The sequence below is a fragment of the Babylonia areolata genome, chromosome 26 (genome assembly GCF_041734735.1).
Source record: "Babylonia areolata isolate BAREFJ2019XMU chromosome 26, ASM4173473v1, whole genome shotgun sequence".
In the NCBI taxonomy this organism is placed as follows: domain Eukaryota; kingdom Metazoa; phylum Mollusca; class Gastropoda; order Neogastropoda; family Buccinidae; genus Babylonia; species Babylonia areolata.
The window spans coordinates 32,786,712-32,856,880 of record NC_134901.1 but is presented as its reverse complement, the minus strand read 5'-3'; the positions used below and the strand labels follow the sequence as shown (position 1 = coordinate 32,856,880).

Genomic DNA, 70,169 nt, shown 5'->3' with positions numbered 1-70,169 from the left:
ACGGCGCCTGGTGGGTAAAGGGTGGAGATTTTTACGATCTCCCAGGTCAACATATGGTGCAGACCTGCTAGTGCCTGAACCCCCTTCGTGTGTATATGCAAGTAGAAGATCAAATACGCGTGTTAAAGATCCTGTAATCCATGTCAGCGTTCGGTGGGTTATGGAAACAAGAACATACCCAGCATGCACACCCCCGAAAATGGAGTATGGCTGCCTACATGGCGGGGTAAAAACGGTCATACACGTAAAAGCCCACTTGTGTACATACGAGTGAACGCAGAAGAAGAACATATATTTTGGAGATGCAAATATTCAAAACTCCTCTGGCAAAGGTTTGAAGAATGACTGAGGGTGAAATGTGAAACTGACCACTGCTGACCACTGACCGTTGACCATTGCTGACCACTGCTGATCACTGACAACCACTACCAAGTGACCACCACTTACCACTACTGACTACTAGAGTCCACTGACTACTACTGACCACTGTTGACTGCTACCCACTGTTGCCCACCACTGACCACTGACTACTGCTGATTACTGCTAACCACTGACCATAAATGACCACTGCTGGCCACCATATAGTTATACTGACCACTAACCATTATTGACCACTGATGACAACCATTGACCACTGATTAATGCTGACCACTGTTGAGCAACTGACCACTAGCATTACTGATCACTTACAATCGCTAACCACTGATCAACCAGAACTAACGACTGACCACTGCATTCTGACCACTAATGACTATTGCTCACTGACCACTTCTGACAACTGACCACCGCTGCCCAGCACTGACCATCATTGACCACTGACTTCTGCTAACCACTGACACCACTGTCCACTACTAACCACCGTTGCCCATCACTGACCACTGCTGACCGCTGACTTCTGCTGACCACAATCACAGAGCACCATTGTCCACCACTTAGTACAGCTGAGAACTACGGACCACTACTGACCACCATTGACCACCATTAATCACGGACAACTACTGACCACCACTGACCACTACAGATCACTGACTTCCACTGAGCATGACTGACCACTACTGACCGCCACAGACCACCACTGTCCACCACTGACTGGTGACCACTGCCGACCACTATGGCTGCTGACCATTGACTACTGCTGACCACTGCTGACAAGCACCCAAAAGTGTATCTGTATGTATGATTGAACAAACATATGTTTCGAACATAGACTTGGGGGGGATACAGACCTGGAATCTATAGACCTAGGGGAACATAGAACTGGACTGTTTTTTGGGGAACATAGACCTGGGGGAACAAAGACCCATAGAACGTAAATTTAGGGGAACATAGACCTGGGGGAATATAGTCCTGTAAGAACTTGTAGCTGGCTGAAGGAACATTTTGGGGAACAGAGACCTGGGGGAACATAGAGCTGACCCCCCAAATTACCTGCAAGATATACCGTTTAAACCATCATTTCATGGAGTGTGTGTGAATCCGAATCAGATTCATATTTATTTGTCATGAAAACCGTGAATGAAAGGTTTGACTATAGACACAACAATAAAGTGTGTGTGTGTGTGTGCTCTTTGATTTTTTAATGGAGATACCTTTCTTCAATACACTCTTTTTCTTTCGTGTTTCTCTTCTTTGTTTCTTCTTTCTTCCATTTTCATTATCTAAATTATAGATTAAAGTTTTATTTATCCTTTCACTCTAATTGCTTATGGAGGACTGCTATCAAATGAATCTTCTACGCCCAAAAGAAGACATTCAAACACTATAAATTAATAAGAAAACGCAATTATGTTTCAAACAATTAATAAGAAAACGCAAATATGTTTCAAACAACAATTAGCATTTGAACAAACCACTTGTGCAAATTTGATAAACGTACTTATAGCTAATAAATTTCATCTGCTTCCTATGAACAAAAAACAAAAATAAATTAAAAAAACAAAAATGAAAACCGACTTCAGAGACAAATATTTTTCATGCACACGCTTGTTTCGGAAGTCGTTGTACTTTGTGCATTCCATTATGAAGTTGAACTCATCCCCAATCACAGCCATATTACAAACCTTGCATAACTGCAGCTCTCATGGTGTGCCTCTATGTCTCCCTCTTTCTATTTCCAGCTCAAGATAACAAAGCATAATTCATTAAAAGCAATCACTGTACATCAGAGCGACTGAACGTCTCTAGGAACGAACTTCATGTTCAAACACAATATCAATTAAAACAGGTGTTCCATATCGAAAATTTTAATTGCAAATATGACAACAGTTGTATCCAAGCAACAAGTTCATTGATTACTTTCCAGTTTTGAATGAAAGCCCATTGGTAATGAACATTGTGTAAAATAAATATTTTCCTCGCAGTTCACATACTCTTCATTCTAAGGTTGTTAATATTGGCACTTTTAAATATCAATGTATTTCAGAGAAAAAGGGGGGTGGGGGCTAAAAAAATGGCCCAGAGGATATAAACTGGCCTAGGCCAAACTATACCCCAGGTATAATGTAGCCCAGACTAGTTTATACGGGGCACATTCTGGACTAGGCCAGTTCATAGAGGGGTATATTTTGGCCAAGGCCAGTTCCTACGGGGGTAAACTCTGGACGGGGTAAGATCTGGCCTGTTACACCGGTAAGACAGCTTGGCAGAGCGACTGAACAATATGAAGAAAAGCTTTAATCTTGCTTGGAAATACCATGATTGTAAACCCACACACACACATAACACACACAACACACATATTGAATGACTGAAAAAGAACCGGTTTACAAGTTTTGCGTGAATGGTCTACAATTCAAAAATGAAAAGTGTGTCAAGCTGATAAGGGCAGTTGTCACGGCATCATAAGAAACAAACAGAACCCCTGTTTCATCTCCTCCCTTTAACTGACACGCACCCGATCCTCGTACTGAATAAAACCATTATCCTTACAGCTAATACTAATAAATTATCTTCGTTCCCTGGCCTACCAAACAACTGTCAACGCGTTTGGTCTCAACACAGAAATTTGAATGGGTTGACGAGAAGTCTTCAAATAATGAAATACTGGTTGAACCGGTTGATCGTGGATCAACAGATAACTTATTTTACCGTACCACTCCCCGCCCCTCCTCTCCCCACGTAAGCCTATTCTTCCATTGCCCATTTATTATTCAACAGTATTGACAGTTGAAGCTAAGGGACGCACCACACTATATATAGTGTTTCTTCTTTTTCTGTTCACAGGGTTAGCCGCAGTATTATGGAGAAAGTGGACACAAACATTCAAGAAATTATAAAAGAAAATTTTAAAGTATTCGGCAAATCAAGTAAAATAGACCTATGTGCCTAGCTTAGACCGTTTTTTGATCAGTAAACCCACGACACTTTACATGCAGTACTGAAGTTTCATGTGGGAGTTGGCCCTAATGCTTTCAAGAAAAAGAAAGATATTTCTAAGTGGACAAAGTTTAATATCAGAATTCTTAAAAAAAAATTTTTTTTTTTAATCCATTCAAAGTTATCTGTTTCGCATTTTCTTTCTTTTCTTTTCTTTTTTCTCTTGCTCTGTTTATCACTTTACCCACAGCCGTCAGACGTTCCTCAATTCAGTTCAGTTCAAAATACTTTACTGTCTGCTTCAACCAAAACAGAAAATTCTCTTTAGGCTCACTTAAAATACCCGTCAGCAAAAATCAAAGAGAAAAAACAAACAACTGACACACCCTTCACTGATCACCATGCACACATCTATTATGTAAAAAGAAAAACATGTGGGTAAGATATTATTATATTATGATTTAGAGTGAAACAACCGTGTGTGTGTCCGTGCGTGTGCATGTATCGTTATGTGTGCGCGCGTGCGTGTGTGTGCCTGCGTGTGTGAGAGTATGTGTGCGCGCATGCGCTCGCGCGTATGTGTACGTTTCAATTATTATAAAAAGGAGAATATTCAGTAAGATAATTATAACATTTAAAAAGACAAATGCTCATCGACAACTAAAACCGAAAAACGAATGAGCAACTGGCGCACCCTTCCTTGATCACAACGTACAAATGAACTATCATGTAAAAAGAAAACATTGAGGTAAAAAAACAAAATTACATTTTAAGATAATGCGAAACATTTCAGTGATGTAAAAGGAAAATATTCAGTAAGATAATTATCACACACACACACACACACACACACACACACACACACACCCCAACAACAAAAAAACAACAACCAAAAAACAAAACAAAACAAAACAAAAAAACAAAAAACAAACAAACAAACAAAAAAACCAAAACCAACCGCACCCCCCCAAAAAAACCAACCAACCAAACAAAAAACAACAACAAACAAACCCCCAAACAAACCCCAAGACAAACAAACAAACACAGAATTAAATAGCATTTTTGAAAATTGGCTCAAGATAATGCTGTCCCCAAACTGAGCCATAGCTGTTCCTTTTTTGTCATACTATTTATGGTTAGTTTAAGCGCACGCCCAGCAGCTGTAATGGGGATCTACATTAATTCAAACTGAAACAAAAGATAAGATTAAAGTGTGACCAAACATTTATTGAGGTAAATGAACACACACACACACACGCACACGCACACAGTCACACACACACACACACCACATATGCCTGGTACAAGCTCTTTTTGCACACAGGAAATGTAAAAAGAGAAACAAATAATGAGCTAAAATCTTTATAAGATTCTGCTTATAAATGTGTGTTTAAGACATTTCAATTACCCCAAAGAAAATGTTATTTCAAACTTGTATTTTTCTTTGACCATGTCTGGAATGTCCACGAACTTATTGACACTTCCTTTGTTACAGCCGGCTGTCCTGGCACTCCTTGTAGTTCCAGGATTCCACACTCTGGTCAGGATGCCTGGCCAAAACGGCACTGAACCATTTTCTTCCCGCACGTTTCGTAACTTCGTTGAACTTGTGTGCAAGAGCAGTACTGTTTCTCACTTCTGCCCAACGCTTTTCGAAACCTCAAATAACATTTCCTCCAAACCAAGAATATGCTTCACCAAAGCTTTTTGTGACTTTGACATCACAGTTGGACTGTAGTGCGTTTTGCCATCAACTGCATATTTGTTTATATCATTTGAATGGAGTTACAGGCGACTCTTGCCACCGAAATTTACATAGCTTCGCTTCTTAAGAGCGACTTCTGTCCTCCATAGCATCCGGTAAAAACAATGATGTTATTAGATTTCAAATGTGGCCATCAGACAATCCATAGGCAATATTCACATATACACACAGACACAGAGACCCTCTTTACATACAACATACACAAGGTGATCTGGTGTTCCCCCAACGGAAGAGACAGGAATCAGATCGACCACCTGATGATAAATGGCACCTGGAGACAATGACTACTGGATGTCAGAGTGAAGAAGGAAGCCGATGTCGGCAGTGACCACTATCTGGTTACAACAGCATTGAAACTGTGAAAATCAGGGCACAGAAAAACACCTACTGTTTTACGTGGAGAAACTTCAAATCCCCAGAATAAAGGGCGCTTTTATTCTACAGCTGAAGAACAGGTTCCATGCTCCAGCAGACATTGAAAACCACACAAAACCACACCCATATGAAATCAACACTAAATGGGAACAAGTCATAACAGCATACTTAAAAAAGTGAAACCTGCATATGAATCAGACAAAAAAGAAAAAGGGGTGGATTACGACATGCAAGCCATTGACAATAGGAACCACAAAGAAGCTGACAGAGGCCAAGTCAGAGAGACTGCAAGAGAGGTACAAAGTGCAATGCAAGTCGGATGACCAGACAATGAAGAGGATAGAAAGAGCAGACAAAAGGGCGTACATGGGCAACTTTGCAAGCCAGACAGAAGACACAGCCAACAGAGGGTCGCGAGATCAGCAAGACAGTCTGCGGTAAGAATCGAGGAATCACTGACGCATCCATCATGCACGGACAAGCGACAACGGTTGCTGATGTCAGAAGCAGAACAGGAATCTCGATGAGCGGAGCACGTCGGTGAAATTTTAACAGACCACCACCACCAACTGAGGCTGATATACGAGAATCGGAGACTGACCTCGATGTTAATATTGAACCATCCGATACAGAAGAAATCCGATACAGAAACTATCAGATCTCTCAAGAACGGACAAGCCCTGGACAAACAACCTCAATGCAGAACTATTCAAAGCAGACTCAGAGCTTGCGGCCAAAATGCTTCAGCCACTCATAACAGCCATATGGGAAGAGAAGATACCAGATGACTGGACAAAGGGTGTCTTGTTAAGATTCAAAAGATATATGATAGGTTAGATGTTACTATAAGTTCCAATGATAGGTTAGATGTTACTATAACTCCCATACGGAGTTAACCATTGCACACCTGGCGATCATGTGCATGTTCTTTGCTTGGGTGGCAAATGAACCTGTGTGCACCATACTTGTGAGGGGTGGGCAGGGAAGGGGCAGAAGGGAAGGCGAACAGATTGGAGTGTGTACGGCATGCTGGCACCAAAGACTTTAGCCCTACGGAAAGACCCGCCACTTTGCGCGGTAAGTGAAGCCGACCTGACGCAATCGCGAAAACGGCCCATCCCACTTCTCCCGACTTGCTGATGCATACTGTCTGTAACATGGCGAGCAAGCCGAGAGGAAGTTGGTGTGCGGCACCTAATTGCCACAATTCTCGAAAAAAAGGATTCCGACTGTTTTCATTTCCAAAGGATAAAGATAGGTGAGTTTTGTTTTTGTCTTTTGTTTAGATCTAAATGTTGAAAATCTCTCGAAAAAATTCGCAGAGGCTTAGTTCAGTGTATAATTTGGTTTGGCTATCATGCTAGATTCTAGATCTATATCATTTGTATCAGATCTATACAGTTGTAAAATAAAGTGGGAATGATCCCGACGAAGATTCCGACGCACATTTTTGTCTTCTGTTTAAACGTTGATAATAAACTCATTTAAGAAAACAACAACTTATAACCATGTTCACGGCACTCGCTAAAACGTTTGTGAGGGCGAGAGAGGGAAAGGGGTGGGGAGGTGAGAAACGAGACAGGGAAAGGGGGGGGGATGAGGAGGGGGATATAAACTTTACTAATTAAAGCCGATTTGTGAGCAGATGGATTTGTAGTAAATCTCTTTTTGTTTTGTTTCAACACAGGTGTAAGAAATGGGTGCAAAACTGCAGGCGTGCAGACCTCGTGGGCCAGTCAGAAACTTATCTCCATGCCAATTGCTGTTTGTGTTCCGACCACTTTGAGGCCAGTCAGTTCATGAACCCCTCCAGCAAAACTTGTCGACTGAACTGGAATGCTGTCCCGACGCTGTTCAGTGTTCCGAACCCCCCTCCAACCATTTCTACAAAACGACCCCTCCCTCAGAGATGCGAACCACCTCCGAAAAAAGCACGCAAGCAAAAGAAGAAAACAACATTGGAAGGTGATGCAGGTAAGTACATCCATTTAATCTATGCCTAAACCATTAACAAAAACTGATCTAGTAGAAAGTAATAACTATGGATGAGAGATTTGCTTCTCTGGCAGACACATCCAAAGCACCATTGACAAAGTTTAAAAAATCAGCCAGGAGTGTTGTTAATTTGTTCATGTCCGGGAGGTGGGTGTGTGTAGGGAGGGGGGGGGGGGGGGTAGGTGGTGTGTGTGTGTGTGTGTGTGTTGTGATATGAAACAATATTGTAATTCAGTTTCTTTCTTTCTTTCTTTCTTTCATTCTTTTTCTTTCGCTCTGTCTTTTTTTCTGTCTTCATTTTTTTATTCACCTATTTATTTATGTGTTTGTTCGTTAATTATTTGTTTACTTGTTTAGTTATTTTCTTCTGACATGTAATTCTTTAATAATGCATTTAAAAATTGTAAGCACTAGTTAATTTTTTAGTTATTTTAGATTTCTTTAATATTTATCACAAATTTTCTTTCATTCACAACACCTGAATTTCATTTAAGTAAAAGAAGAGAGAGAGAGAGAGAGAGAGAGAAACACGCCTACACAGCCAGCTTTCCGCGAGTCGGTAAACCGATACTCGGGAAAAGGGGCGAAAACCCCGTCAGCGCGAGGCGGCTCTGGCTTCATTCGCGTTAGTAGAAACAAAGAAGGGAGCGTCTAGGAGTGGCCCGTCTTTCCGTAGGGCTAAAGTCTTTGCTGGCACACACACACACACACACACACACAGAGTACATGGTGTCTTTCAACACGTCAAGTACCTATGTAGTCATGGAGCTGCCGTTCATTGCGGGGGCGATTCTCCTTCCACTTTCCATTCTTTGCCACCGCCAAATGGGTCATGTGGGGACATGTCATCAGTTCAGTGTGTTGACTTGCATAGATCTCATTTGTTCCACGGGACCAGCCAAGCGAGAAGTGTGTGAAAATAGAGCAGACAATCATTCGCCCACTCTGTCGCCCTCTCTTTTATCATACATATCTCACAGTGCCAGTGCTGCATGCAAGACTTACACCCATCAAATTTACCCTGGGATATCCAGATATATTTCTTTTGAATTCGAACACCTTTCCTGGACTGACCTAGACAAACATGGCCCGAAAAGGATTAAACGGAAATAATTTCCTCGGTGTGATTTACTGAAGTAACACATTGTCTCACACACACACACCGCACACACACACACACACACACACACACACACACACACACACACACACACACACACACACACACACACACACACACAAGTGCACAAAGAAAGGGGGAAGAAGGAGGTTCTAGAGGAATGAAGAGGGCAAGCAAAGGTGATCTGGTATCCATATGTCATCATCAAAGGTGATCTGGTATCCATATGTCATCATCAAAGGTGATCTGGTATCCATATGTCATCATCAAAGGTGATCTGGTATCCACATGTCATCATCAAAGGTGATCTGGTATCCATATGACATGATCAAAGGTGATCTGGTATCCACATGTCATCATCAAAGGTGATCTGGTATCCATATGACATGATCAAAGGTGATCTGGTATCCACATGTCATCATCAAAGGTGATCTGGTATCCACATGTCATCATCAAAGGTGATCTGGTATCCACATGTCATCATCAAAGGTGATCTGGTATCCATATGTCATCATCAAAGGTGATCTGGTATCCACATGTCATCATCAAAGGTGATCTGGTATCCACATGTCATCATCAAAGGTGATCTGGTATCCATATGACATGATCAAAGGTGATCTGGTATCCACATGTTATCAAAAAGTGATGTGGTATCCACTTGTCATCAAAAAGTGATCTGGTATCAACATGTCGTCAGAAAGTGATCTGGTTTATATGTCATCATCGAAGGTGATCTGGTATCCACATGTCATCAAAAAGTGATATGGTGTACATGTCATGAAAGGTGACCTGGTATCCACATGTCATCAAAGGTGACCTGGTATCCACATGTCATCAAAAAGTGATGTGGTGTACATGTCATCAAAGGTGATCTGGTATCCACATGTAATCAGAACGTGATCTGATGTACATGTCATCATCAAAGATGATCTGGTATCCACATGTCATCAAAAAGTGATCTGGTATCCACAAGTCATCATCAAAGATGATCTGGTATTCACATGTCATCAGAATGAGACGAGGGGGATGGCTGGTTCGTAATGTTAAGCAGTCTTTACTGATTCTATCCTAAGCTTTAAGGGGATAAATGACTCATGCATTGGAGTTCCATGTGGGGTGAAAGAGCTAACGGAAAAAAACAGAGAAGTAAATGTGGATCAAAAAACAGCTGATCTCACATGCATATTACATGCTTCCATTTGGTGAAGTGTGAGTTTGTGCTTTGAGGAGGAGGAAGACACGAAGTAGAAGGGGTAGAAATATGAAAATTCACCAAGATCCCGGCCTCCTCACACCAGTCCCCCGGAGGGATTTTCTGATTTCACTCCAAAACTATCCATGTTGGAAACGAGAGGTAAGAACTCCAGTTCATCGTACAGGTAGAATACTCCACGTCGCCTCCTGTACATTTCAGTTAACCAAACTGAGTCAACAATATCCACAGCAAATGCAGTTTATCCATGCTAGTAATAAGTTGTAGATCTCATGAATATGAACAACGCTGAATATCATTAGTTAAATAACAGCAGAATCCCTGTGTTCCTTTCAGTATTATTTCATTTGTGCAAGACACGAAACATACAGAAAATAAAAGCAAAAACATTTGGTTGAAAACTGAAGTTAGAGTAATGATTCCTCGGTTAAGAGGTAGCAGAGTAATGCTTCCTCGGTTAAGAGGTATTCGCAGAGTAATGATCCCTTGGTTGATAGGTGTTAGCAATGTAATGATCCCTTGGTTGGTAGGTGTTCGCAATGAAATGATCTCTTGGTTGATAGGTATTATCAGAGTAATGATCCCTTGGTTGATAGATGTTAGCAATGTAATGATCCCTTATTTGATAGGTGTTAGCAGTGTAATGATCCCTTGGTTGATAGGTGTTAGCAGAATAATGATCCCTTATTTGATAGGTGTTAGTAGTGTAATGATCCCTTGGTTGATAGGTGTTAGCAGAGTAATGATCCCTTGGTTGATAGGTGTTAGCAGAGTAATGATCCCTTGGTTGATAGGTGTTAGCAGAGTAATGATCCCTTGGTTGATAGGTGTTCGCAATGAAATGATCTCTTGGTTGATAGGTGTTAGCAGTGTAATGATCCCTTGGTTGATAGGTGTTAGTAGTGTAATGATCCCTTGGTTGATAGGTGTTAGTGATGTGATAGTCTCTTGGTTGTAAGGTATCAGTAGTGTAATGATACCTTGGTTGTAAGGTGTTTATAGTGTAATAATTCCTGAGGGTAATCGTTGGAAGTCAGACAACTTGTAAATCGTGAGAGGTTAAAGAATTGATGTTTAACCGAATACTGAACTGTGATTAAACACCCAGAACTTTATACGAATGAATCGTTTCTTTTCTGGACACATTGTTGTTGAATAACTTTCTGCATATCACAGTATTTTCTGTCGCCCCGACTCCTTGCTTCTTGCTTATTTGTCTCCCTGTCACAATATTTTTCGTTCTGTTTTGTGGTCTTGAGTAGAGATTTCGGTTAAAAAAAAAAAAAGCAAAAAAGCAACAACAAAAAACACAAAAAACAACAACAAACAAACAAACAAAAAAGCTCTATATTCATGTTTGAAAGTAATCAGCGTTTGTGAGTGTGTGTGTGTGTGTGCGCGCGCACACACACACACACACACATGCACACATACATACATAAAAAAAAAATGTATATGCACGCATGAATCAATTTGTGTATGTGAATGTACGCAAGCAAGCATGCATACATACATACATTTTTTCACATAAATTTTCTTCCTTGCCCATCCTTCACACCTTTCCCGTTCCCTGCACCCATGCCTTCACCAATCCAGTTCACCACACACACGGGGCACCATTCTGTCGGCCATTCTCAGTGAGTGATTTAAATTTTCACTTTGCAGCAAAACCAGTCACACCACTGACACCTTTCATCCCCGCGTTCCACTCCCCCCCCCCCCTCCACACCACAGCCAATACCAGAACCTTGGCACTCCTCAGTTGTGTTGCTGCCATCAAAGAAGACTGTTGTTAGCAACCATTGTCAACCCATCAGCCATGCAACAGTACTGCGTCGTCGATACCGTATTTTTCGATCGGGAGAAGTCTGTTATGACGACGACGCTCAATGGTTGCGTATTACTGCACATGCCACTGTTTGGGGCTTCAGTCTGGCAGGCAGCGCTCATCGGTTGAACTGGCTGAGTTTCCACACAAGCTTGTGCATCTCCAGCCGCAGTGGCACTTTGGAAGTGACAGCACGCTGCTTTGTTTCTAAGGGTTGTTCACTGGTTAGTACCTTTCATCTCTCTCTCTCTCTCAGCGAATGTTTTATTCACATATTCACATATCGAGTAATAACATGTTATTTTCTTCAAAACTCAGTTTTAGCTAAGCATGCCAAAAGTTGCTGTCGGTATTTTCCATAAACTGTATGAATTAAACAATAACTCCTTATTTTGTCTTTGTTTTTCTAAATAATTTGATTGACAACTGCATCATCGCTTGTGTTCGCATGATGCTTCTTCAAGTGTTCAACTGCTTGCCAGTGCGTAAAAGAAAGACCCTGGATTAAGTATTGAAACATAAAAAATGCTTATAACTGGGTATGTTACGTCGTTTGATTTTAGCACTTCAATTCAGCATGTGTCGGTGTATAATGGTGAAATTAATGCAAGTGGACAGAACAAACAACTGCTCTAAGCGTATAAAAATGTTGCCAAATGTAGTCAACAAAAGAGAAAGCACTCTAACCGTCAAAAGTTCGTCATGTTTGAAGTATACATGGTTTTGAATAAATATGCAAAGATCAAGCCGTGGGATATAGATTAAGGAAACAGGTGTAAGAACTGATGACAACACGTGACATGTTAAAACAGGTGTAATAACTACTGCCTAAACATGACATGGTAACACAGGTATAACTAATGACTAAAGATGACATAAGATGAAAGAACTACTGACTAAATGTGGCACGGTTAAACAGGCGTAAGAAGTAAGGAGAGTAGTATCCAGGACAGAAAATATAGAAGAGTCCAGGAGAAAAACAACAACGTATGTTGAGTAAGTTTACTTCTTTTACGTCCGAATAAGCTGGACCAAGCCTAGCGACGAAAGACACACCGTGACGTGAATACACCAGAGGAAGGGGGAGAAGGGGGGTGTTGGGGAAGATGACGTTGAAAGGGGTGACAGAAACAGAAAGACTAAAATTTTAAATTCCGAGGATGATACATGGGCACAGGAACACTTTTTGTCATCCAGCCCCTCAGATAGCTTCAACACACGATACTGAATAATAATGGCATTTATAAACATGATGATTATAACATAGAAAGAGAAGTGAAATGCATTAATTTTCTTTTATGAGGGAAGTGCAGTATGCAAAGACATGCTTTTTTTCAGTTCATCCGGCCCTCAGAGAGAGAGAGAGGAGGGGTGGGGTGGGGGCATGGGGAGGGGAAGGAGAGTACGTGCATGCGTGCGAGCGTGTCTGTGCATGCTACGCTTCCGTTCCAAAATTAACTAATCAATGCTTTTCTACCAACTCGACAAGTGAGCCTCGCCTCCCCCTCCTCCCCTCCAATCTTACTTCCACGCCTTGCTTGAACGGACCAGAACAGTCCAAGGGCAGTGTCTCTTTTTTTGTTTTGTGCCCTCTCTGGTCGCACACTTGACTTGCCGTTTATATTTAGAAAGTTCAGAGGTGATTGAAGTCACTAAGGACAAGCGCATGACAGTCTGGGTTCTCATTTTCCACCACAGAGATCTGATCAGGAAATACACTGAAAGCAGTAGCACGATGAACCTGTGGTGCAGTGTACACGCCACCTAGTTGGGAGGTATATTCTCTTGAAAAATGAAAAGGTCTGCACGTAAATGCTCCCGTCGCACTGCTCTGTGTACACTATCACTGTAGCTTTGCTACTCATCTCGAAAATACTGTTCCACACCTATCAGAAAGACTCCTTTTCCTCTCTCTGTGTGTTTGTCATGCACTCTATAAGAGACAACACAACACACAGACTTCAGGAAAAAAAGAAGAAGAAGAAGAAAGATATATTATCATACAAGAAATATTAACTATTTTGTTAAGCAACTCAAAACACTTCAAATTCGACATAAGAACTAATAACAAAATAGATGATAATAAAACAGTCCGCTCGGAGATTTCTCAGATCTGAATCTTATTAATATTTGTCAATATGTCATACAAAATTTCACAAACAATAACAGAAGAACTGTCAGGTGCTTCAAGATGTCTTCTCAGTAACTTGTGACACTACCGACAACGTTTCAATGATCATACTTTAATTCGGCTAATGATCTGTTAGGTTTAGATCGTGTTCTGTTCAGAAGTAAACATGGCCACACAGCACATGTCAAGCAACAAAGTCGGGAGTCCGACACGAATATCATCAAAAGAAAAGAACCTTGAAGGTATACAATGTTAACCAATTCACTGCCAAATTCATGATTGTTAATTGTTGCTCTTCGTCCTACCAAAGCATGTAATGAAAACCCCTTCAAAGATTTAATCAATGGAGAATGACAGAAGAATGAGAATGTTATGAGTTGTGACAGTACCCCCAAACAAATTCGAAATTTTAATTTGAAACACACAAAACTGTCACAACGAATGACAAGACAGAAATATTCTTGTAAATTATACGGTATTTTGTTTGAGCTATATAAAGAAAGGATTTTTACATCGCCATGCTTAACTTGAAAAAGATATATTTTGACAGAAACTGGATTTGATCCGGTCTGGGATTCACGATTATTTAAAAAACAACAACAACAACAACAAATTATTAATTTATGTTTGGATGTCAAGCAGGAATTGCAAAATAATCATATTTGAATATGGCGGAATGCCTTGGAAAATACTAATGTTTTTATTTTATTTTATTTTATAGAAACTTTAAGGCTTATTTTGGAAGAGAAAAGTATATTTCCAATTGTTACAACTCATTGTTAATGCAGTTCTGGTGTAGTAGTCATAAATCAACTTTTGAGACTGGTAGATGTCACAATATTCCGCATGAATTGCGTACTTGTCTTGGGGGCGAATTTCATTATGTTACTAAATGCCGGAAATTTGCAGATTTTCGTAATAATAGGAAAGATTACAAGATATGATAGCTATTTATTTGTTTTTAGCACCAGTTTCATTGTTTCGCGTACTGTTTGCATTTCATTTTTTGGCGGATTTACCAGAGTTGTTACTTTAAGTCCTCTATACCCAAAACGGATAAAAGGATTGAATATTCTTGATTCTTGACTATCTGCATTTTGTAAATTTTGTTGTTGTTTTTAATGTTACAAGGACATACATATTACTCATTGAGTTTGGATAGCAGAGAACCTGTGCATTCATTATCGGTTCCAACCATATTAATTTTTTTGTATGATTATGTGGCAACTGTTCAAAAGAAAGAACTCCTGTTCGGTGATACCACAGACCAGTCTTCCATTTGTATGTTTAGAAATCTTCCTCTTTCTGTTTGGAGGTCGTGAGCACAGACACCCAGGACCCAGTGCAGTCTGCTATGTGCTTGTCTATGAATGGTCATTTTGGTAGTTAAAAAGCATCGCTTGTATTGATTTATATTCGGGATCAGTTTGTTGCAGAAAGTACGAGGGTCATTCAATAAATAAGGTGAATTTTTCGGTATAAGGACTTATAATACAGATAGAAGCTTACTTTTTTCTTTTTTTTTCAACGTAGTCTCCCAGTACTGTCACACACTTTTCCCATCTGTGCACAAGCTTCCGTATTCCCTCAGCGTAAAAATCTTTGGACTGATGTCTCAGCCAGTCGCTCACAACACTTTTGACTTCATCGTCACTTTCAAACTTCGTGCCTCTCGTGAACGCTTTCAAGGGACCAAACAGGTGAAAGTCTCAAGGGGCAAGGTCTGGGCTGTAAGGGGGATGAGGGAGCAGTTCCCAGCCCAGCTCGTTGATGGTCTGCATCGTTCGGGCTGCTGTGTGAGGCCTTGCGTTGTCATGATGCAAGATGACTCCGTCTGACTGATGACCCCTGCGTTTGTTCTTTATGTCTTTCTTGACCTGCCTCAGCAGTTCACAGTAGTTGGCACTGTTCACAGTGCTTCCTTTCTCAAGGAATGAAATGGTGATTGGGCCTTGCATATCCCAAAAAACGGTGAGCATCACCTTCCTCGTGGACCGCTGGGACTTGAACTTCTTCTTCACTGGAGAGCCTACGTGCTTCCACTCCATGGACTGCCGTTTGGACTCAGGCTCATAGTGCCAAACCCATGTCTCGTCACATGTGACCACCTTCTTCAGAAACTCATCACCATCCTTCTCATAGCGGCAGAGACACTGCTGGGACAACTCGACCCTCCTCTGTTTGTGCTCTGGAGTAAGCATCTTTGGCACCCACCGGCAGCTGACCTTCGAGTAGCCAAGGTCATCATGGACAATTTTGTGTGCTGTCCCAACAGATAAGCTCAAACTCCTTGCAATGTCATCCACTGTCACCCTTCTGTCAGACTGAATGAGGTCAATGACTGATTCGATCACCTCAGGAGACCTCACTTCTGTAGGCCTTCCAGGCCTGTCTTCATCCTCAACACTGCTCCGTCCTTCTTTAAACAATTTAGCCCACTTGTAGACATTTTTTCGGCTGAAACATGTGGCACCATACACAGTTGACATTCTCCTATGAATTTCAACTGGTTTGCACCCTTCAGCAACCAAAAACTTGATAACTGACCGCTGTTCAATCCTGGAGCATGCTTCTTGGTCGGCCATCTTTGTTAATCGCCAAAACTCTCAAAGTTTTTTTTTAATCTGCAAAACAAATTAAATCCATGTGAAAAAGAAGTTAAAAAAAAAGAAAAAAAAGTAAGCTTCTATCTGTATTAGAAGTCCTTATACCGAAACATTCACCTTATTTATTGAATGACCCTCGTATTTCGTGGCTGCATTTTCACCTGGTGTGTTGCGAAAGGTCCAAATATCACTTTTCCGGTGAATTCAAGCGGTATAGGTATATTATTGTAGGAGTGTATATTTTGGAGCATGCTCTCATAATTTGTTTAATAAAAGTAGGGTGAGCTGTTTGCCTCTGTCGAAGGTAGAGTGAGTTGTCTCCAGGCCATTCTCCAAAAGACTCAGTGTGATTTTAAGCAGCAGTCCATCGTGTCTCCAGGACACCAGAACCCACCATGGGCGTGAAGGACGGTTTCATGGGCGCCTCCATGTTCATGAAGGTGGCTTTCATCCTCCTTGTGGTAGCCAACCTCTTCAGCTGGATCGCCTTCACCACCACGTCCTGGGGCTACACAGACAACAGCTCAGTAAACAAACCAGGCTGGGGTCTGTGGAGATATTGTAGAGACGATGGAAGCGCTTGCAGTTTGCTGGACGGAACAAGAATGGGTAAGTGATCACCTTTGTTTAATTTTGCCAAAAGAAAAAGGGAGGGGCGGGGTGGGTGTAGCGGGTGCTTGTGAGAGGGGGATATTCTGATCGTTCCACACATTAGCTACCGACAGCTGATTCCTATTGATCTCATGGTTTAAAGGCATACCCCAAAGCTACTTGCTCCATATTTTTCATTCACCAACGTAAACAAAGTGACTATGTAACCACATTGTCTCGGTTGTGCATGTGTCCGCCTCGGTGTGTGTGTGTGTGTGTGTGTGCGTAGGGGTATCGGGTATTTGGATATCATACAACAGTCTCTCAACCTCATTGCAATTTACTCTTGTTTTTTTTTCTTTTGAAAGCCGGTGACACTTTATTTCTTCAAATTTGTGGTTGTTTTAGAACTTTTCAGATACAATTACGTAATCCAATACGTCATCAGTTTTTGTCAGAGAGTCAGTGACAATGACTAAAGAGCTATCTTGACAGAAAAGAATTGTGTGCCTTCTTAGAATTCAAGAAGTTCTGGAGACCATTCCAAAAACGTGTTCTTATGCCCATGAAAAGAGTAAATGGTCAATTGGTTCCCATTCCATTCTACAAAATGAACATTTATTATTATCAGTATTAGAATATTTCTTAATAATTTTATTTCTTTAACATTTTACAGTCCAATCTCTCAGAAGTCGGAGAGTTTGTCGTGTACTGTTTGTTGTCAGGACGCCATAAAGAACTGTTGATCCCTTTCGTAAGATATTTTCAACCAAGAGATATCTAGGAATACTGTCTCAGACCTTTCTTTCAAACGTTTATATGCCAGAGATGCCCCCCCCCCCCCCCCCCCCCCCCCGCCAAAGGACTTAGACATTGTCTTTTTAATAGCTAGGTATATCTTAACCGTACTTTCTAATTTTAATTTTTTTTTTTTTTTTGGTAACAAAAAAGGCACATTTGTACTCAGTATCATATTCCATTTGCGATGCGTTGAACGCCCTTTGTGTTGATAGGCCTAATATAGGTCTGTGTATATATGTATATATATATATATATATATGTATGTGTGTACGTACGTACGTGCGTGCATGCGCGCGCGCATGTGTGTTTGTGTGTGAATGTGTATGTATGTGTGTGTGTGTCCGGTGTGAGCGTGCGTGCCTGCACGGGCGTTTGTATGTGTGTGTATGTGTGTGTGTGTGTGTGTGTGTGTGTGTGTGTGATGTTTTCAGACTGGTTTGCTAGCTTCCAAGCGTTCGGCATCTTCGGCTTTGTGGGGCTGAGTGTGGCCCTTCTGCTGGTCATCCTCTTCATGTTTGTCGGCTCCTGCAGTGGCAACGGAGAGGTCAAGATGGCTTCCTTGATTCTCTGTTTCGTAGGAGGTAATGTTCATTTCTCATTATTTGTTGCTAGAATTCCCCCGCCCCCACATCTTTCTCTCCCTCAGAATGTGTCTCTGTCTTTGTCTGTATGTCTGTCTCTATCTCCATCTCTGTCTCGCCCCTTCCTGTCAGAAAATGCATTATTATCATTGGGAATGATGACACTTTATGAAGACAGAATGAACAAAGAAATAAAGTTCCTCGCTGATATTCGTTGTGGCATCGTCTGCAGCATCAGAGGGGCGTCAGTTTAATATAGTCTGGGTCACACCTCCCCACCGTCGCCTCAGTTGCGTGTTCGGTTTCGTTGTTGTTTCAGTTAAACTCAGCAGTAATCACGCTTGAGCCATAAAAATGCTCTCTCTCTCTCTCTCTCTCTCTCTCTCTCTCTTCAGGCCATCTATCTCAGTACAGTACAGATGCCAGGGAAGAAGAGACGCTTTCCTTATCGACCAGTCTTTTCATGTGGTTATCCTGAAGCAAGACTGGCGTTTTGCCGTTAAAATAAAAATTATGGCATGTAAGCTGAATGTTACGTCTTAAAAAGAAAAACAACAACAACATGCAATTATAAAAACTGTGAAATGCTCCTGCCAGGTTCTTCTAGTTTGTACCCACAGTATTAGTTTGAGTTGCTTCCATTTCTGATTGGGGCAAAAATCTACAGTAACTGTGAACATTATTCTCCCTACTCCGTCCCCACCCCTGTACACCCTGAGGGAAGATATGCTTCAGACTCTTGTTATTTGGTGTATCCTGTCCAGACCACATTACTGTAATTCTCTTATTACTGGTACCCAGTCTCTGAAACTTCACCGGGTGGTCCCCAATCTCATAGATGCTTGCATTTGTTGCCCCAGCCCATCTGTCTGATTTGACCTCTCATTCCGTTCTTTCTCGCTCTCTCCATTCTGCTACTGACACACGACTTCTCTGGCATGGTCGCTTCAAGCGATGGTGCCATGCCTGTCCATGTTTCTCCACCTGAGGCCGACATAAAATAAATTATTTCGGATTCTCTCCCTTTTCATGTCAGACATTCTTTTTTCACCTCTGATCATGAAGTCCGCTTCCTTTAGTGCTCTGAGCACGACTTGTATCCCCCCCTCCCCACCCCCCAGTAATATTGTTTTACATAATTACATTACTTGCATTTGTCCAGTACATGTATTTGTTTAAACTTGTGTATGTGTGTGTATGCTGACATTGTACAAAGGCTGATTGAATCGTACATTGGTTGATTGTGTATGTATACGCCTTATGTGCATGCCATGTAAAGGATGTGCACTCTAAAAATCACTGTCATTGTTAAAAGTGAGTGTGGGAAACAGTGAGGCAGACAGACATACCAAGTGACAGACATGCCAGAGAGAGAGAGAGAGAGAGAACCTGAGCCCTAATTCAATTTACTGATAGAATGATCCATCTCATCAGACACGGTGGCTAACACAGCCAACCTTGTTTATACTGTTGTTTACCCTTTCATTGGATTTCTCTTCCTTTTCAGGTGTCTGCTGGCTGATCGCTGTTATCATCTTCGGTGCTGAATTTGAAGACAAAGGTGATAACGAGTTCGGCTTCTCATTTGCACTGGCCATCATTGGTTTAATTTGTGCCATTGTTGCTGGTGTTCTCCTCATCGTTGACGGAAAGGGCGGTGGGGGTACCTCTCCTGCATAGATGGCATCTATCAGATAGGGCACGAGAGATCATCCCCAAACAACAAAACAAAATTACAGAAAGAAACTTGAGAAAATGACCAGCCATCTCTATTTTGTTTTAAAAATCTGAATCTCGCGAGAAAAAAGCAAATCTTCTCATCAGTTGACTCAAGACCATTTTAAATCAACACCCTTTTTTTTAAACCATGCAGCCTAACTTACACTTATTGGAAATGAGAGCAGCATATATATAATGTATGTTACCATCTGAGAAATTCACAATCTCGAAAATTTTAGATAATATTGCTGTGATATCAATCATCTATTGATGGATGGACTGACTGATTGGTTGGTTTATAATTGTAATCATTTGTCGATAATAACTGCATGCTTTGTGTTAAATTTGTTATTATGGTTTCCATTAGTATGAACTGTGAGAAAAATTGACATCATTATTTCCTTGTTACTGATCTAGTATAGACAGAACTTTGTAATTGCATTCTCTGTCTGTTTTTTCTTGATGTTTTCTTCATCGTAGCAATCGGCACAGATTTGTGTTGAGCGAGAAAACAAATTAATTCTGCCTCAAGTATGTGCAAATGATAGTCCTTCATAATTAAAATGTTTATAAAGTGATAACATGAACAGTAAGAAACTGCTGATTTCTACCAAGCAAACCTGACGTAGCATATACAAAATGAATTGAGCAACAATATCTTAGTTAGTATTTTCTTCACTTCACGCACTGGGTTACAAACTCAGCTTAACACGTACACCGTCTATATGCAAAGCATGATTGCCCTCAGTGAAATGACACCCTTCGATCGACTAAGCCGAAAGAAATATAATTCGATGTTTGGGTGTACAGTGCTGCATGTAAAACCACCAATTAATGCTAGATGTGTGCACTAGATTGTTCCCTGGAAATCATTTATAGCACATTCCTTTCATTAAACGACTGTTGCATGACCTCATAGGCAGCATACTGTATTTTACGGCTCTGTGATATAAAGTACTTGACTGATTTTGGCTCTCTTGTGTTGACAAAGTGAATCAATTTGATAACTCAGAATCATGTGTGTGTGTGTGTGTGTGTGTGTGTGTCCACATCAAATTTGGATTAAGGTGGGTTTTTTTGTTTTTTGTTTTAATCCACACATGCCAGTTATAAGGGTGTAAGTCGTCCAGATTAAAAAAGTGCATTTCCGGATGGGTAATGTCATCTATTTCGTTTAGCCACCGGATCCGCCAAATTTTTCTTGGTTCATTCCTGTTTCCTTGCCAGATTAATGTTCATGTTGCCAGGATTAGTCATCTGTTTAAGGTGTGGTTTTAAGACAGCGTGACATTTTATTTCTTAACCCCCGCACCCCCCACTTAAGAAAAAAAAAAGAAAAAGAAAAAATCTGACGTGTACAAGAACATGTTATGTGAAAGAGGGAATTGAATTGAGGAGAATGAACAAATTGAAAGTAGGTCACTTTGTTCAAAACCGAAGCTTCTTTTGTTATCATGTGTAGTTATGAGCGGCAAAGTCTTGAAAAAAACAAGTTAAAAGCTGGCATATAATATTACTGGAAATTATTTAGACAGCTTAAAGCAGTGTACATCATCTAATCTTCTAACTGCAGTAACTCAGTTTATTATACTAATGAAAATAACCCTGAAATAGTAAATTACCGAAAATCTTTGTGTGTGTGTACGTATGTGTGTGTGTGTGTGTGTGTGAGAGAGAGAGAGTCTGTGTGTGTGTGTGTGTGGAACACTTATAAGCATATGGGTTTTTTGTTTGTTTGTTACGGTTTCTTGAAGCCGGAAAGTCAAGTTGGGGACAGGGAAAGGTTGAAATTTTAACAGATCTATATCATAATCACAAAACAAAAAAGTGCCGATCAATGATCAATGTGGGCTGCTTTTGATGGAATTCCGTTTCCAACACACTATTTTGGGCTCCGCAAACACACTTGGCGAGTAAAAATATGATTTGTATTGAAAGATATTACATATATGTATCAAAGTACCCTCTCGTGTTTTCGGTTTTGTTTTTTTCTTCTTAAATCAGCAGGAATTACACGTAAGCGAAGCAGGATTTGCCTAGTTTCTTTTGGGATGTTGAAATATCAACCTTTTCTATTTCGAGGTCATGACAAGAGATCTATAGTTTGCACAATGCACAATTAATATGCTTCTAGTAAATTAAGTTCCCTTTTATCAGCAATTTCATTCCAAAATCATTATTTTGATTTGCTTTTAGAATTTTTTCTCCAAAATAAAACATGCATATTCTACTTTATTCATTATGATATAGTATGGTTCGATTGTGAATGTTGAATGTGGACCGATAATCCCAAAAGTGTCCTTAACCAAACTTTTGTAATATCATTCTAATAAAACCAATCCGTGTTGGCTGGTTTATCTCCTGTGTAAGCATGTTGTCATACAGTTTTCTCGTGACTGAATGATTTGAAACCAAAACATTATTAATTGGCTGATCACTTTTGAACTTAATTATATGCTTCTGTGGTAATTAAGTATTAAAAATCAGTTTCTCCAGATACAGGCCTACTCTGCCGACACAAAAATAAGTTTGGCTTAAACAGAAAAAATTTCTTTCCACTTAATCTAATGCACTAAAGGGGAAAAACAAACAAACAAAAGAAAACAAACAAACTAAAAAAACCAAGAAAGGCAAGGCCTTCAAGACTCACTTGTGATACACTTAAAAAAAAAACACCCCAAGCTTTTTATGTATTGAGTATAATGCATTTACTGTTATATTTATATTTTTTATATTCTCTAAACTTGGCACTTTGATCTGATATTCGATCTGTCATTATTATCATTTTTTGTTCAAACAGGAACTTCTTTTGCTAAGCATGGAAGTTTTGTTTATTGCAAACGTTTTGGTGCAGACAGTCAAACAAGGGAAATTACTCTGCTGGGGACTTAGTTTGCTTTAAACTGATCTTTGTCATCTTAAACATTACATTTTGAAATTATACTCGATACATAAAAAGCTTGGATTTTTTTTTTTTTAAAGTGCATCACAAGTGAGTCTTGAAGGCCTTGCCTCTCTTGTTTCAAAATGTAATGTTTAAGATGAGAAAGATCAGTTTAAAGCAAATTAAGTCCCCTAGCATTAATTAAAGTAATTTCCCTTTTTTACTATCTGCAGCAAAACGTTTGCAAAATAAATAAAACTTCCATGCTTAGCAAAAGAAGTTCCTGTTTGAACAAAAAATGATAATTATGACTGCTCTTGTTGTTGGGTCTAATATCAGATCTAAGTGCCAAGTTTAGAGAATACAAAAAATATAAATATGACAGTAAATGCTGTTTGCATATAGTTAGGCTTCATTTTTTATTTTTTTGTGCCCATCCCAGAGGTGACTAAAAAGAACTGAATTTTTCCTATTTTTATGCCTAATTTGGTGTCGACTGACAAAGTATTTGCAGAGAAAATGTCAATGTTAAAGTTTACCACGGACACACAGACACACACACACACACATACACACACACACACAGACAACCGAACACCGGGTTAAAACATAGACTCACTTTGTTTACACAAGTGAGTCAAAAAAACCAGTGAAGCAAAAATAAATAAACAAAAAAGTTTCCAGGTCATTTTACCGTTACATTTGCAAATGAATGAATGGATGAACTTGACTGATAAACTGGGCGCATAAAAATGTCCACTCAGGTTGTGTGCTCACGGCACCATACACACACAGATCTAAAAACAAGAACCAATCAACAACACACACACAATGCAACTGATTTAGAAAGTGGGGGTGAGCGGTGAGCGCTTGACTGTTATGGCATGACATATGCTCAGTGGGGCTTTTTTGTTGCAAAACTTAGCACGGTTATCTTTCAAATTGACACATTATATATATAATGGCAGTGCATTTTATCGTTTTAATTCAAATAATAACTTCTCCTCCTTAGTATGTAAGTACAAATGGAAGCTTACATCTGCAAATAGCAGCAGGTGATGGAGGTTGGATAGTTTATGAGAGAGAAAGAACTGACATTTTTTGAGTGCTTCTATAATGTCTCTTCGCACACTTTGAATGTGCTATACTTTTATAGTTTTATGTTGCAAAATCTACCATTGTCTGTCTCATGCTATCTTGTAGCCCACAAGCCAATTTTCCTGATATTCTATGAGGATTTCATTTGATTGATTAAGTGATTTGATTGATTGATAAATTGCCAAGTGTCCAAGGCTGGGCTGGACTACCTCTACTGACACATTGTTGTCCTCTCACCCTTAAAATACTGCATATTTTCCTTAGATTTGCATTCGTCTGAAAAAAAAACCCCACAATAAACATCGGTCTCTGTCGACAGATTTGAGTGATTGTGGTTGGCACTGCCAAAGGAGATGGAGAAGAAGGGGTGGGATGGAAGTGGGAGGACAGAGACACAAGTCCCGATATCTGTCATTTGCTAGTGATAGAACCAGACAAAGCCTGCGATGATACAGAAGACCGGTATTGCTTCGACCAGCAGTCTGAGTGTTGAGTCCAGGCAAAGAAAGAAGATCGAAAGAAATGGTGGGATTGAATGAAGTACTGCGTAAAAAAATTAGTCACAAAATACATAATAACAAAACGCCAAGCACACAAAGTGAGCAGAAAACGCTTGTGGCTAGACAGAACATAAACATGTAAATACCTCAAAATCATCTGTGCCTGGGATTTCACACAAAGATCATGTACATCAATTTGCAGTTGTTGATTGGGACTTAAGTTCAGATTAAAACAGTGGTCAACATACTGCTGACATTCATTCTGTTTCTGATATTAAAGTGGTCTACAAATGAACACATTTACCACAGACTCTTAATAATCAACACCCTTGCAAAAGCAAACAAACTTGATTTCAAAGACTGTTCTACATACATGCTTTACTTTCACACTTTACAGTTACAGGATTCACAAGAACAGGTTTATAACAATAACAATGCTGCATATGTTTCTTTAACCCACTTGTTCACTGTGACCACCACAATATTTCCACTAAGGTCAAAGGCAGAATTTAAAAAACAGCACCATCCTTGGAATATAAAAAAGGATCATTATAGTACTATATACACACACACATGCAAACATACACACACACACATATATATCTATATATATGTGTGTGTGTGTGTGTGTGTGTTCCTATCAATGACACTGAAAACACCTTCAGTTCCTCTGTAATAAATCATTTCATGCAACCACATTTGAACTCACAGCCTCCTGTTGTCTGGCATACAACAGTTTGATTTTCCTTTCAATTTACTTTGAATAGCAATTGCACAAACCAGATTCTATTTTCAGCTGTACACACCATGTTGATTTACAGCACAGTGCCAGCTCAGACTCTTGGCACTGATGTGCTGTATAGCACCGTATTTATACACATACCTAACACACACTCAAAATAACTTTATACCAGTAATGAAATAAGTCAAACACTGTTCACATTATAAATAAACAGAAAAAAATAAAAACTAAAATTCTTGCAATTTGGAAGCTACCTCAAAAATTATAATTTACTGAGCTCAACAAAATCAGGTTATCAAACAATTTAAATACTCGATTCTGAGCATTCTACTTTGAATGTTTTGATCATTATCTGTAGTCACTGTTCAACATCTTTTGCCAAAAAAGAAGCTGTGAGTTTTACATGTTCTCACTTTGCAGTGTTTAGCTCCTCCATCTCAGCCCACATCACTGGTGCTAATCTTAGATATGTGTATTCCAAAGTCACAAGCAGTATCAACCAGGACTAGAACAGCATTTCATGATTTTAATCAAATGAAATGATTTGGAGATCTGAACAGGATTTGAACAAATGAACTCAATATGAATGCACCCTGAGCAGAAAAATGTATTTACATACACAACTTGAACAGTTCAATTCAATCCTTGCAGTCCCAGTTGACAAAAGGTATGGAAACATGTTTCAAAATCAATAAGTAAATATAATCTGATAAGATTCTATACAATCAGAATCACAAAATTAAAAGGACCTACTTGAAACCATGTTCACCTCTAGTAACGTAAGTAAATCAAATGAATGCTATTTACTTTGAGAACTGAAAATTTGTTTTGGGTGGGACATAATGGAAAATGGTCTGCATAGAATCAGCAGAAAAGTGTTTACACCTATTGAGAAAATCTGTGTTGGCAGATCCATGGGGACTGCCTAGGAGGGACTTAGTGGTGGTCTCCGCTTCAGATCTGTTCACCCAGTCTGGCTTCACAACAAAGCAATCATTGTCATCAGTTCTGGGCTTTGTAGGTGGGATTGTTCACATGTCAAAACATGCATTACTGTTCACCACTGAAGTGCATGGTCACCTCTGGTGTGCGGCCTCATGGCGAACTGACAGGTTCTTGTAGACTGCTGGCATAGTTGTGACTTGTTTGTGAGGTACTTGGGATGAGCTGTGTGGGGGTAAAGAAACTGAAAATCACAGCATTCAGTAAGATGTTTAATACTGAAATGATCATTATGAGGCTTAAAATCATGGGGCTTCATCTTTCAGATGGCTTTGGTGAGAAAGGAATATCTGTATGGAATCTGCAAAGAAAAGCTTTCTTTTTCTGATTTCCCATGGCAATTTGAAGGATTAAAAATGGAAAAAAACAGATTTAAATTCATATGACAAAAATTTGTTGTCAGCTTGGAAGTGCCATTTTTCTTGCCAGAGGTTTTTACACATGAGCTGGACCTTAGGTATGTCTGTATAAACAATGACACTGTAATTCATTTTTGGCAAGTCAGTCAGCTTTAGTGCTGCATTTGCCATTGTATTTTGGAATCATACTTCATAGTGCACATCATTTTGCAGGATGGTTATGTATGCACTTCACGTAACTCAGCACAGAATAGAATGATTTGTTATAGCCCGCAATGGCCTCAAAAGCAGAGAGTCATTCAAAGATTAATCTTGGGGTTGAGAATTTTAGGACCAAACAAGAGAATTAAGTTCAGTTTCATGGAAATTTCATGTGGTAGAGAACAATATGTGATCTGTAAAACAATTTGAAATTGGCAGAATGCAGCAGAAGCAACTTCCTCCTCGTTTGTATTTGTAAATTGTGAAACTGGGAAATGCTTGGCAAAATTCAGCAGGCAATAGAACTGGTAATGTCAGACTCAAAGTACACTATGTGAGTTTGAAAAGTGCGTTGGAATTGAAAATGAAGTCAGACGTATGATGCCAGTATCAATATCCACATTCTGGAGATACAAAGAACAGGTGGAATACTGTCACTGTCACGTTAATTGCTATACAGCAGTACTTTTTTTCCCTCAATTTCTGGGTCATCTTTAGAGCACCTTAAGGTAAAAGTATGGAAAATTTTGACACCTTTCTGTTTGAGTACAACTTGTATTTGTCTAAAATCAAGTTTGTATCAACAGAGTCAAAATGACGGTCATCCTGTTCACACATCAGTTACAAATTGACAACAGTGTGATGGATTTCATGTGAAATATGAACATCAGTGAATCCCAATTCAACATTTTTATAAGCAATTTTAATCAGCCATTTCCTGGCAAAAGCACAATGGTTGTGTGGTATATAAGTTATGCTGCCAATGATCGACACCTCAATATAATAAAATCCAACTGCTGTTTGAACCATGCAGAATATAAAATGAAGGCGACAATAAAAGTGAACTTAACCCTTTCACCGCCAAGCTCGCATTTATGCACAAGCGTGGTAGAGGACCCATGTCACTGAAAGGTGGCCATTCATTGGTCTGTTATCCTTGAACCTACTGCTCTTGATGTTCGGTGGTAGGATAGGCCATATTTTCTATACATCGCAGGGGGAATCCCCAGCTGTTCTTAGCCACTGTCTTTTCTGTGATTATACCACAAGGGAATTTTGTACTCTAAATTGACTGGCGGTGAAAGGGTTAAGTCAACAATCAAAAAGCTGCCTTACCAAGAACTGACAGTTTCAAAATGAGGACTAAAAGATTGATGAGTGGTTCTTGACCTCCCCAAACCAAGCGAAGCTTTCAAGTTCAGCTGTACTCCACTTCAAGTTCAGCTGTGTATGTCTGTGAGAATATAATTAACTAATTGCAGTCTTGGCAGATTTTTAAAGTTCATAATACACTTGAGATGACAGTCCACTTTTAGTCAGAATTTGTTTGGAAGTGTTCACGAGCTTCAGCAAGCAGGCTGTACATGCCCTCAGAGTGAAATTAAATCCCTGCTGGCAAATAGATAAGAAAAAACTTACTGCAAGAAAAGATGTAGTGAAATCATCACTACTGAACTATAGAACAGTTTGAATGGGCAAGTTTTCCGTTGATTTTCCAGTCAGTTCAACACTTTTATGGTCTGGAGGTTGCACAGTTTGACAAAATTTGCTTTTGCAGGTTTTGGACGTATTCTTGGAAGTTTTTTTGTTTCAATCACAACTTGAATGATGAGTTTTGAACAAATTGAAGTTGAATCCATGGATCTGGGATTCTAACTGTTATTTGTTTTCGTGGAAGAATGAGGCCATTATCCTTTCCCACAAAGATTTTGTCTACAGTACTGCATACTGAACATCTGTTTTTTCGCTCTGTACTGAGCGCAAAGCCATCAAGAATCAGTGCAGCTTTTAATCCCTAATGAGCAATGTTTACTTTGTCGTGTTATTTATTTTGATGCAGAGTAATGCTATTTTTATGCTCAGGCTGGCTCTACATTTCTCCTCTATACATCTTTTCTTTTCCTTTAAAAAAAAAAAAAATTATGCGACTTAAAAAATAGGTTATGTGATATTTTGGAGAAGTTATGTAAAAGAGGATTGTGTCATGTGAGTGACATTCACATGAATCAGGGTTTTGTTTTTTAATGTACAGTTCTTCATAGAACATCAACTACACTGTTGTGTTGACTGTAGAGTTTTGTGTGTGAATTTTTTCTGTATTATTTTTTTCAAATATTATTATAGTATGCATAAATATGGAAAATGTTGCATCTTAGAGATATTCTTTTGTTTCCAATTTTCCATTCCAAACATGTATCAAAAATGTTTGGAACAAGAGGAAGGGGGTTGAACATACTAAACTGTGAAGAAAAGTAAACAGGCAAAACAAATGCATAAAGTTCGTGAAGACTGTTTCAAAAAAGCTGATTTATAAATAAATCTATAGAATCTTTTCTGGTGCCTGGTGAGAATGGAACGTATCAACATACACACAATGGACTGAACAAAATTTCTCTGATTTAAAGCGATTGCAATATATTCAAAATGAAGTGAAATAAACTGCCAAATGTCAGACAACACCCACAATAAATATACAGCTTATCTCGACTTTACAGAAGAAAAAACAAAAGATCTGTAAGTGTAAATATATGGTGTACTGCAAACATCTGTATTCTTGCATTATTTGTATAAACCTAAACACCTGAAAAAACAACAACAACAAAAAAAGCTGAGTATCCATTTTCAAAGTATGTACAAAAGAATGAATGTACAAATGGCACACATTAAAACACTGTCAACTAATATCCTTCATCAAGGCATCTGTGCACAACAAGGTATTGGGTAACAAATTGCAAGCACTGCAAATCCTTTTACCATTCAACCTTTAATTATGTTGTTTGACAAGTTTTTGATCAGAGACAGGTGGCAGTTGATGGTTAGTAAACAACACCCCTAAAAATGTGATGTCATTCCAAACACTGTTCACACAAAACTCAACTTATTTGTAAACAACATCACTAAAAATGTGATATCATTCCAAACACTGTTTATACAAAACTCAGCTTACTTCTTCCAGTTCTTGTGCACTGATTACATTGTAAAATGAACATCAGGAACCACTACAGGAATAAACCAAAACAGCTTAAATATTTGCATTAAAAAGCAGGGAAAAAAATTCTCATTAAGGTGGCAGGAACAAGCAGACTGGACCATATTTGTAATCTTTCTATTCAGAAGTTACGCTGGGATCGACGGCCATTCATCTGTCCAGATGGTCGCAAAACACGGCGACCTGCTGAGGTGGGTTTTTGACCACAGCTCTTGACCATACGTGTCTTGTTGCTGATTTCCAAGTGCCTTCGGGTAAGCTGTTTGGTCTTGCCCAAACTTTGCTGTCGCTGCATGGAACGAGTCAGTTTAATCTGCTGTATCTCCAGTGAATTGCCTCTCACAACTTGTGGTGCTCGATGAGCATTTCGTTGCTGCACAGCATTTCCCATAGATCCCCTACTCGGTTGATTTTCCACTTGCTCTTCATGCTCTGTCTTCCTGTCAGGACGGTGTGCCTCAAGGTGGTTGACAGACTCTTCAAATGACTGGAAGCCCGTTTCAAATTTGCCCTCACTGTCTGCAACAACAAAAGAAAACAACAATGGACCATTTTTAAAACTAGTACTTTTCAAACACCTATCAGAGAGAGAGAGAGAGAGAGAGAGAGTGCATGCGTACACACCCAGGCAAATATCACACATAACTTTACTGAACATTGTTTTCATGAAACCAGCTGTGAAATGTTTGTGCCTGGTAAGCTGATTCCAACTGTCACCAGATGTTTGACACTTGGAAGCTTATCACAAGGTTCATGCCATGGAGCATCTTCACCTTTCAGGGGCCATATTCAAGGCAAAAATCATTTTGCCTCTAGACAAGTTACCCATGACATGGCAGCAGGTACAGTTTACCTTGAAGGTTAAGTTATCTTCATATTGAAGACACACTAAGTGCACTAAAGCAGCTAACCAATTGTCTATAATTCAAAGTCCCGGATTCCCTTCTGCTCATGCTCTTTTATATCTCACCACACCACAATTACTTCCTTCGCTTATTGTGACAATTGGGGGGGTGGGGTGGGGGGGTGGGGGGGAAGTCAGTGGCAAAGCACTGATGAGAATCAGCAACTTGTTGAACCAGGGGGCCAGTTTCGCATTATGATAACAGGGCCCCCTACCCCCCATCCAAATTTCAAATACATTGTCCTCCTGCTTTTCAGCTAAATGCAAATATAAAAAAAAAACGGAGTTCGGATTAATATATTTCTCTGGAATTAACCAATTTCGACGCTCTGCAAATTTTGGACATTCCATCATGTATTGTCTCCAAGTGCACTCACTTCACATGTGTAATTCATGTGGAATATAATGACACCTGCCAGTCTCAATATCTCATTTTTGACTGCCAAGCGAACAAAAGATAAGATCTAACTATCAGGGGCCATGTTCAAGACACGTTCTCTCCTCAAAATGCCTATTTTCCCTTAACAAAACCAACGCAACAAAAGGATTCACTACATTTACCTCTGCTTCATGGGCTGTCACCCATGGCAGATAGTAAGGGTATTGCCTAGTTTGTCAACCCGCAGGTTGGCTTTTGTGTTCCTGAATAATGGATATTGCTTACCCTTGGGCAGTTTGCCTTGCCTCAGGCAGATTACCCGCTGGTACACATTTACCCGCAGGCATGATGGCCGGCAACCAATGACCTGTGTGCAGCTTGCAGAGGATAATATCTTATTTCCTACTTCCCAGGACAGAAGGTTGTGCTGGGTTGCGACAGGTATCACAATCACCCACAAAAATATCTATTGTTTATAATGAGAAACAATAATTTTTGTGCTTATGTTGTAACAGATCTGAGTTATATAAATTATGAAGAATAGTAGGAAGCCCAGACTTAACTTGGAAAGAGAGGGAAATCAAACCACGTGCATTATTGCCAGATTGCCAAGCCTGTGGCATAACAGACTTGTAGCATAATGGACTTGTAGCGTCACGGGCCTATGACATAACAGAACAATGGACCTGTAACTTAGAGGACTGTAGAATAATGGACCTTTGGCACAATGACCTTTGGTATACTGGGCCTCTGGCATGACAGACATGTGGCATAAAGGGCCTGTGGCATAAAGAACAAGTGGTTTAACAGACCTGCGGCATAATGGGCCTGGGCACAATGAATGTGTGGCATAAGGGGCCTGCAGCATAATGGACATGTAGCATAATGGGCCAGTGGCATAACAGACCTGTGGCATAAGGAGCCTGTGGTGTAATGGACATCTGGCATAATGGATATGTGGCACAATGGACCTGTGAAATAATGGGCCTGTGGCTAAAGGGACCTATGGCATAACAGAACGCTGGCACAGGGGTACCTCCCAGGTCAACTGCAGATCAGGCAGTTGTACTTTCATTATATTAACAACCTTGTCACTGACAAGACATTTGACAGCAAAGGCAAGCCAACCAAGAAGTTCTGGACCTATGCAAAGGCAAAAAGAACAGATAACTCTGGGGCATCTCCACAGAAGGAAAACAGCAACCCTGTCAATGACTCTACAAAATGAGCTCCTGAACCAATTCCATTCAGCACATGCATGTTGACACGGCGCTGAAAACTTGCTACAGCAACATTCAGGACATTAATATCACTTCTGAGATAATCACAAAAATTATACAGAACCTGCACAAACAAAGCAAGTGGACAAGATGGAATCAAGCCATGACTTAAGTGCAACATCTTCATAAAGGTAATGTTTACAATGATTTTACTGATATCAAACATTCTGCGCCGACTGGTATCTCTGCCACTTGTGGAGCTGTGAAAATGTCAGTTTACTGCAGACACATAGATACAGACACATAAACAACAGAAACATGGTCAAAACTCTGTGTAAACATGCGAGTTAATGATAAAGACAAAAGGCAAAGCCTTCATGAGTCATATGTGATTCTTGTTGATGTAAACAAACAAAACAGAAAACAAAAGCAAAACAAACAAGAGAGGCAAGGCCTTCAAGACTCACTTGTGACACATGTTTTATCCAGTGAAAGAATCATAGGGGAAAAAAAAAAATCATTAAAATGGGTTCTGGATTTAATATTAATAAGCTTTGGAAAAAAACTAAAAAACACACAAAAAACAGACATGCTAATGGACTGAACCAAGTATGCTCTGTTTGAAAGCAAATAGCCTTATCCACAACACGACAAGCCATCTCAGTAACTGGACCAAATTTCATATTTAAAGCTATGTTTTGGGGTGTTATTTTCTAGTGTGATAAATATATTATTGTATTTGAGGTAAAACCACCATTTAAATCATGTTTTAAAAAGAAAATCTTGATTATCTAAGAAATCATTTTAATTTGGCGGCAAAGGAGACTGCGTTGACATTGCCTCAGACACACCGTAACATGTATCTGCACAAACCAGTCTACAACATGTAGATGTGTGTTGTTAGTGTCACTGTATGTTTTCTGTCCAGAAATTGTATATCTTTTAACTGTGAACAAGAAAAATGATGTCATGCCGTCTTCTTTAAATCTTACCAAACATAGCCTAAGTTCCAGAAACTGGGAAGTGGTAATATGGTGTTTTTGGATTCTGGATTAAGCCTCAATGAAATAAACTGTTTATGATCCTGAAATATGGCCTAAATCTAAAGATTTACAACCTATTAATTGTTGGTATGACTGTGAAGATTTTTTCCTACTATATTTATTAAAAAATTTGGTATAAGCAAAGTATTTCCAGAAAAAATGGCAATGTTTAAGTTTACCAGGGACAGATATATACACACACGCAGACACACACACAGACAACCGAACACTGGGTTTTATCACAGACTCACTTTTTTTTACACAAAGAATTAAATACAAAGTTGCGTGTCTCTGCTATTCTGCTTTCCACTCCGCAGGACCTACATATCTTTCTGACCTTATCGGTGTTTACACTCCCTCAAGAAATCTCTGCTTTTCCTCAGTTACCTTTTGAAACTTTCTTGTGTCAAGAACTTTTGGTGAACATTCTTTCTTCTTTGCTGGTCCTCACATCTGGAACAACCTTCCTCATCACATCCGTGCATCTGAATCTATCTCTGCTTTTCACTCATCACTAAAAACTCATCTTTTTAAAACCTATCTATAAGCACTCTCAGCTTCCTTGTTCTCTAATACCACCCATGTCAGCTCACTTTGGATGTATTGAAGAGTGGGAAAGGGAGAGTGTGGGGGAGGGGGACTGAGAAAGAGTGGTCATGGACGATTTGTAATTTGTAATATTTTTCTTTCATGTAAAGCGCCCTGAGCTCGTGGAGAGAAAGGGCGCTATATAAATGTACATTATTATTATTATCATCATCATTATTATTATCATTATTATCTAAAATGCAGTAGGGAGAGGGAATGTTACCAGTACTTACATATTTCTGCCATCAGAAACGAATGTTTTTCAAAGATGTGTGCTGGAAATAGTTGAGATTCCATTTGAAGTTGCCCACAGTGATCTGTATTTCACGGTTTCATAATCATACTACAGATCTATCAAAGTTTCAAACTTTCCCTGTCTTCATCACAACTTTCTGAAAAATCTCCAAACCTGCACCTAACCCTTATGCAACACTCAACACAAACTCTATTTTCAGTATTCTCCTATTCCAGAGTCATTTTCCTTTAAGTAACAATTGAATTACTATAATTAGACAATGTATAAACTGCATAAATTAATCCAAATTTCATTTTGTGCTCACTGTCAAAAAAACCTTTTCTTTTACATCTACTGAAATATTGTGCTAGCATGTGAATGCACAGCTACAAATCTTGGTCTCATTGGATCAGCATTTCAATAATATCTTAACAACTTGTATGTTCATATCCATCAAACTTTTAATCTATTTCTGTATTTTCAATGGCTTTACCACTCAGATATCTCATAACAAGTAGCAATCACATGCTGGGTTGGGAGTTGAACAGATTGTAATTATAAAAGTGCAATACACAACACATTCTACCCGTCACAGATGCTGCCAAATTATCTTTATAAATATCATCTGCTAGCAGTGCACATACCTGCTACATCCACCAGCACCCATCCATTATCAGCGCTCACAGTGTCCAAAGGCATAGACTGGCTGGCAAGGGTCTGATCAACTGCTGCATCGTCTGTCCCTCCGTTCCCGAAGAAAAGACTGCTCAAGCCACTCAGCATCTTAACCTGTGAGCACAAATCATCCACACCAATACATCATATTTACAATGAATCTTTGAGAATGACCCAGACAGGCTTAACTCACTCCATGCCAAGAGATTTTGCCCTTGCCAATCCCTGAAAACCCAGGGTTTGTATAGGATGGGGAAAAAATTGTAAAAAAAACAAATAAACACCCAGACAATTGATATTTAGTATATGTATGCAAGGAATGTTGTTCCATATGTGTGCAAAAAATCAAAGTATTTACTCACCATCTTGATGTTGATCGCGGTATCCATATTTTGTGTATTTTTTAGCATTTTTGCACCCATCAGAAAGGTACACCAACATGTTCCACATCACATTCTAACACTATTTGAGGAACTGAAGACCTAGTGCATGCAATGAAGTATGAACAGGTGGTGAAGAAAGTTGAAATTCACACATACAAAAAAAAAAATTGTCTCTACATAATGAAAATCAAAGAACAAAGAAAAAAACTCAACCGGCTGGGTGTTGACTGGCCAGTCAGCTGAGAAACCTGGTATGCCAGTGAAGGGATGTGCAAGAGGGAAAAAGGAAAAATTGTCAGTCCAATCACTGGTGAAAACACTTGCAAAATCGTCCGTTTCCTCAGTGGTTTCGTCGTCTGTGTCTGTCTCATCTGCTGGCACATATTCCTCACTTTCCTCTCCATTGTAAACACTCTCTTCAGCGGCCGAATCTATTTCTAGTTCATTGGGATCTGGTTCAAAATTCACTGTCCGAAGAATCAACATGATCTCCTTCGACATCAGAGCCTTCAGTCTGGATCATTTTCAAAGCATCTTCGACGCTGAGTAACATTTCACCTCTCCGACCGTGTCTAACACTTCGCCGTGACGCCATCTTGTCAAACAACTTACAAAGTTGACAGGGGGCACGCTTTGTTATCAACTGCGGTTGAGCTTATCGCGACACACACGCAGCGTGTGTGAATGAAAAGCTGACCAGAGGTGACGTAAGATATCACATCTGCTTTTGATTTTCGCATCCAACGCGTCACTCCGACAGCACGACTTTTAAAAATCCAAGTCCGCATATGCGGACATTGGCATCCAACGCTTTCTCCGACGATGTCCGCATATGCGGACAATGGCAGCGAGTGAGTTAATACCCTTTGAAGTCAGTTAAGTTTTCCTTACAGAGGACCATGAGGCAAGATGAACATGCTTGGAAATTATCAATTAAGCTTGGTCTTTTTTTTTTAAATTGTTTTTTTAAGCAATTTTCTTGCAAATCAAGCCAATTCCTTTCACAGCGCAAAACAGGTGCCCTGACTCTGGAAGCTCAGATAGACAACAGATTCTATCAAATACTCTTTTATCCTGTGTGAACAACCCATTCTTGAAACTGCTGCAAACATCTCTGAAAGCTCTACTGTCATACAACCTGGAAGACCAGAATAGTGACATATATCTTCAGAGTTCTTCAAATGAACTACAAAGGTCATGGGGAAGGTGTGGGGAAGAAATGACAATGAGGATGAAACCACTGATGAAGAAATGGAGTGGTCTGATTTGTTCAGGCATCTGCTTTTTTATTTAAAAAAATGTATCTTCTACCACAGAATATTCTTCTTCACTTATCTTTATGATTTCCTCACTGCTGACATTCCAACCTGACTACTATATTCATCAGTCACATTCTCCAAATGCCCTCTGTTATAACTAAGTCCTTCAGTCAAAGATCTTTGCATTTACTGCCCACGTCCAGTGGAACTCCTTGCCATATGAATGAAGACACTTCCATTCCATTTCCAGCTTAAAAACCAACTTCCAGACACATCTACTTTAAAATTGGCTTCAACTGATCTCCTAATGCCTGTGACAGTGTGGGTTTGTGCTTGTTTCTGTTTTCTGTGTGTGTTGTTGAAGTATTGTGTGGAGAGAAGGGAGGGAAAGTGGGATTGAATATGGGGCGTGCTTGTTTGGACTGTGCACTGTTTGGGTATTGGGATGTACGTGATTGGGCTTGGGTGTAGGCATTGGTTGTTTGGGTGTTGCGGTCTGGTTTTGGTTGCTGTGATGATGTTGGGTGTTGTGATGTGAAATTGCATTCTTTAGGTTTTGTGATGTTCAGTATGTTTTTGTTTTTTCAGTGCGCCAAGTGCATGCTGCACATGGGACCTCGGTTTATCGTCTCATCTGAAAGACTAGATGCTCAGTTTGATTTTCCAAACTTGGGAGAAAGGGTGAGAGTGGGATTCAAACCCACACCCTCCAGGACTCTCTGTATTGGCAACTGAGCATCTTAACCATTCTGTTACCTTCCTCCTTCAACAAGATTAATGTCCTCTGGCAAAATTATGTAAAAACATATCCACTCTGACAGGTACACGTTATCTATAAGCATGCACTCAAGGCCTGACAAACGTGTTGGGTTATGCTGCTGTCAGGCATCTGCCCAGCAGATGTGGTATAGCGTATATATGGATTTGTTCGAATGCAGTGAAATGAAATGAAATTATGGTGCTTAGAGCCTCGCCGACCACTAAGGCCATCTCAAGGCTATCGTTCGAATGCAGTGTCACCTCCTTGAGAAACTAAAACTGGAAACTGAATTGGTATGGATTTGGGGTGTTTTTGTTAGTTTGTGATGTTTCCGCGTGTGTCTGTGCATAGATTACTTTTTGGTGTTTAGTTTGATGTTTGTGTGGGGTTATACGTAACGAAGTTGTCATTTTTGTTTTTGAATGCATATTTTGCATGTCAATTTTTACGTTGTGCAGTGCAATTTAGTTATCATAATTACAATCATTATCATATATGTGTGTAGGCATATACATATGTTTTTATGTATGATATTTAATAATCAAGGCCAGACACGGTAGTGAAATGTTGACCAAAATCATGATTTTTTGTGATTTTCGTTTTTTTTGCATAATTTGCTTCTTCAACATCTAATCTTTATAGTCCGTTTCACCTGGGTACTATATTCACTTAAATAAAGCTTTAAACAGCATCAACATGTGTGATTTCTTGTGAGTACAAGCACATCTCTTTCTTTTCCTGTTTTCTCAGTTTTGTGTTTTGTCCTCGTAATACCATTTTTCAAAATGCTAATGCTCAAAAACTTTAAAAGATAGCATGTTCAAACTTAGTACTTTATTTCTTTATGTATTCATCTTTATTATAGTGCAGTGGTTTGTATAGTACTAGTAAAAGAATGAATATACACTCATTTGAAAGAAAATGATGTCAAGGAATTTATACTCATTTCAACAAAAAAAGAAAAAAAAAGTATTTATTCAAATTCCAAAATACCACTGCACTATAATAAAGAACAAATACAAATAAATCAAATAAAACAAACAGAAATAACATATCTATAAATGTACTGACGTTATAAGCTTTTAATTTTTTTGTTTGTCAGCCATTTTGGGTTCGTTTCCATGGAAACCGTCATGACAAATTGCACAAAAAGGAGGAGTTTGTATTATACTCCATGTTTGGTGTTTACATATACTTACCATGTCAAACTGATGCAAACTAGGCCTATGGTTTGCTCTGTTTGGCCAAATTTCGCGCGGCTAACAGTGAAAAGACGCCCCTCTTAGTCTGGCCCGCTCTTAGCCAATCAAACGCCTCTAACAGCTATAAGCGCTGAATCATTCCGTGGCCATGAATGAAAATGCCCCATGAGAACCACGGCGGAGACGCGGGGACGGACGGGCGGGCATTCGAGTTTGACATGGTAAGTATATGTAAACACCAAACATGGAGTATAATACAAACTCCTCCTTTTGGTGTCATATACTGTACCATGTCAAACTGATGCAGAATTTAAAGCAAATGGAGGAGGGCAACGCCTACTGGTTCGTATGGGGAGCCCTTGAAACTGAGACGGCAGTGTTAGCCGCGACAAAGGAAATCCCCTTGGAACCGTCAGCCCTGGTCATACGGAAATCCCGGAGGTAGAAGTTGATGAAGGGATTCTCCGACCGCCAGAAGGCTGCCTCCAAGACATGCTGCAGTGGTACCGAGTGCTGGAAAGCAGCCGAAGTAGCTATGGCCCGCACTTCGTGTGTTCTGGGATTAAGACAGCTGAGATCCTTGTGTGCATGAGAGTAGGCTCTACGAATGACTTGGGAAACCCAGCGGGAAATGGTGCCTGCAGCGATATCTTTCTTGTAATTCTCATTGAGGGAGATGAGAAGGCGCCTCTGAGAAGAACGCCTATGGCGAGACCTATTGCAATAGTATTTGAGGCACTGAACGGGGCAGAGATGCCTATCTTCATCATCTTGTGCCAGAATATCCGACAAAGGTCTGACCCTCCGAGAGGGGGAAGGGACCTCGGGGTCTTGGTTCTTAGCCAGAAACTCTGGAAGGAAACGAAGAGTGATGGAACCATCTCTGTGGAATGCTAGATCTTGTGGCAGACCACTAAGCCCATGAATCTCACTTCTACGACGGCCCGTGGCCAGCAACAGAAGGAAAGTGGTCTTGAGAGTGAGCAGGTCAAAAGGAATAGTCCCCAATGGCTCAAAGGGCTGTTTTCGAATGAAATCCAGCACCAGGAACAAGTCCCAGAGGGGCACTCTTCTGGGATTCCTAGCTTCCTTCAGAGAGGCGCCCCTAGCCACTTCTCTGAGCAGGAAATCAGCTTCAAAAGCGGGACCACCTAGCTGTTTGATAGTGGTACAAATGGCAGACCTGTACCCTCTCACAGAACTAGCAGACAGGTTGAGAACCGAGGAGCAGTGAGCCAAAAAGTTGGCCAGCTGCATGCTCGTAGGGTTAGTAGGGGGAATGTTCTGAGCTGTACACCAACTCAGCCATTTCTTCCATCGAAAGTCATACAAAGTCTCTGTTCCCTCCCTCCTGGCTTTGGAGACTATGGAGAGGAGGTCGGAGGAGGCACCCCCCTTGGTCAGCGCGGCGGACACAGAGGCTGACCGAGGGGTGGAAGACTTCAATGGTGATGCTGACAGATCCGCCCGCACAGCAGCCACGCGTGCAGGTGGAGCATCTGAGGATTGGAGTGAGGAATGCCCGAACGAGGCTGCCTCAGCAGATGAGGTTTGGTTTCCAGTTCCAGTGGTGGAACATGTGTCAGGGACTGAAGGACCGGAAACCAGGGCTGGGCTGGCCATTTCGGCGCAATGAGGATCATCTGCGGGCGTTCCAACCTGGCTTTCCGTATCACCTTGGACAGGATTGGAAAGGGAGGAAACGCGTAGGCAATCAGACTGCTCCAGTCTAGAGAGAGAGCGTCCACTGCCCATGCTTCTGGGTCGGCGACTGGAGAGACGTAAGTGGGAAGTCTCTTGCTGAACCTTGTCGCAAAGAGGTCCACCATCGGCCGGAACCACTGTTCCCACACTCCTTGCAGGGTGTCCTTGTCCAGGGTCCACTCTGTGTGTATGACACTCTTGGACCTGCTGAGAGCATCTGCCAAAATGTTGTCTTTCCCTGCTATGTGTCTCGCTGAAAGTGCAATGCCCCTACTGTGGCACCAACGGAGGAGAGCCTCGGTCCGCAGAGAGAGGTCTGCCGAGTGCGCTCCGCCCCCTTTGTTCACGTAACAAGCGACTGTTGTGTTGTCCGTGAACAAGCGAATGGTCTTGCCTTTGGCCTCCGCTATGAAGTGCTGGAGAGCCCTGCGAACTGCCTCCAGTTCCAGAACATTGATGTGGCATAGGCGCTCCTCCGGGGACCAAGTCCCTGCTGCATGGAGTGAGTCCATGTGGGCTCCCCAGCCCATGGAGGAGGCGTCTGTGAATAGTGCCACCTGAAGAGTAGGTGGGGCTATGGGCACCCCCTGTGTCAGAAGAGGGGTGGTTAACCACTCTGATGTCACCTCGAGGAACCACTCGCCCAGACATATCCGGGTATCCCATGGCTGAGTGCTCTGGGACCACCGTAGCCTGAGTGCCCTCTGAAGAGGGCGCTTGAGAACCCTGCCCAGAGGGATGAGAGGTGCCATGGACTCCATCATGCCCAGGAGGGAAGAAAGTGTCCGCGCCGTTGCTTGGGAGGAATGGCGCAAGTGGTTGAGGAGGCCTGCCAGACGGTCCCACCGATCTGGCGTCGGAGAGACTATCATGGACCGCGTGTCGAATCTCATCCCTAAGAAGTCGAAGGACTGGCTCGGGGACAGATCGCATTTCTCCTGGTTCGTGATGAAGCCCAGTTGGGAGCACAGGTCTAGAAGTCTGGCTGTATGACTCTGGCACAGAGCCTGTGACTGGGCCAGAATAAGCCAGTCGTCCAGGTACACACAGAGCCGAATGGACTCCGACCGGACGATTGACACCAATTCCCGCACCACCTTGGTAAACAGGAAAGGGGCAAGGGACAGACCAAATGGGAGGGCAGAGAACTGGAACACTCTGTCCCTCCACACGAACCTCAGGTACTGGCGGGATGCCGGGTGGATGAGGATATGGAAATAAGCATCTTTCAGATCGATGGACGTCGCCCAATCTCCCTGTTGCATGGTCTCCTGAATCTGTGCCTGTGTCCATCTTGAATTTCATCTTGGGGAGGAATCTGTTGAGGGGGGACAAGTCCAGGACTGGTCTCCACCCTCCGGAGACTTTTGGAATCACGAACAACCGGCCGTAAAAACCGGGGCCCGGGTCCGAGAGTTGAGATATCGCCCCTATGAGGAGTAGGTGCGATATCTCTTTCTCTAAGACGCTCTCCTGCTCCATCGAGCTGGGCACATAAGGAGGAGGAGTGGATCTTAGAGGGGGGCGGTCCCCCACCCAAGGGAGCATGTACCCCGACTCTAGCACCGACACAATCCAGTCGTTGAGTCCCAGAGCACGCCACTGATGCGCGTGCCGGGACAAGTTTCCTACTTGGAGGGGCTGAACGACTGGCGGTGCTGAATCGGGGCCCAGTCATTGGGGGTGCTGCCTTCTGGCCTTGGGCATGGCCGGACGGCTTGGACGGCCATGAGGTGGTTTGTTCCTCTGCCGCTGATTCTGAGCACGCCGCTTTGACTTAGGAGGCGAGGTATATGGAGGAGCCCTGGTGGCGGGTCTCTTCAAAGGCATAGAACCCTGGCGCCCCTGGGAGGATTGGGCTAAATATGAGGCCACCTCCCGGTTTGTCTCTGCCCTGTGGCTGACAAAATGCGGCGCATACTGGCCGAAGAGGGAGTGCTGCTGTGCTGGGATGGACCGCAGAGCAGCCCTCTCCTCTACTGGAATGTTAGAGAGGCGGAGAACAGCATCCCGCCGCGCTAGCACCGTACTGAAGTGAAGGCTGGTAGCTGCGTCTGCAGCTGCCGTGAGACCAGACGCTACTCGATTGCCAAAAGTGTTTAACCTCGGGTCTGAGAAGAGGCCAGGCAGGCCAGAGGAAGGAGACTCCGTGTCCTGCTGAACTGGACGTCGTTCCCACAGCTCATTGGCTCTGTGGAGGAACGCGTCAAAGAAGGTATAAGCCGTGGACACCTCGAGGAGGCAGCGGCGGGCCAGTTTGTCCCACTCTGCAAATGTCTTAAAGGGAAGAGTAGCTGAGGTGGGGAAGGTGGTGCGCTGTGAGACCAACATCCTGTCCTGCGCGGAGGGCTCTGCTTCCCTGTAGGCAGGGTGGTCCTGTGTGTACCAGGACCACACTCCTCCCTTGGAGGGATCTTTAAGGAACTTGCCTGGGGCAAAAGCGCCCGGGGCAGAGAGTGACTCCCTGCCTGGAGGAGGGATGGAAGCAGCACCCCTGACGGTGCGGGCTGGCTTATTAAGCCACTCCTGAGCCATTTCTGGCACTCTGAGTCGCCTTGTGGTTCTGGAGTTAGAGTCACCTGACCGTAGGAGGGTTAAGGGTGACAAAGTTGCCTGAGGGACTGATTCAGCATGTGTGACCCTATTGGGGAGGGTCAGTTCGAGCTCGGCAAAGTCCGAGTTTGGTTCAGGCTGGTCCCTAGGGAGGCGTGGGCTCCATCTGTCGCACTGGGATGGGGGCGAAGAGTGCTCATCTGCTTGTTCGTCCTCATACAAAGACAGGGGCTCCCACTCTTGTTCACAGTCCATCCCCTGTTGGGTGCCATCCCAAGTGGATGTACCCACGGGGGCGTCCTGTGGGCTGTGGTCAGCCCAGCGGGATGAGCTGGGGCGATCCCGAGCAGGGACCCTGGTCTCCTCTGTTATGTCCTTGACACCTGAAGAGGGTGGGGAGTGTGTGGACCGTAGGTCCAACCATGCTTGGGATGGTGGGTGCCACACCTTCTCAGAGAGAGCATCCCTGGACGCCAGAGGGACCCACGAGTGCTGTGAGGGGACGAACACCCACTCATCTCCTTTTAGGACCGAGGGCTGGGTAGGTGGGACCAGCAGGCTCCCACGGGCTGAGCGGGGTCCCTCAGCTGCCGTCGGTCCTGAAAAGGAAGCCGTAGTGACCGTGGCGGTCACCTGCGTGCTGACAGAGGACCTATTCGAGGCTGTAGTGTTAACACTGGTCGAGGAGCTCGACCTGCCCAACGAAGAGTCAATCCCTCTTGTCGGGGCTGTGTGTGTCACTCTGTGGTCTGTGCTGGGTTGGGTCCGGTGGGGAGCGGACCAGGGGTTAGTCCCTGGTCCTCCCGGGAACCCAGCATGCACCATAGGTGCACCCCAGTACGGGTAGAATGGGGGATACCACCCGTGGGCACCAGCCATCCCGTGACCCCAGCCCCAAGGGTCACTGGTGCCTTGACCTCGTTGAAGGGAAAAGCCTGGCCAAGTCGGAGGGAGGTCAGGTCCGACTTGGGTGTCAGACAGGCCGAAAGGCCGGCGGTCTGACTGCCCGGAACCGCCTGACACGCGCGGGACTCCCCCAGCAGGGGAGACCGGCCGGATAGCGGGCAGACCTGCAGAGCAGGTTGCCACGTGCCCAGAATCCCCTCCCGTGGGGAGACTGGGGTGGCTTGGCCCGGGGTGGGCTAAGTGGAGGTCCCCCCCCGGAACCAACTGTTTTTCTCCCCCAGGAGGAGGTGGGGGAGGGGGGTCGACCGAGAAGGGAGGAGGGGAAACAGCACTGGGGCCCCTGAGGGCCGTCTCCGTGTGGGGACCCGGGTAACGGCGGGGGGCGGCCTCCCCTTGGGAGTCCGCACCCAGCCGCGAGTTCCCACCACCAAGAGAGGACGTGCTACTCCCCCTTCCACCCGCCTCGCGCTGGGACACTTCGGGAGGTGACGCTCGAATCCCTTTCCCCCCGGTCCCCTTCATGACCGTTTTATCGGGACCAGCGTCCCCTCCGCGATCAGCGTCTGCAGACGCATCGCCGCGGTCCCTATCGGGAGAAATCATGAGCTCCGGGCCTGGGAGAGTCTCTTGGTGAGTATCTCTGCCAGCATCATGATCCCTGCCTTCGTAGGATGGCAAACGAGGCATGGTACCGCGCGTAAGCACCCAGCGAACAATATGATCCCCAACAGAGAAAGGAAAGACAGGATCGACTCAGAGGTAGAAAAATACGAAGAAATCGAGGGGGCCGAGTCGAAACGAGTACACAGAATGTAAGCACAATACACATGCAAGCCGCATACAACAAAATAAGGCCAAATGAAAACGCTTAATAGCCAAAAAAAGCGTTAGACGAGACAGACCGAAAACCTGACAAGATGGCGTGGAGAGCCTTGGCCAAAGGAATGATTCAGCGCTTATAGCTGTTAGAGGCGTTTGATTGGCGAAGAGCGGGCCAGACTAAGAGGGGCGTCTTTTCACTGTTAGCCGCGCGAAATTTGGCCAAACAGAGCAAACCATAGGCCTAGTTTGCATCAGTTTGACATGGTACAGTATATGACACCAAATGACCTTTTTAGTCATGTTTAGTCCAATATCTTTGCATACCATGTCACAAAAAACCATAAACTTCAAGTTTATTTCATACGTTTTTGTACGTACAACGTGTCTGGCCTTAATGTGGACACTGAGCTTAGTATGTACTTTTGATGTAATGTCTTGTCATAATGTCATGTTTGTTTACTTAATTGGACCAACCTGCATGTTTTGATGGATGATTTTTTATTTATTTATTGAACTACTGTAAACGCAAAGGGCTTTAAAAATCATACGATTAGCCACTATACGAATAAAAGGAGGAGTTTGTATTATACTCCATGTTTGGTGATACATATACTTACCATGTCAAACTGATGCAAACTGGGCCTATCAGTTTGCTCTGCTTGGCCAAATTTTGCGCAGCTAACAGTGAAAAGATGATTGTCTTGCCCGGTCCACTCTTAGCCAATCAAACGCCTCTAAAAGCTACAAGCCATCAAGAAAAATGCCCCATGAGAACCACGGCAGAGACGCAGGGATGGACGGGTGGGCATTCGAGTTTGACATCGTAAGTATATGTATCACCAAACATGGAGTATAATACAAACTCCTCCTTCTGGGGTCATATACTGTACCATGTCAAACTGATGCAGAATTTAAAGCAAATGGAGGAGGGCAATGCCTACTGGTTCATATGGGGAGCCCTTGTAACCTAGACAGCAGTGTTAGCCGCGACAAAGGAAATCCCCTTGGAACCGTCAGCCCTGGTCATACGGAAATTCCTGAGGTAGAAGTTGATGAAGGGATTCTCAGACCGCCAGAAGGCTGCCTCCAAGACATGCTGCAGTGGCACTGAGTGCTGGAAAGCAGCTGAAGCAGCTATGGCCCGCACTTCATGTGCTCTGGGATTAAGACAGCTGATATCCCTGTGAGAATGAGAGTAGGGTCTAAGAATGACCTAGGAAACCCAGCGGGAAATGGTTCCTGCAGCGATGTCTTTCTTGTAATTCTCATTGAGGGAGATGAGAAGACGTCTCTGAGAAGACCACCTATGGCGAGACCTATCCCAATAGTATTTGAGACACCGAACAGGGCAGAGATGCCTATCTTGGGCAAGAATATCAGACAAAGGTCTGACCCTCAGAGAGGGGGAAGGGACCTCGGGGTCTTGGTTCTTAGCCAGGAACTCGGGAAGGAAACGGAGAGTGATGGAACCATCTCTTTGGAAGGCCAGATCTTGTGGCATTCCACTAAGACCATGAATCTCGCTTCTACGATGGCCCGTGGCCAGCAACAGAAGGAAAATGGTCTTGAGGGTGAGCAAGTTGAAAGGAATAGTACCCAATGGCTTGAAGAGTTGTTTTCGAATGAAATCCAGCACCAGGAACAAGTCCCATAGGGGCACTCTTCTGGGGTTTCTAGCTTCCATCAGAGAGGTGCCACTAGCCACTTCTCTGAGCAGGAAATCCACTTCAAAGGCAGGACCACCTAGCTGTTTGATTGTGGTACAGATGGCAGACCTGTACCCTCACAGAGAACTAGCAGACAGGTTGAGAACCGAGAAGCAGTGAGCCATAAAGTTGGCCAGCTGCATGCTCGTAGGGTTAGTAGGGGGAACGTCGTCAGCCATACACCACCGCTACCATTTCTTCCAGCGAAAGTCATACAAAGTCTCAGTTCCCTCCCTCCTTGCTTTGGAGACTATGGAGAGGAGGTCAGAGGAGGCACCCCCCTGGATAAGTGCCGCTGACACAGAGGCCGACCGAGGGGTCGAAGACTTCAATGGTGATACTGACAGTTCCAACCGCACAGAAGCCATGCGTGCAGGTGGAGCAGTTGAGGACTGGAATGAGGAATCCCCGAACGAGGCTGCCTCAGCAGATGAGGTTTAGTTTCGAGTTTCAGGGGTGGAACGTGTGTCAGGGACTGAAGGTCTGGATACCAGGACTGGGCTGGCCATTTCGGCGCAATGAGAATCAGCTGCGGGCGTTCCAATCTGGCTTTCCGGATCACCTTGGACAGAATTGGAAAGGGAGGAAATGTGTAGGCAATCAGACTGCTCCAGTCTAAAGAGAGAGCATCCACTGCCCACTGCCCAGGGAGGAGGCGTCTGTGAAGAGTGCCACCTGAGAGTAGGTGGGGCTATGGGCACCCCGTGTCTGAAGAGGGGTGGTTAGCCACTCTGATGTCACCTCGAGGAACCACTCACCCAGACATATCTGGGTATCCCATGGTTGAGTGCTCTGGGACCACCGTAGCCTCAGTGCCCTCTGAAGAGGGCGCTTGAGAACCCTGCCCAGGGGAATGAGAGGTGCCATGGACTCCATCATGCCCAGGAGAAAAGAAAGTGTCCGCGAGACTATCATGGACTGTGTGTCGAATCTCATCCCTAAGAAGCTGAAGGACTGACTTGGGGACAGATCGCATTTCTCCTGGTTCATGAGGAAGCCCAGTTGGGAGCAAAGGCAGCATGTACCCCACTCTAGCACTGACACAATCCAGTTGTTGAGTCCCAGAGCATGCCACTGATGTGCATGCTGGGACAAGTTTCCTACTTGGAGGGGCTGGACAACTGGCGGTGCTAAATCGGGGCCCAGCCATTTGGGGTACTGCCTTCTGGCCTTGTGCATGACTGGTCAGCTTGGACGGACATGAGGTTGTTTATTCCTCTGCCGCTGATTCTGAGCACACCGCTTCGACTAAGGTGGCGTGGCATATGGAGGGGCCCTGGTGGCCGGTCTCTTCAATGGTAGCGAACCCTGGCACCCCTGGGAGGTGTGGGCTAAATATGAAGCCACCTCCCTGTTTGTCTCTGCCCTGTTGCTGACAAAATGGGGCACATACTGGCCGAAGAGGGTGTGCTGCTGCGCTGGGATGGACTGCAGGGCAGCCCTCTCCTCTACTGGAATGTTAGAGAGGCGGAGAACGGCATCACGCCGAGCCAGCACAGTATTGAAGTGAAGGCTGGTAGCTGTGTCTGCAGCCGCTGTGAGACCAGAGGCTACCCCACTGCCAAAGTGTTTAACCTCTGGTCGGTGAAGAGGCCCGGCGGGACAGAGGAAGGCAACCCTGTGTCCTGATTAACCAGACGCTGTTCCCACGGCTCACTGGCCCTGTGGAGGAACATGTCGAAGGAGGTATAAGCCGTGGAAACCTTGAGGAGGCAGCAGCGGGCCAATCTGTCCCACTCTGCTAACGTTTTAAAGGACAGATTAGCTGAAGTGGGGAAGGTGCTGCGTTGTGAGACCAACATCCTGTCCTGCGCGGAAGGCTCCGCTTCCCTGTAGGCAGAGTGGTCCTGTGTGTACAAGGACCACACCCCGCCTTTGGAGGAATCTTTAAGGAACTTGCCCAGGGAAACAGCGCCCGGGGCAGAGAGGGACTCCCTGCCTGGAGGGGGGATGGAAGCAGCACCCCTGACAGTGCGGGCTAGTTTATTAAGCCATTCCTGCGCCATTTCTGGCACTCTGAGTTGTTGGTGATTCTGGAGTTAGAGTCACGTGGCCTAAGGAGGGCCAAGGGTAAGAATGTAGCCTGAGGGACTGATTCAGCATGCGTAACCCGATTGGGGAGGGTCAGTTTGAGTTCGGCTAAGTCCGAGTTTGGTTCAGGCTGGTCCCTAGGGAGGCGAGGGCTCAATCTGTCCCCTTGGGATGGGGGCGAAGAGTGCTCATCTGCTTGTTCGTCCTCCTCCGAAGACAGAGGCTCCCACTCTTGCTCCCAGTCCATCTCTGGCTGGGTGCCATCCCAAGTGGATGTACCTGTGGGGGCATCCTGTGAGCTGTGGTCAGCCCAGCAGGATGAGCTGGGACGATCCCTAGCAGGGACCATGGCCGCAGCTGTTATTTCCTTGATGCCTGAAGCAGGCGGAGAGAGTGTGGATCATAGGTCCAACCACGCTTGGGATGGTGGGTGCCACATCTTCTGCAAGAGGGACCCGTGAGTGCTGTGAGGGGACAAACACCCACTCATCATCGCCGGGGACCCTCGGCAGCCGTCAGTCCTGACAAGGAGGCCGTTGTATCGTGGAGGTCACCTGTGGGTTGACAGAAGTCCGATTTGTGGACTGAGTGGCAATATTGGTCGAGGAGCTCGACCTGACCGACAAGAAGTCGATCCCACTTGTCGGGGCCATGTGTGTTACCGTGTGAGATGTGCTGGGATGGGTCCGGTGGGGAGAGGACCCTGGTCCTCCCGGCAACCCAGCGTGCACCATAGGTGCACCCCAGTACGGGTAGAATGTGGGAAACCACCCATGGGCACCAGCCATCCTGTGACCCCAACCCCAAGGGTCACTGGCGCCTTGACCTCCATGAAGGGAAAAACCTGGCCAAGTTGGAGGGAGGTCAGGTCCGACTTGGGTGTCAGTCCTGCCAGAAGACCAGCGGGCTGACTGCCCAGAACCGCCTGACACGTGCGGGCAGGGGAGACCGGCCGGATAGCAGGAAGACCTGCAAAGCAGGTGGCCACGCGCCCCGAATCCCCTCCCGTGGGGAGACTGGGGCTGTCTCCGAGTGGGGACCCAGGTAACGGCCGGGCGCGGCCTCCACTTGGTAGTTCGTGCCTAGGCGTGAGTCCCCACCACCAAGAGAGGACTTGCCACTCCCCCTTTTTCCTGCCTCGCGCTGGGACACCTCGGGAGGCGACGCTTGTACCCCTTTGCCCCTGGTCCCCTTCATGACTGTTGAAATGGTATGAGTGTCGCCTCCGTGATCAGTGTCTGAAGACGGTCCCTATCAGGAGAAATCATGAGCTCTGGGCATGGGTGAGTCTTTTGCCGAGTCTCGATCCCAGCATCATGATTCCTGCTGTCGTGGGATGGTATACGAGGTATGGTAACTGCACTTCGGCACCCAGCAAAAATCCGATCCCCAACAGAGAAAGGACAGACAGGATCGACTCAAGAGGTAGAGAAAAAAGAACGATTCGAGGGGACGAGTCAAATCGAGTACACAGAATGTAAGAATACAATAAACTCAAGCCACATGCAGCAAAATAAGGCCAAATAAACATGCTTAGTAGCCCAAAAAAGCGTAAGACGAGACAGAGCGTAAACCTGACAAGATGGCATGGAGAGCCTTGGCCAAAGGAATGATTCAGTACTTGCAGCTTTTAGAGGCGTTTTGATTGGCTAAGAGCGGACTGGGCAAGACGGGTCGTCTTTTCACTGTTAGCCGCACGAAATTTGGCTAAGCAGAGAGAACCGACAGGCCTAGTTTGCACCAGTTTGACATGGTACAGTATATGACACCAAACGTATTATTATTATCCCAGGGAAAACAGCATAATTGCCTACATGGCCAAACGCATAAAAGCCCACCCATGCACTGTACAAGTGAATGTGGGAGTCCCAGTCCGCAAATGATGAAGTTATCATTATCATTAATATTATTCATATCATTATCATTATTATCATTCTATTCTCTTTATAAACAGAAAAAATGGACAAATCAACCTCTACTTTAAGAAGAATCAGCACAGTCAATCTACAGTTCAAAGAAGACATATCATCTGCATCTTAAGGAATCTCAGACATCAATTCAGAAACATCTCAGACTGAAAATAGATCAGAAAGAAACTAGCTGTTTCAAAATGAAAAAGGGCTAAGACAGGTGCAGTCTACAGAGATGATTGAAAAAAATGTTAGACCACAAATTCAGAATGGAAGATCAAGCATATCATGGAACCATGTGTTCTGTATCAAATATTACAAAGCTGGAAAAAGAAAGAAAGAAAAAAGGTGTAGAAGCAGGACTGAGTCACAAAAATTACGCTTGCAAACAAAAAATTTACCACAGAGCTAAACATGTCTGACCACATACATCCAAAATTCAAATTCAAACTTATTTTAGTGTGATAAATTGATTATTTGAGGTGACACCACCATTTAAATCTTGTTATTTTGATATATATCTCAGATTATTCTATAATGTTTTCAAGTTTGTGGTAGAGAAGACATTGCCATCGCATCAGGCACACCACAACTTGCTGTTTTCTCCAGATCTGTGCAGACCGGCAAACGATAGGCCTTAAAATATGACATGTGGTAAACATGATGGTGGTGTGGTTAGTATCATTCTATGTGTTCTGTCCAGAATTTGTATATCTCTTTCTTTTTTAAAATTGCGAACAAAAAAAACAATGTCATGCTGTCTTTAAACCCAAACATTCAGACAACTGCGAAGAGAACAAAAAATAATTTCTGGATCAGACCCTTACAACCTGTCATTAGTATGAATGTAAAGATTTTTTTTTTTTATTACTACATTTATTCCAACTTTAGCATTGATAGACAAACTATTTCCAGAGAAAATTAATCTGCTAAAGTTTACCACAGACACACACACACAACCAAAATACTGGGTTATTAACACAGACTCACTTTGTTTACACAAGTGCCAAAGATGATGAAAATTGTGATCTGCATGCAGTTCTATTCTTGTGCTTGGATAGTGTTTCTTTGAAATCTGATCTGTATGCAATTGGGTGATGGATTTCTTGGAGTCCCGTGGAAAGACCCTTGACAAGGAAACAGCATATGAGGGTAGGGGCAGGCATGAGAGAGCAGGCACTGGGCACAAGCTGCAAGTGAGTTTTTGCTATCACAACCACAGCTTTCCTCAAACTATTATCATTTGAAATAATCTTTTTAAAAGTAAAACTGTACTTAAAAACACACACTTAGTCACTCACATAACTACATAAACTTTTTCAAGAGTAATTTGACTCATGAGAGTATTGAGAGTGTCTAAGCAAGCGCTTTTGAAGGAAACAAAGAACCAATATATTGCCTTAATTCATAAACTCAAAAAGGTCAATGCAATGTCTGTACCATCTAAAATATGGGCTTGTCTTGCAAGTGTTCCGAGAACATGAAAAGTGAAGGCTGGAAGCCATAAAGAAAAAACATTCCTGACAAATACAAGACTCAGGAACTGAGTTTCAGTTTTAGTTTCTTAAGGAGGTGTCACTGCGGAAAATCCATGTATGCCTGACCAGCAGCATAACCCAATGTGCTTAGTCAGGCCTTATGTGCATGCATATATATTTATCTGTCAGAGTGGATTTTTTCTGCATAATTTTGTCAGCGGACAACACTCTCAATGCCATGGGTTCTTTTCAGTGCGTCACGTGCATGCTGCACATGGGACCTCAGTTTATTGTCTTATCTGAATGACTAGACGATCAGTTTGATTTTCCAGTCAAACTTGGGAGAAAGGACAAAAGCGGGATTCGAACCCAGACCCCCATGGACTCTGTATTGGCAGATGAGTGTCTCAACCATTCTGTCACCTTCCCCCTTTAAGAACAGAATGATCTCCCACTGTCCTAGTTATAATAATGGACATACAAGTGTTCTTTTAATACCCAGTTGTTTTGTCAATGACATTTACAAAATGTACAGATTGTGGTGTTGTCCCCACTTCCATGGTGCCTTGTTATTTCTGGCCTGAGGGAAATGGAGAACGCAAAAGTAGTTGTTTTATTTGTTGTGTCCTTGTCTGTCTATAGCTAACTGTTGATGACTATTTCCACAGTGATTCTCAACAATAATGGAGGCGTTTGATTGGCTAAGAGCGGACTGGGCCAGTGGAGTGATGGCCTAGAGGTAACGCGTCCGCCTAGGAAGCAAGAGAATCTGAGCATGCTGGTTCGAATCATGGCTCAGCCGCTGATATTTTCTCCCCCTCCACTAGACCTTGAGTGGTGGTCTGGACGCTAGTCATTCGGATGAGATGATAAACCGAGGTCCCGTGTGCAGCATGCACTTAGAGCACGTAAAAGAACCCATGGCAACAAAACTGTTGTTCCTGGCAAAATTCTGTAGAAAAATCCACTTCGACAGGAAAAACAAATAAAATTGCACGCAGGAAAAAATACAAAAAAATGGGTGGCACTGTAGTGTAGTGATGCGCTCTCCCTGGGGAGAGCAGCCCGAATTTCACACAGAGAAATCTGTTGTGATAAAAAGAAATACAAATACAAATGATGGGTCCAACTATCAGAACAGAAATATGATACTGTCAAATGCTCTCATTCATTTTGCATTAAACAAGAAAACTGCCTACCAAATTTGATTAAAAGAAATTCTTGAAAAAGGCTGTACTCACATGGACTAATGGAGGTGGATTCAGTCTACACAGATACTGAAAACAAACTTGGGGGAAGTCAGCAGAATTCTCAAGCAGTAATTGGTGCCACCTGCAAAAATTGAAGCTCTGCCCAAGAACTACTATGCTTGTTATAAAGCCCTGCTCCATACATAGCAAATTACAAGTGGTCATCACTATTTTCAGCATAAACAGCTTGTGTGTGTGTGTAAGTGTGTAAGTGTGTGTGTGTGTGTGTGTGTGTGTGTGTGTGTGTGTGTGTGTGTGTGTGTGTGTGTGTGTTTTCTTACTATTGATCTTGACACAATGGCATCTGATGTTGATCATATTCCTTTTTTTTTTCAAAGAGATTACACTGTGTAAAAAGAACAACACAATTTCAATCAACTTTTTGTCCACAGATTCCATCTTTGTAAAGAACACGATATTACGCAACTTTTTGTTATGACTTATTACAAGAGTCAAAAACTGTAACTTTTTTAATTTAATTCTAATACTTCGCAATATATCATTTTGTTCCATGCAGATTGTTGCTTTAGTTTTTCCTATATAATGTTTCCTAGTGTATTCCTAATGTTTTGTGAAAAAATTAGCTTTTTGTTAATGAAATCTGAATTTTTACAAGTTTCTTTTTTGTATTTTTCTTGAAACATAGAACTTTTGCTTATAATCAGTCACCATGCAGATATGTAGATGGGTGCTACAATCAAGTGGTTAAACTTCTGACTTTGTATCTGAGGCTTCAGAATTTGAATCCCAGTCACTGCAATTGCTGGGTTAAGGGTGGAAATTTTTCCGATCTCCAAGGCAAAAAAATCGATGTACAGACCTACACCTCTTTTCTGTGTAACACATGCAGATCAAATGCGTAAGTTTAACATTCTGTGATGCATTTCAGCATTTGGTGGATTATGGAAATGAAAATATACCCAACATGCACACACATGAAAGTGGAGTATGTCTGCTGACATGGAGTGGTAAAAAAGTCATGCATAAAAAGCCCACTTGTATATGAGTGAGTGTGGGAGTTGCAGCACACAAACGTAGAACAAAAAGATTAGTCACTGATGACAGACATCAAAAATGCATTGCAGGGCATTGATCAACACAATGCTGAAAACAAACTTTTGGCAATATAAACATATTTCCTTTAGGCATGTCTTGTGTGTTTGAGGGCCATGATACATTTCTGAGGCTGATACATATTACACCACAATTAATGGAAAAATGACAGACATATGTCAGAAAACTGTGATATAGTTCCACTGTTCCCTCAAATGAGTCAAAAATAAGGAATAGTTTGGAGGATCTGGAAACTCTTTTTCGTTTCTGTTACTTGATAGGAATGGGTGTTTATCTTATCTACTTTTATAAGCAAGACCATTTTAATGTTTGTGAAGGACATTTGTCTTTGTTGTTATCAAAGTTGTAACCATCTTAGTATCTATTGAAATTGTGATAAAAAAATATTGTATTAAATTAATAGGATATATTGTATATAATCTGTGAAACAACAGTAACAAAACTAACATTGAAAGGACTGATTAATTAATATTTCCAAACAGCTGTGAATAATAATACTGGCTGCAAACAGTAAAAATCACACATGCAATTAAATTGTGTGTGTGTGTGTGTGTGTGTGTGCTGTACCTGTGTTTGCATTTGATTTTCAATTAATCATATTTACAATTATCATATTTCCCCAAATATAAGTTGCACTTCATAATTTTGTGTGTGTATTCTTTAAAAAAAAAAAAAATTCAAATACGATGATTTACATGAAGTTGTTTTATAATACCTAATAATATAGTGCTACTCACAGGTCAAAACCAAGCCATTAAATGGAATCAAATAAGCAGAATCAACATACTATGCCTGTATATCAACTGTGCAAACAAACTGGTACATTTTGTTTCGAATTTTTCTCTATGATTCTTTGTTGTTTTTGTTGCTTTTAAACCTTATCAGCAAGAAATATACAACACAGCAGTAGGGGCCTGAAGCAAGCAAGTAATGACCATTTTCGTCCAGGGAGGGGAGAATGGGGTGTCCAGTAACAGTTTCGGCCAAAGTACCAATTTACCTGCCTATCATATTCCAACATGGTGGAATAGCAACGCACAGAAAAATTATATTTATTGCAAACTGGACATATAATTTCCTGTCGGTGCCTTCGACAGGATGTTCCTGGCCTCTCCAGCAGACGAATTTTACAGTGCTTACACAGTGACAAAAGCTTCAGTTTCATTCGAATGTTTGTTGCAAGCAGCACTGATTGCATATGCAAAAAGAAGCATGTTTCCTGTTTTAATTACTCGAAGCTTTGAATTTAGCAAATACAACGGTTCGGAATCCCTGATCTGCACACACTCCCCCGAAGAAACTAAAAAATGCGAAAAACAATTTACGATTGCAACTTCAGGGAGCCGTTGCAAAACTTGCTTCGAAATGGCTGCCTTCGACTTCACTGTACGAACTCTGTCAAGCGGGATTATAAACATTTCAGGATAAACATTCAAAATATTCACCTAAAATTTTTTTTTTCTCTAAGGTACACGCTACACATCAACACTCTTGTTATACATCTAAGGAGGTAATAACTCAGAGAAGAACAAAACAAAAATAAATATTTTGGTGAAACGACCTTAGTCACCGACTCGCTGACATTCGCCTGAATGAACGTCAATGAATCACCCAGCAAACTGTTTAAAAGACATATAATGCCTGCTTACCATTTAAATGTGTCAGTCACAGCCTGCAATCAGTTTTTGGCTGAAGAAAGGAAAATTGTGCAGTATATTAAGGTTTTCGCAGCAGACGCCAATGGACCGACAGTGAAACAGCTGATCAGAACCCAAGCAGACCAGCAAAAGCGTCATTTATTGTTGACGTATACAATGAAGCTCGCTGCTCATTGGTTGTTTCAGCATGTGTGGACTAAAAATAGAACAAACTTATTAATATTCATAATCGTCCAAGCTGGACAAAAAAGGCGAAGTCACTGCATATGCACTTGAATTCCCTAGTGTCTATGGTCAGTGCTTTCATGCGGCAGAAAGCGCAGTCATGTGGACCATCAAACACGAATTTTTCAAATTTCTCGACAATCAAGTCGAAATACAGTACAAAACCACTCCCTGCGAAATGAGGTCCCGCCTGGCTTGCTGCGGCCACTCCACTCCACTCCCGATCCGCGCTCACAGGGCCTCTGTGTGAGGTGTGTGTGTGTTTCACGGCAGACGTGATGATGTTTTCATTTCTGAAGGGTCATGCGTGTCCTTTTGTTTTCATTCACACACACACACACACACACACAGAGACAAACACACACACACACGAATGCACGCACATTGAAGAGAGAGAGAGAGAGAAAGAGGAGGGGTGGGGCGAGTTGAAACTATACAAACATTACATTCAGACAAAGCCTACATATGAACGCAAAAGATTTAAATTCCAGTTCATTCTCAGTTTGTCAGCTAAGTATACTACATTAGTTGGGTTTTTTTTCCTAACCAAACCGGTTTACTTTTTTTTTTTTTTTTTTTTTTTAAGAATGAATTTCTTCTTCTTCTGCGTTCGTGGGCTGCAGCTCCCACGTTCAACGTGGTTCGTATGTACACGAGTGGGCTTTTTCGTCAGTGTATGACAATTTTTACCCCGCCATGTAGTCAGCCATACTCCGCTTTCGGGTGTGTGCATGCTGGGTAATGTTCTTGTTTCCATAACCCACCGAACGCTGACATGGATTACAGGATCTTTAACGTGCATATTTGACCTACTGCTTGCGTATACACACGAAGGGGGTTCAGGCACTGGCAGGTCTGAACATCAGTAATTATGTTGACCTGGGAGATCGGAAAAATCTCCATCCTTTACCCACCAGGCGCCGTTACCGAGATTCGAACCCTCATATTGAAAGTCCAATGCTTTAACCACTCGGCTATTGTGCCACTGAGTCTTTTAATGAATTTAACTTCAGTCCTAAAATTTTCTCAAAACTCCCTGATGTATCAAACAATTTTTCAAAAGATTTTTTTGTCCCCGCCATATGTAAATGATGTATCATCAGCGAACTGGCTTATTTTGAATTCCGTATCTGCTATAGTTATTCCCCTAATTTCTCAGTTGTCAGGTTCTTCATGAATTTTGCAAGCTAGTATTTCTGAACAAAGCACTGAATAAACGAGGGTCACCTGCCTACACTCCCTCTCTTTATAGTCGAAAAACGTTGGGACAATTTCCCATTTACTATTACACAGGCAACGATACTGTTATCAAAAGTATATTTATCCATCTTTTTTATATCCTCACCAAAAACAAATATGTCGAGAACATTTTTCATATCAGAATCCCATCTTACCGACTCAATGCGGGCCTTTTCAAAGACAATACAAACTAATAACCCAGGTAAGTTGTTACTTTCGAAATAATAGAATAGAACAGAATAGAATAGAATAGAATGTCTTTCATAACCAAGTGTACCGGGGTCACAAGGAACTTTGGCGGGGTTGGGGGCGGGGGGGGGCGGGGGGGGGGGGGATAGTACATAACAAGCGGTACGAATATAAATCGAAAATCACACACAAACACAGATACAGTAGAAATTAGGATACATAAGAGCCGGTACATATCAATATAAAAACTTGTGCATACTCACACATGCATGCACTGCGCGCGCGCGCGCGCGCGCACGCACACACACACACACACACAAACTCTTCTCATCCAACATTTGGCAAATAATAACTACCAAACACTTATATTACAATCATTTATATGTTAAAAAGAATAAATTACCCAAGCTTCCAGGTTATTATTATCCACCTGTGCATCGGCATGTAGATACTGCCACAAAAATCAGTGCCGCACTATATAGGCTTATACATGAAGGAATAGAGTATAGTGTATGCTCTCCACCAGCACCTAACACTACTCCAGATTTTCATTCATGCGCGGCACGTGCTAAGTTCAGTGATCACCTTACACTACGTATCGTCTCTGTGTATTTACCAAGAGGCCCTAACGAAGTAAATACGGATTGGTAACATAATATTCAAGATAATGAAAAATGGTTGACTGGGGGAGATTTTAACGCCCATTCTCCTTTTTGGGACAAAGATTGTGTATCAGTTACTTGTACCACTTTGTAGAAAATATTGTTGATTCCTCCTTAAGCCTTTTAAACGATGGCAGCGTTACCAGGATCCCTGATATTGTCACTCACTGGGCATCTGCTATAGATCTATCTTTCATATCTCCTACGTTGTATCCAGAATGTAAATGGACGACATATAAAGATACATTGGGAAATGATCACTTACCGATCATCATGACTTTTAATGAAACTCAAAGACCTTCAGAATTTCAAAAAGACAAAGTTCCAAGATATAACTATAAAGATGCAAACTGGGAGAAATTCGAAAGTATGCTTGCTAGCTATAACACAGAGTTCATAAACACCGCAGATATAGATACATTATATTCCTTTTTTACTGACACCATTTTACAAGCTGCCGACATATCAATTCCAAAATACAATTCACTTAAATCAAGCAAGCATTCAGGAAATATTTGGTGGACACCAGTCTGTGAAGCAGCAGTAGATAATAAGAAATCTAAATTTATAATAAAAAAATCTAAATTTATAACTTATCTGAACAACAAATCACCAGAGAATCTTATTGAAAAGAAAAAGGCAAACCATCATAGCAACATGGTCATTGCACAGGCAAAAAGACAATATTGGTCTTCCTTCTGTAATAGGGATATTTCTGATCATAAAGATACTAAAAAGGTATGGAAAAAATTTAATGAAATGAAAGAAGGTGTAAATTTGCCATCTTGTCCTATTAAGATAAAAGACAAAGATTTTCCGTCCAAATTAGAAAAGGCAGAAATATTTGTAGAAATGTTCTCAGAGTCTATGCGATTGGAAGGTCTCTCACATAAAAACAGAAAACACAGAACCGAAGAGGAGAGCAAAAATGATTATACAGATCAAAGTCCTGATAACAGTCAGTACATCAATGCTCCACTCACGCTCAACGATGTTAAAGAAGCATTAGTATCCCTCCCTAAAAATGAAACATCTGTAGGACTTGATGCAGTCTCAAATGAGATGCTGAGACATTTACCAGAAAATTTTGTTGTTTTATTGTTTGAGATTTTTCAAAAGTGCTGGATTGATGGTTTAATGCCAGCACAATGGAAACAGGCTATTGTGATACCAGTTCATAAAAAAGGAAAATGCAAAACAGATAAGAGCAGATACAGGCCAATTGCACTAACATCACATACTGGTAAACTAATGGAAAGAATAATTTTGAGAAGGCTGATGTACTATTGTCATAAAAATAAGATCATCCCAATTAACCAAGCAGGCTTTCAGAGAGGTAGATCTGCAATTGATAATTTGGTAAAACTTACAACACATGTAAAACAACAATTCGCTAGAAGGAAAAACGTTCTTGCAACTTTTTTTGATGTGAAGAAAGCCTATGATCAAGTTTGGCATGCAAATTTACTCTTTAAACTGAAATCTGTTGGCTTTTCAAGACATATCTATGATTATATCAAAGATTTCCTGAGTGAAAGAAGTATACAGGTACGGGTCGGGAATACGTACTCGAATCCTAAGACTCTTCACATGGGATTACCCCAAGGTTCTGTTATTGCCCCTGTTCTATTTAATTATCTTGTTGAACGACTTACCCAAACACTTATCAAAAGATGTGATCCTAGTGCAATATGCAGATGATATATGTATGTGGATGAATGTAACTATGAAACGGAATACATCCAAAAGGGCTTTAAACTATATCAAGAAAATATACCAAAGAGAAATAGATAGATTAAATATCCTGCTGATAATGGTCTTACATTATCATCAGAAAAAACACACATTATGCTTTTTAACAATGGTACAAATCCAGAAGAGTTACCAACATTTAAGATTGAAAATAAGACAATTCAGTATAAAGATACTGTTAAGTTTTTAGGATTGATACTTACTTCAAAACTAACTTGGAATAACCATATTGAATGTATAATAACAGAAGCAAGAAAATCTTTAAACTTACTCAAAATTTTGAGTAAACAGTACTGGGGACAAGATACAACGATTTTGAAACATTTATCATCATCACTTATTCGACCCAAACTATCCTATGGACAAGAAGTCTTTTTCAATGCTCCAAAATATTTGCTAAAGAAACTTCAAAGCATAGACTGTAAAGCATATAGACTTGCAAAGAAATAGGAGTACTACCTTTAGATGAATACCGAAACCTCGCATGTGCTAAATACGTATTGAGAAGCTCAACAACTGAAAATTATACATCAGAGGAAGTAAAAATTACATCCGAAAACAACTTCCCTAAAAGAGCTAAAAACATATTCAACACCCATTGGCACGTTTGTGTCAAACCTGTTCGAAAAGTCTGAAATTAATTCAGATGACGTAGACACACAGAAGACCGTAAGTCCATACCCCATCTAGGAGATGAATAAAGCACATTTTGATGTTAATCACACTGACATGAAAAAGAATGAAAATCCGAATATCATGGCAACGGAAGTCCGAGTACACCTTCAAAATAGATACTGTGATCATTTACAGATCTACACAGACGGCTCACTATTAGACAATGGCCAAGCAGGTTCAGCTTTCGTTATACCAAAACTGAAAACGGAAAGATCATACTATATTGGTAAAAATCGTTCAGTATTCACTGCTGAATTTATTGCTGTTCTTATGGCTCTAAATCATATTCTTGACCTTTCAATTTGCCTTCTACAAGTCTTGTTTTGCGTTGATTCCAAATTTGTATTATGTGCTTTAAACTCATTAAATTGTAAGAACATTTTACATCTTTTAAGCTTGAAAGGAACACATATTACGTTTTGCTGGGTTCCTTCACATCTTGGTATTCTCTACAATGAATGGGCTGACAGTGCTGCAAGAAAAGGTGCAAAAAACGAACAGGGAACCATAGAACTTTATGTGCCTCTGTCTGTACGTTGGGTTACGCTGCTGGTCAGGCATCTGTTTGGCAGATGTGGTGTAGCGTATATGGATTTGTCCGAACGCAGTGACGCCTCCTTGAGCTACTGATACTACTGATACTGATACTGTCTGTACAAGAGGGTTATCGAATACTAGAAGAAACATCGTGGAACAAAGTCAGAGAATTATACCAGGAAAACGGCAAAACTTTAAACCATAGTGTAATTAATGTTCAACAACCGGGAACAATCAATCAGTCAAATACATACAGTAACTCAATAAGATTAAGGCAGTTCTATACATTATCAAACAAGAAAAAACTGAACGCTTTTATAACTAAGTTCAGCAAAGATGTCAGATGCATATGTGGAGAACATATATCTAGCAACCATATAATATTCGAATGTCAGAATCTAAAATGTTTTTTGCCAGACTTCACCAAAAGTTCTTTTCAATGTGCTTTGAATGTGTTATTAACAATTCCAATATGTTATTTGCTGTTGCAGAAGGTTTGTTGCGTAGTCCAATAGGACATTTGTTATAGTTGTATGATGTTGGCGTTTATAACGTTTCCATTTTCCCTAGCGTTGTCTCTCCCTATTCACCCCACACACATACACACACTTTTACGCCTCACACCCCTCCCACAACCCCTACCCCCATGGTTTTTTCCCCCCGTCTAATATCACTTCAAGTGGAAAGACGTTAAACTGAAGACGAAGACACACAAACTCTTTCTCTCTCTCTCTCACGTTTGAACAGAAGCTGCATATTACATGTGGATGAGGCTGATGACTAGATCTTCAGGTAGATGGTTGTTCATTGCAACAATTCCATTTATCATACTAGATTTGTTCGAGAGACAGGGCATTGACTGCTTTAGGGAAAAAGCTATTGGCGAAGCGATCGGTTTTCGTCCTTATACTTCTGTACCGTCGACCAGAGGGGAGCATCTCGAAAATCCCAAAAGCTGGATGTGATTCGTCCAGGCTGATTGATTTTGCTTTTTTGAGTAGCTGCTTAATATATTGGAGTGGAGTGATGGCCTAGAGGTAACGCGTCCGCCTTGGAAGCGAGAGAATCTGAGTGCGCTGGTTCGAATCACGGCTCAGCTGCCGATATTTTCTCCCCCTCAACTAGACCTTGAGTGGTAGTCTGGACGCTAGTCATTCGGATGAGACGATAAACCGAGATCCCGTGTGCAGCATGCACTTAGCGCACGTAAAAGAACCCACGGCAACAAAAGGGTTGTTCCTGGCAAAATTCTGTAGAAAAATCCACGTAGAAAAACAAATAAAACTTCACGCAGGAAAAAAAAAAAGAAAAAAAAAGGGTAGCGCTGTAGTGTAGCGACGCGTTCTCCCTGTGGAGAGCAGCCCGAATTTCACACAGAGAAATCTGTTGTGATAAAACAAAAAAAACACACCCAAAAACAACAACCCCAAAACAAACAAATAAAACCAAAAAAACCCAAACAAACAAGCAACAACAAAAAAACAATACCACCCCCCAAAAAAAACAACAACAACACCAAACAAAACCAACCCCCCCCCCACCCCCCAAAAAAAAACAACAACAAAAAACAAAACACACACACACACACACAACAACAACAAAAAACCAACAACAACAACCACCAAAAAACCCAACAAATACAAATATGTCTTCTATTGAAGGTAGATCAGCCCCGGTAATCTTGGTGGCAGTTTTTACGATTCTGTTAAGGGCTACAACTTCTGCCTTGGAAATGTTTCCGTACCAAACAGTAATAGCGATGTACATGAAATCCTTTTCATAGTCTATACAAACTAATAACCCACTGAGCAACATGAAAGGAGTGTGGGAAGGGATGAAGCTAATGAGTGGATGCAAAGGTAGAAAGAGTGGGTGGGGAGAGGGGGGTAGGGGAGAGGTTTTATCATCATCGGAAAAAGAAGCAAACAAACTGAATAACTTTTATGCTCGCTTTGATTGTCACGATTTTAGCACAGAAAGACAAGATTTAAGTGATATCAATGTTAAGGACGATTGCATTGTTGTCTCTGAAGAGGAAGTGCTTTCATTATTAAAAAGAGTGAAACCAAACAAAGCACCTGGTCCTGATATGATCCGAACAAACAAACTGACATACGGTGCAGCTCAATTCTACCAGATTTTACAATTATTTTTAATCAGTCTCTTAGTCAGTGCAAAATACCATCTATCTGGAAAACTTCCTGCATTATACCTGTACTGACTCAAGAAAACACTTGTTTTGTGTATCAATGATCTCCGTCCAGTAGCATTGACATCTGCTGTGATGAAAGTCTTTGAGAGAGTGATTCTCTTCTACTTGCAGAAGTCTATCATACCATTTTTAAAACCCTTGCAATTTGCACACAGGAGGAATAGATGTACGGATGATGCCATACTTTGTGCCCTGAACAAAATCTATGAACACCTAGACAAATCAAATACCTGTGTCTGCCTAATGTTCTTTGAGTTTTCAACCTCACCTTTTAGCAAAGAAGCTTATGTACATGGGACTCGCTTTTCCAACGATTTTATGGGTTTTAGACTACCTTACTAAAAGGCCTCAGTTTGTGAAATTAAATATTTTATGTCTACTGTTTCTTTCACAAACACTGGTGCACCACAAGGCACATTGCACAAAACGCTTTAAAATCCACACACACACACGCAGACAAAACACACTCAGTCCTCAACTCACAATCATGCACAATAAACATATGTATGCACATCAGTACAAACTCGTACGTACAATGCATACATACATACATACATGCATGCATGCATGCATCCATCCATACATGATATTCGACGCACACGCAATGCAGCGTTACACGTAATCTTAGACAATCAACTAATTTCATGTATGAGAAAGGGTCTAGAAGAAATGCTGCTGGAAGAGTAAAGTCTTGAGGTTAGATTAAAAGAAAGGCAGTGAGGGGCTGTGACGGACGTGGTGAGGCAATGAGTTCCATATTTGGACATGATGATGAAAGGGCTCAACCACCGTATTTTGGGACGCGGAAGGTTCTATCATCGGAGGCAGAGCGAAGAGAACGGGAAGGTACATAGATTTGAAAGATGTCAGAGAGGTATCGGAATGCGGTTCCAGATACAGTATAATATGGTAGCAGAGACCGGCTGCTTTGTATCTGATTCTTTGCTCCATGGGTAACCAGTGCAACTCTTTTAGAAGGGGTGTGCAGAATGAGGATCTTTTTGCTTTATAAATAAGTTTGGCAGCAGAGACCAAGAGGCCAAGCTCTAAGCGCTTTACAAACAGGGAGTCATTTGCACAACAGGCTGCTTGCATACCTGGGCAGAACCGACTGACACTGAGCTGCCATTGGCCGCTCATCATTCGTTTCTTGCGTCAGTCGATCAGGTTTCAGTCACGCACACAAACACACACTCATTCAGACATGTAACATTTTACGTGCATGACCGTTTTGTTTATTTACCTCACCATGTAGGCAGCCATACTGTTTTCGGGGGTGATCATGCTGAGTATGTTCTTGTTTCACCGAACTTGACGCTGACATGGATCTCAGGATATTCTTTAACTTGCGTATACACGCGAATGTGGTTCGGGCACTAGCAGGTCTGCACATGATGTGTGACATAGGAGAACGCACCAGGTGCGGCGGGGATCGAACTCCGGAAACTCGGGCGAGAATCCAGCGCTCTGACCATCCCTGTGGAAATACGGAGTTTGTTCTCACTTGTCGGTTTGTTTCAGTTTGAGGGTGGAGAGGAGGGGGGAAAGGGGTAGGCGGAGGGGGAAGGGGTGGGGGGGGGCTTTGTGACATTTCGGCGAGTTTGCGTTCTCAGCACGCAAGTTAGATGTTACGTTTTGTAGAGAGTGAAGAGGGCAGACAGAGCAGTCCAGTTTAAAAAGAAATCAGCCGCTGAGCCAGTGTGAGCTGCTTGTCAGAAAACTGAAGTTTTTTAGTTGCACGCTTTGCACGTCAGGTGGATGTGGCGCGGTGTGATGCTGGCTCAGCGAGTGGCGGGTGAGTGTGTGACTTACGGGGTGTTGCAGGCATTTGTGTTTGTTGAACAGCTGGTAAAAACAACAACAAAAACCCAAACAAACTTGGTATTTCATCTGCTCAATAAACAATTTAACTTGTGTATGTAGTAATAGAATAGAATATAATATAATAGAATATGTCTTTATTACCAAGTCTACCGGGGTCACAAGGAATATTGGGAGGGGATAGTCCATAACAAGGTTCGAACATAAATCGAAAATCATACGAGCATAATATATACATTACATGTGTTTTGTTTTTTCCGTGTATTTAGTGGTGGACTCAAAGTGTTAAGGAGTCTGAAAGATACATACATCTTTTAACATCATTTTTCGAACGAAGTATTTGCTGCTGCGTGCTTCAGTGAGCATGGAAGCGAACTGATTGTGTCGCTGGGAGATTGCAGTTTTGTCCCCTTGTATGCGGAGATGACTGTGTTGTGAGCAAAAGCGCAGTTTGATTGGGGGAAGGGAAGGGACGGGTGTTGTATTTAAAGACGTTTCTTAACTTTTTCTTCTAACATCATTGTGGAGCTTCAGTACAGTTTAGTCCTTTGAAATATTTTGCTGTCTTTTCCATATTGTGATGCTTGTTCGCTTAGTGTTTTTGGTTGTAGATATTGAATAGCCAGTATTGTGATGCTTGCTCACTTTGTGGTGTTGGATGTATACACTGAGTAACCAGTTTTGTGAAAACATGGCGCTAGAAGGTGCGGACCCACTCAGTGACTCAACTTTGACAAGAATTGAGTAGATAAGCTGATTTGCTTCACCTTTCTCTGGCAGCGAGTACTAGACATCAGTTTTCAGGCAGGGCTTGGAGAGGCGAGGACTTCAGATAGGTTGTCTGTGAGAAAGAAAAGATTTAAAGGAGAATGAATTGCAGTTGTGTATGTGTGATACACAGCAATGCATTAACAACAGAAAAAAAGAAGCAACAGCGAAGAAGAAGAAGAATCGTGTGATTGACTATCTCTCATTATTTTTGCCTATGGTACAGTTGGTAAGAACATGACAATAACAATTCATATATAACTGAAGTAATATCCAGAGGATCCAGTGATGTGCAGATGCTTTTTTTTCCCAAGCCACTTTCGTTTTGGAAGCAGTCTTTATGTCCTTGGAATCACGGGCCAGTGAGATCGGTTTTACAGCTGACCCCATACGCATGCGTCGTTGAGCGGATGTGACGTAAGGTAGTGCGACAGCAGCATAGGTCGGGGAAAGAACCACTGGTCCTGTGTCAGCGTGATGGCGGTTTTTGCTCACAGGTGCGCGCAATAGAGACACAGGCTGTCAAACTGCCAGGTGGCAATTGAATCTAGTGTCAGGTGACGGATACAGCCCTCGAACTGTGGGTAGGTTGAAATCCGGTGTTCCTGTAGGAAATGAGCACGTGCAGAAGTGTATCACTTTTGAAACAAGCAACACACACACACACACACACACACACACACACAAACTGACACACATCGTAGTGTCACCTGCAGGCGCAAACACACTGACACACACTCACACACACAATACATGTATTTCAGTATATCTGGTTACAAGATAGCCTTCTAACATCATCACCTCAGCAGACATTACATAATCTACATGACGACCACCTGATGGCGCCATCTGGGGAGACAACACCTGGACTTTATGATGACCACCTGACGGCGTCATCTGAGGAGACAACATCTGGACTTTATGATGACCACCTGACGGCGTCATCTGAGGAGACAACACCTGGACTTTATCATGACCACCTGACGGCGTCATCTGGGGAGACAACACCTGGACTTTATCATGACCACCTGACGGCGTCATCTGGGGAGACAACACCTGGACTTTATCATGACCACCTGACGGCGTCATCTGGGGAGACAACACCTGGACTTTATCATGACCACCTGACGGCGTCATCTGAGGAGACAACATCTGGACTTTATCATGACCACCTGACGGCGTCATCTGGGGAGACAACACCTGGACTTTATCATGACCACCTGACGGCGTCATCTGGGAGACAACACCTGGACTTTATGATGACCACCTGACGGCATCATCTGGGGAGACAACACCTGGACTTTATCATGACCACCTGACGGCATCATCTGGGGAGACAACACCTTGACTTTATGATGACCACCTGACGGCATCATCTGGGGAGACAACACCTGGACTTTATGATGACCACCTGACAGCGTCATCTGGGGAGACAACACCTGGACTTTATGACGACCACCTGACGGCATCATCTGGGGAGACAACACCTGGACTTTATGACGACCACCTGACAGCGTCATCTGAGAAGATAACACTTGATCATCTTGATAACTACCTGACATCACGTCAAATCAGTCATCACCTGGTCTACAAGACGAACACTTGATCACATTGTGTTCGATAATATAATGCCCTTCCTCCATCATTATCCTCTCTTAATTCGGATATAACATTACTTCAATAATCTTTGTTCTACGATTAATTTTAGCTGATATATGACTAAGAAGTTGCAAGTACCATGTGGGAATCTATCAGTCTTGCAATGGAACTCCCGCTCTTTGGCTACAAATATTGATAATCTGCGTGCATACCTTTTTGATAACTTTCATCATATTCACCTCCTTCAGTCCTTAAATGTTAATAAAAACAAATTACCGAATCTGAAAGGTTATGAACTGGTTATCCCCGGTTAATCATGTAAGTGAGGATTCTGACAAGATCAGCACAACTATTTATGTGCAGTGTGGTCTAAATTACGCACATGTCCATCTGTCTCCTATTTCAAAGTGTCAGCTACGTTTGTAAAATTGCCTGTCTCAGATAATCAAATCATATATTTTGTGTCAGTCTACTATCCCAAAGGTCCAAGTAGGTAAAATACAAATTGGTTGCGAGCATCAAATTGCTCAGAAGAAAGGTGGATCGTCGGAGGAGATTTTAATTCCCATGCGCTCTTTTGGAGTAGTGATTGTCAAATAGTATCTCATCTTGATTTTGTGAGAAATATTGTCGATTAATCGTTACATTTACTTAACGATGGGAGGATTAATCGTTACATTTACTTAACGATGGGAGGATTACGCGTATCCCAGATGTGGCTCATCATAGAGCATCGGCACTTGACCTAACCTTCATATCACCATTTCTAGCTTTATCAGTGCAGTAGGATACTGCCGAAGATCCACAAGGCAGTGATCACTTGCCAATCACACTGTCTTTTAATGATTACACCATATCTAAATATAGATGAGAAGATGATATCCCCAAATTTAATTATAAACAAACTGGGAAACTTATCAAAACTATCTTATGATCATTTCTGAAAGTGAAATAGTTTGTGAAGATATGAATGTTTTTATATTGACCTTCAAAAGTCAATTATTGAAGCTGCTGAAATAGCTATTCCTCCAAAAAGGTTCAAAGAGAAGTGACACTTTTTCTGGAAATGTTTGGTGGAATAATACATGTACGGAGGCTGTAAATACAAAGAATTAAGATACCTAACATGGTTAAGACTTAGAAAGGTACCTGATAAACATGTAAGAGAAGCCGCTCATAACGAAATGTGCTTCACAAAAATCAAGGCGAATAGAGTCATAGCCCAAGAAAAAAAGACAGTACTGGTCACAGTTCTGTTTGAATGCATTATCTGACCATAAGTACATGAAAAAAGTGTGGGCCAGAATGAAAGAAATGAAATCAGGCATTGTACTGCAAGACTACCCTATTAAAAACGAAGGATGAAGAGTTTCTGTCACCTCAAGAGAAGGCTGAGGAAATTGTATGTATTCTAAAACAGGTGATGTGGATAGTTTGTCAAATGAACAAAAGACATTAAGAAAGGAAGATGAAATTAATGACAAATATAGAGATCCCACTTCACAAAGTGATAATACAATCAACTCGGCAATAACTTTACAGGAGGTAAAGAATGCTATTCATTTGTTGAGCAACAAAAATGTGTCAGTCTGTAAGGATGGAGCATCTTACATCATGTTAAGCCATTTACCAGAAAACTGGATAATGAAATTAAATACACGGTTCCAAAAGTGATGGGAGATCTTGAAAACTTCCATTGTTACTCCTACATCAAAACAGGGTACACCTCGAACAGAAGCTTCAAGCTATAGACCAATTTCAGATACTTTCCACGCTGGGAAAGTCATGGAGAAATTTGTAAATATTAGAATGGTATATTACTGTGTCAAAAATAACTAAATTCCGTCAGCTCAAACTGGATTTCGGAAAGGAGGATCTACAACTGATCACTTGATTCGTCTCGCTACACAAATCAAAAACCAGTTTCCAAGCGAAAAGGTATCCTTGCGTCCTTCTTCGAACTTATGATCGTGTGATGTAAAAAGACTGTTATATAAGCTGACACAAACTGGTCTGTCTGTTCATGTTTATGACTTTGTTAAATCCTTTTTAAGTGGAAGATATATAGTGGCTAAAGTGGGAGTAACATTATCAACCTCTAGGCCTATAAACATGGGAAACCCACAGGGTTCCATTATTTTTCCAATGTTGTTCAACATTATGCTTTATGATTTTTTCATCTTCTCCCAAGCTGGCACAATATGCTGATGATATCGCTATAAAGATTTATACATCCTTAAGGAAAAGGACAAGCCTACATTACATCAATTATGTAAAGAAACTTTTATAGGGTGAACTTGATAGATTGAATAGCTATATGCACTTTAACGGGTTTGAGTTTTCTTCAGAAGAAAACGCACTTGATCCTCATTAATAACTAATAATCCCAGCAAACGACCACGACTTGTTTGGGAGGACGTGAAATATTTTTCAGGTTGGAAATAAAATTTCTTTCCTACTTACTTCAAAACTTAACTAGAAGAAATACATCGATTTTATAGTGACAAAGCAGTTAAAAGTTTAAATTTCTTAAATATTATATGTCACTCTCCTTGGGGACAAGACTAAAAAAATCTGTTACATTTAGCGACCTCTCTCATAAGATCAAGATTGACCTACGGTCAAGAAATCTTCTTTTCCGCTCCGGCGACTTTAGGCTTTAGGCGTACCTGTGCACATTTAGATCTGCGAAGCCCATATGCTTGCGGGTATTTTACCACTTGATGAGAAAATCAGGCTCTGTTAAATACATTAATACATTACTGTATATATATATATATATATATATATATATATATATATATATATATATATATATGTATGTATGTATGTATGTATGTATGTATATATATATATATATATTTCTATATATAAATACATTACTGTTAAATACATATGTACAGCAGTGGAGGAGTTTGAGGAATTACTATTAGGT

At 41.9% G+C, this 70,169-nt stretch overlaps 3 protein-coding genes across 6 annotated transcripts in view; 1 reads left to right on the top strand and 2 right to left on the bottom strand.

Moving 5' to 3' along the window:
* Positions 1-11,677: 11,677 nt before the first annotated feature.
* LOC143300476 (uncharacterized) lies at positions 11,678-21,007 on the top strand. Its single transcript, XM_076614183.1, has 4 exons — positions 11,678-11,835; positions 16,728-16,957; positions 18,172-18,321; positions 19,829-21,007. Exons 2-4 carry the CDS (start codon positions 16,744-16,746, stop codon positions 19,999-20,001), a joined length of 537 nt encoding a protein of 178 aa, XP_076470298.1. The 5' UTR covers positions 11,678-11,835; positions 16,728-16,743; the 3' UTR covers positions 20,002-21,007.
* A 3,873-nt stretch (positions 21,008-24,880) lies between these two features.
* LOC143300744 (uncharacterized) lies at positions 24,881-55,858 on the bottom strand. 4 transcript variants are annotated; one of them, XM_076614640.1, is made up of 4 exons: positions 55,547-55,858; positions 52,815-52,922; positions 34,829-34,973; positions 24,881-30,334 (listed from the first exon to the last, which is right to left on the bottom strand). In XM_076614640.1, exons 1-4 carry the CDS (start codon positions 55,547-55,549, stop codon positions 29,937-29,939), a joined length of 654 nt encoding a protein of 217 aa, XP_076470755.1. In that variant the 5' UTR covers positions 55,550-55,858; the 3' UTR covers positions 24,881-29,936. The 4 variants fall into 4 exon arrangements, with proteins under 4 accessions (XP_076470755.1, XP_076470758.1, XP_076470757.1 ...); XM_076614643.1 differs by having other exon boundaries at positions 52,815-52,933; positions 55,547-55,732; XM_076614642.1 differs by having other exon boundaries at positions 52,815-52,905; positions 55,547-55,731.
* A 9,131-nt stretch (positions 55,859-64,989) lies between these two features.
* Positions 64,990-70,169, bottom strand: part of LOC143300378 (neurexin-1-like) — a 30,642-nt gene continuing 25,462 nt past the window's right edge. The window contains exon 6 of the mRNA XM_076613995.1: positions 64,990-66,240. Within this exon, the coding sequence (XP_076470110.1) occupies positions 66,127-66,240 (114 nt within the window). The 3' untranslated portion in view covers positions 64,990-66,126. The remainder of the gene's footprint in view (positions 66,241-70,169) is intronic.

Coding starts and splice junctions, on each gene's coding strand:
- LOC143300476 (XM_076614183.1), top strand. CDS start 16,744: ATGGGCGTGAAGGACGGTTTCATGGGCGCCTCCATGTTCATGAAGGTG. Junction 16,958..18,171: donor GCTGGACGGAACAAGAATGG/GTAAGTGATCAC, acceptor TGATGTTTTCAG/ACTGGTTTGCTAGCTTCCAA. Junction 18,322..19,828: donor GATTCTCTGTTTCGTAGGAG/GTAATGTTCATT, acceptor CTTCCTTTTCAG/GTGTCTGCTGGCTGATCGCT.
- LOC143300744 (XM_076614640.1), bottom strand. Junction 34,974..52,814: donor ATCCACCTCCATTAGTCCAT/GTGAGTACAGCC, acceptor TTGTGCTCACAG/GTTAAGATGCTGAGTGGCTT. Junction 30,335..34,828: donor GGTGCTGGTGGATGTAGCAG/GTATGTGCACTG, acceptor TTGTTGTTGCAG/ACAGTGAGGGCAAATTTGAA.